A 72,089-nucleotide genomic window follows, 5' to 3' on the forward strand; every position below is an offset into this window, starting at 1 on the left:
GGAAGGAGAGTTTATTAATATATAAAAAAGAACTCCGTAATGCTAGAAGCGCTTACTACTCGTCCCTGATAGAAAAGAATAAGAACCACCCCAGGTTCCTCTTCAACACCGTGGGCAGGCTCACCAAGAACCACAGTGCTGTTGAGCCATGCATCCCCCAACTCTCAGCAGTAATGACTTCCTATCTTTCTTTACTGAAAAGATTGTGAATATTAGAACAAAGATTGCCAGTAATGGAGGACAGACTACAGTCCCATAGAAGCACCTCCCAGACTTGGTGCTCACTTGGACAGCTTCTCCCCCATCGACCTGTCAGAATTAACTTCTGCAGTCACTTCCTCCAAGTCAGCCACTTGTCTGCTGGATCCCATCCCGACAAGCCTCCTTAAGGATGCCTTCCCTCTAGTCAACACTTCTATATTAAATCAAATTAATCTTTCCTTAGTCACAGGTTATGAGCCACAGGCCTTTAAGGTGGCTGTCATCAACCCTTTACTTAAAAAACCTTCTCTTGACCCAGATGTGTGAGCCAACTATAGGCTGATATCCAACCTCCCCTACATCTCCAAGATCCTTGAGAAGGTTGTCCTGGAGCAGCTACATGAACATCTTTTGACCAGGACCTTTCCTTCTTCCACATAAATCATGTGACCAGGACCGCCTTCTTCCACCTGCAGTATCGCTAAGATTAGGAACATCCTTTCCCAGAGTGATGCTGAGAAACTGGTGCATGCATTTATCACTTCTAGGCTGGACCACTGCAACTCTCTCCTGTCAGGATGTCTTAAATACTCCCTAAAGAGTCTCCAGCTGGTCCAAAACGCTGCAGCGAGGGTTCTGACAGGAGTTAGAAGAGAGAACACATCTCTCCACTTTAGCTTCTCTCCTTCCTGTAGGATCTAGAATCGACTTCAAAATCCTTCTGCTGACTCATCAGGCTCTCAATGATAAAGCTCCATCCTATTTGAAAGAGCTCATTAGTCCCTACTGTCCCACCAGAGCACTCCGCTCCCAGAATGCAGGTCTGTTAGTGACTCCCAGTATCAATAAAAACAGACTGGGAGGTAGAGCCTTTAGTTACCTGGCTCCTCTACTATGGAACCAGCATCTCTCCATGGGTCAGAGAGGCAGACACTTTAACTACGTTTAAGTCCAGGCTTAAGACTTTCCTTTATGACAGAGCCTTCAGTTAGGACTGGTTCAGGTAGCTCTGAACCATTGATAGCTATGCTACTATAGGCTTAGACTGCTGGGGGACACATCAGGTTACATGGAGCCCTCCCCTCCCCTCCCCTCCCCTCCCCTCCTCTCCTCTCCTCTCCTCTCATTACCATTACTTGTTGCACTTTGCAGTTGGTCTTGGTGCCTCGCAGTCTTTCTGTGTTTCCACTAATCCACCGGAGCTCCATCTCTCTCCTGCAACCACCGCCTGCATCGCCCCCCAATCCCCCTTTCTTATCCCATCCAATCATCCAGTCCTCCATCAAGCTGGCTTGCTATCCCTGCCTCCCCTCCCATGAACCAGTCTACCATCCAGTCCCCCATCAAGCTGGCTCGCTCTCCCTGCCTCCCCTCCCATGAACCAGTCTACCATCCAGTCCCCCATCAAGCTGGCTCGCTCTCCCTGCCACCCCTTCCATGAACCAGTCAACCATCCAGTCCCCCATCAAGCTGGCTCGCTCTCCCTGCCTCCCCTCCCATGAACCAGTCTACAATCCAGTCCCCCAACAAGCTGGCTCGCTCTCCCTGCCTCCCCTTCCATGGACCAGTCCCCCATCAAGCTGGCTTGCTCTCCCTGCCTCCCCTCCCATGAACCAGTCTACCATCCAGTCCCCATCAAGCTGGCTTGCTCTCCCTGCCTCCCCTTCCATGAACCAGTCTACCATCCAGTCCCCCATCAAGCTGGCTCGCTCTCCCTGCCTCCCCTTCCATGAACCAGTCTACCATCCAGTCCCCCATCAAGCTGACTTGCTCTCCCTGCCTCCCCTCCCATGAACCAGTCTGCCATCCAGTCCCCCATCAAGCTGGCTTGCTCTCCCTGCCTCCCCTTCCAGAAGCTTCCTTCTTCAACTGTTATTAACATTTCCATGTTCCCTCCATTCTGTGTAATAAACTGTTTTCTTCTCTGTACCAACATCTCCTGCACGTCTGTCCCTCCAGGTGAGGGATCCTCCTCCCCTCCTCACCCTGATGTTTCTCAGATTTTTCCCTGTTAAAAGTTTTCTATGGAGTTTCTCCTCAGTTGATAGGAACAAGTTTAGAATTGGGACTGACTTTGGGATTAACAATGCGGTTAGGGTCAGGGCCAAATTTTAGATAGGTCGTTAGAATTCAAATTAGTTAGAGTTAGGTAGGTAGACCGTGATTCGGAGTTAGGTAGACTGTGATTCAGTTAGAGTCAGAGCTATCAAATTATTATAATTAAGGGCCAAATTTTAGGTGGAGACAATTAGGGTTAAATTTAGTCAGGGTTAGGGTACAAACCCCAGATCCAACTCTAGAGCTAGCCCAGAGCCACCGCCTACCACTTCCTGAAAGTCTGTCAAAAAAAACACCCCTCAACTGGCATCAACAACAGAGATCACGACACAAAGAAGACATCAATCAAACTGCAGTCACCTTCCCAATGCCACGTCTACTTCCCTGTCCTCAATTATTCACAATACCTCACCACCTTACAGAAGACCAACCTCATCACTATGAACAATGCCATGAGTACATCTCCCCATCTCCCACATCACAAATCCATAACAGAAAAAGATCACATCCACTGGACACCGTCCACAGCAACCTGGATTCTTAACCACTGGCTCTATCACCTGGATCACCAATAAACCATGGACTCTTGCCACTAAACCCTATCCATACCATAACCCTAACCCTAACCCTGAGTCCGAACATGTCAACCAAAATGATACCAACCCAAAACTCAACCACCAAAATGAACTTAACTTTAGGAAACTTAAAACCCAATAAAATAGGACATCAGTGATCATAAAATTAAAAAAAAAAATTACACTTCCCATTGGGATGTCTTGGACTTGTCCCCAAAGGGTGATAGACACATTGAGGCATGATCAACCTTGGATGGGCCTCCCTTGGGCAAGTGTGTCTTGTGACAAGTGACCGAAACACCTGTGCACACCAAAATCCACTACTGATGATGAGTCCTCCTCCTTCCAGTCGGGAAAACAAGAAGAAAAATGTTTGGTTCGTCCACAAGTTAAATAAATGTCCAACTTCTATTTCGGACAAAAAGAGCCCAAGAATGAAAACACTTTAAATACTGTAAATACTTACTTGACCAAGCAACAAAATATGATGAAATGAGTTCCTGAACCTCATCTTAACCCTTTCCTTAGCCTAATCTTTACTTTAGCCCTCACCCCAACCCAGCCCTAATCCTAACCTATCCCTAAAACTGAAAAACCATAATTGTTACTTTAGACTGGACTTTTTAAAAATTCTACCCTAACATAAACCCTAACAGCATTGAATGGGTTAATTTTGAGCCATAATGCCTCCAAGAAGTAAAAGAAAATAGAAAAATTTCCTCTGCTGTGGCAACACAGAGGAGGAAAACTTGGAATGACCTTTTTTCTCATAGCATTTTTTACGAACAATGTCTCCAGGTGTGTAAGCGCTCTGAAACAATCCTCAACAACCACACAGTTGAAACAACGGTTCAACACTGTGACATTGTCACATTAAAAACAGACCCATATGGCAGCACATACATCACATCAAACACGTATTGCTGATGGATAGTGAACATGTGCATGTGCGTAAGTTTTTTACCCTCCTACACTGTACAGTCCTGGGGGAGCGGGGTAGTCCTTTCAGAAGTCTGCTGCCCGTTAACGCCACTGCGCATCCAAGATTATATATTGGGTGACGTGGAGTGTGAGGGGGGCGGACCATATACGATGAGGGCAGCGACGCATGTCACAGCTTTGAATGGTGGCGCCAAGTCAAGGGTTGCTCCTTCAAAAAGTAATCTCCTCGTGAACCAGGTCAGAAAAAACTAAACCTAAAAACTGTAACAGACTGTGATACCTGGGGTTAGGGTTAGGGTTAGGGTTACAGGTGGACAGCCCGAGGAGATTAGTGCGCCCGGACCGCAGAGACGTCACCAAGCGAGGATTCAAGGACCAACGATTCAAGACTCGCCAAGCCAAGGACTACCGATCTGGTGAGATCGATTCATTTTTTTCCCCCTTGAGAACTGTTGCCGTGGGATTCGGAGTCCAGCGACCGCTGTTTGGTTGATCTTTTTATTTTTGCTTTGACACCCTTTGGATTTTTTTTTTCTGCTGCGATCTGTTACTGCCCTCTGCGTTCTGTTCGCTGGATGTTTCCTGGATGCGCGAGCTGGAAGCGAACTGACTGTTTGGACAATTAGATTTTTGTTGTATGAACTATGAACAAAAGGGGGGGTTCACTGGGGGTTGTGAGAGGTTTCAGTTGCGCATCATATAAATGGCGTGGATTCGATGCGCATAATTAGATCTTGTGGGGGTGCGTCTTTCTGTATGCATGTGCAGCGCCGTCTGAATGTGTGTTGCTGGTGGCATTTACATTTCTTTCATACCTATTGAACTCCTTGTGCGCTGTGACGCAACTATTTAAAAAAAGTTGGATTTGTCAGAACACATTTTTTGAAATTATCATTTCAGATTGACGATAGATCCACTCTGACCCCAGTGGAAGGATCTGTGTAAAAGGTTCTTTTGTAGTTCTACAAGTCATCTCTTCACCTTAATTGTGTGAAAACCAGATCCAACAAGATCATTTTTGAGAACCGTCCTGGGAGACAGCTCAAATTTGGGCTGGCGACCTTAAGTGGATTTTACAAAAAATATGGAGCAAATCACCTTTTTTTTTCCTTGGGAAAACCTCTAGTGTTGGTCTTCTGCTTCACACAGTTAAATCTGGCTCTGCAGGGTGTGGATGACAGGGCGCCTTGTGATAACAACGCTACCTGTGTGACTTTGACCAATGGCCCTGGATACTGCAGGTGTGCACCAGGTTTTCTGGGAGAGTACTGCCACCATAAGGACCCTTGCCATCCTGGCTACTAACCCTAACCCTAACCCTACTGCCTGAAAGGTGAGAAATGCTCTGTGTCAATTTTGGCCAGGTGTGTACCAGGCAGCGCCTCCTGCATGTGCCCTCTTGGCTTTACCAGACATCAATGTCAAGCTCCTTTGACTCCAAAAAAAGGAATAAGAAAAGGGACAAACACAAATTAAAGACCAAAAGGGGAAGAACTTAAGGGACAAAATAGAAAGAACAACACAAAAGTATAATTCTAAAGACAAAAGAGAAAAAGTGTTTGTTGGACGTAGTCCAGCTTTTGCCAAGCCAAGCAAAGCCACTCATTTTTTGATCAGCTGTGCCTGAGGAAGGCTGACAAAAAGCTGAAAGGTTGCATGCTAGGCTGATCAATATGATGGCTAAAGGCCTATTTTTGAACACCTGAGGGTGGTAGAAATTCTGTTTTTTTACTTAATGTCTTGAGCCTGAATGGTATACCCCCCCCTCCCCAACCCACACACACATCCATTCTGAACCCTAATCCTAAATTATTTTTCTTGGACCAGGGAGGACTGTGCACCACCCCCTCCATGCCTGAACCCTAAATCCTAACCCGAACATACACACATCCAAGAAACACTTCTACACATCCAAAAACTGGCCTTGAGCTGATCTTCCATATTGTCTCTGCTTCAAAGGCATCTTGATGTTGTCATCTCTGACAGACACAGCATGTCAGTGTCCCTGCGTGTAATGTAACCTTTACTGCTGCAGAGTTGTAACATGGTTTGTGAGAGGATGGTTGGACTGTGGTGCGACGGAGGCGCTGTCGCTCACGCCAAGTAGGTTGGGACTGAGAAGATGTGGGGTCCCAGGGTTGGAAAGACCGTGCATCCCCTGTCTCACCTGAGAGGGGGCCTATTCCTTTTTTCTTAATCTAACACTAAACCTAACCCTTCAGAACCCTAGGAAAGACAGAGCAGATCCCTGTCCCACTTCAGTGGCAGGGGCTTCCCCTAACACCTAAACCCTAAACCCAAACCCATCAACTACAGGAGCATGAATTATTCTGACGTGTGTCGGCCCATGCATTGCCTTTGGCTCCCCATTCAACTGCCAAGTCGTTGGACAAGGCAGGGAGTCATCGAGAGAGACTGTCTGACCCCTCCCCACCCAAACCTACACCCAATCACAGAGCAACCAGACTCCAGGAGCCGCAGCAGGTCGGAAACACTTGGAAAACCAGTCACCCTCAGAATGAAGTTTACGTGATGTTGTACCAATTTAGGTGAGACGGCCAGTCACAGCAGGGTCAAACCAAGAGGCAACCCCCCCCCCCCCCACATAAAACATTAAAATGGAGCTGGCCACCAGCACGGCTGCTAAGCTAAATACTCGTCACCATCCTAACGAGTCATTAAGAGCAAGTCAGTTGGTAGGAGGGAACTCTAACATCCACGCTGCTAACAGTGTTAGCATCAGAGAAGGTCAGCGAGGTGAAGACCGGGTCATCAGGTGTGATCCTGCACAGCCATGACGGTCGGACCTGGACGACCCAGCGAGAGGTTTTACAGATTTGTGGTTCGTGAACGTCATTGTTCTACTCCCAAAACCAGATTCATTTGATGATGCCAGACCACAGCCCTAACCCTAACCCTAACATTACATTTTAAAAGCTGTGGTTAATTTTCAGCTAACTTGCAAATGAGGATGGCAGGATTACAGAGGGACAGTAGGGAGACAGATTGGGAAAAGAATAGGAGGGAAAGATATTGGATAAGGAGGTTGGGAACGAGGGAGCCATTTGGCTTGCAGAAAACACAACCAAGGAGTGGGGTCCAAAAGGCCGAACATAACAAATTTGTAAACCAAAGCAGGGAAGGGAGGATAAAAACAGGTCGGGGAGGTTTGGGAAATTCAAACACAATTTGGACACCAAAAAGGGAAGAATGTAAAGGATAAACACAAAGTAGACACCAAAAGGGGAAGACCTTAAATGACAAACATAGATTGAAGCATACAAAAGAATAATTTTAAAGATGAAAACAGGAAAGGGTAGCAATAGGAAAAAGGGAGAAGGACATAAAAGGGAAGGGCTTGTGGGACTGAGTGCAGCTTATGCCAAGCCAGGTAAATCCTCTCACTATTTTCTGATTCAGCTGCACCAGAGGAAGGCTTAACTGAGCCTCAACGTTGTGCAAGGCTGATCAATGGAATGGCTATCGGCCTAAATTTGGAACACCCACCACTTCAGGGTGGTGGAAATTTTAATTTGTTAGTCAAATGTTTTGAGCCCTACGAGCAACTACCCCCAACACCAGCACCCATTCTAAACCCTAATCCTGAACACTAATTTCTCTTGGACTGGGGAGTCTGGCCAGTACTTCCTTGGAGGACTGTGCACCGCAGCCCATGGGGTGCCCCAACCCTAACACTCCTTGATTGGGTCCATGTTGACATGAAGCTCCTCTCTCAGGTACTGCAGTTCACCTGTTCTGTACTAGTGTGCATGCTTCCAGGTATTCTCTAACAACCTGCATGACACTGACAGACCTGCTGCTGGTCACGGCACTCCTGATGCTGACATGTTGCAGTGTTTAGAGCTTTTGTATAACTTGGGATGGAAACTATAAATTATGAAAGATGGTGAAGTGTGAACCAAAGACTCTGAACAAAGAGAGAACTATGAGGTGTCAGTTCAATGTTGGAAAATTGTTTTAAATGTGTTTTATCTAGTACAATGGTACACACTGTATTTGTACAGCTAACAAGGCAGTAAAGTTCCTATTGAAATGACATTTGTATTGTGGAACTGCGTTCACTGCATTTTTGGTATAAATTTGAGTTGGCTTTCTTGTCTTTCTTTGTGTTTTTTTTCTTTCCCCCTTTGGGACAGTGTTTGAAGTTCATTGTATTTTTCACTTTATCTTTTTGTCTATTTTTGTTTTTAAGTTAAACAAAAATTATAAAATACACAAAAAAATCACAAAACATAACATAAAAGTATACAATCTTCAACCCTGATGATGGGTGGAGGTGTGCTGTCGTCGGCATCACTGTGGGACGGTCGGTAGGTGGTTGGACGGACAGAGCACCTTTCTTCCCCTTTAGGGGAATGGCTCAGGCCCAATGTCCTAACCCTAAACCCCAACCCGTGCACGCACACACACAGACCCACACACACTCACATGTACACACATGGCCATACATACACACTAACACACAATAACTGGGGAGTAGGCAATCTTTTGGAGCTCTAGGACCCTAACCCTGGTCCTTGTAGTACCAACTGGTCCTTCTTTGCTGTGTACGATGGTCACACAGGATCAAGGGTTGCCAACTGTTTCTCCAAGCATCGTCTTGAACATCTAATCAGTGGCAGTTCAGGTGCTGGAGGGACACGAGGCTCCCTGACTGGGTCTGACTGTGGCACCAGGAAAGCGGCAAGAAGCTCAGACCTGAAAGCCCTCCAGCTGAGACCCAGGAGGAAAAGAAGAAAGAAGACCACCACACCACAAAAGGTGTGGAGAGCAGAAGAGAAGTGGTGAGACAAAACACCACAGCAGACAGACAAAGGGCTCAGGAGCCAGACTTGACCACAATCCCTCCAACCACTAACCCCGAGCCCAGTCTGGATCCTAGATTGATCCTGATACCCCACCGGAGGGACGGGTGAGTGCAAGTGTTTTCTGTGTGTGAAGATGGATTCAACTCACTTTTCTTCTTGTCCATTTTCTGTTTTTATATCAAAAACCTGCAAAGCCAAACAAACCCAGCCTCAGCAGCTCTCAATGGAACCGTAAAGCAGTGACGTTCACTCAGTCATGATGTTTCAGTTTTATTTACTAATCATTCCCAACTAATATTTTCATTCAAATGAAGATAAAAACACAAATTGACAAAGGTGGGAGATGGTTGGACAGTTGTCCAGTGTGGTAACAGGGCCAGACCACCTCTACAGATACCGATCCCTCACCCTCACCCAAAAACCTGCTGCTGACTGGTTCCCAGTGACAGCGGTAGTGGAACGGATGAACTTCCTTGCAGTATTCCTGCCTCTTGGCGCTTCCTGATTTTTCTCCTCTCAACTGGGAAAGGGGGGAAATAAAGGGTGGAAGAGCAAGGATCCAGCAGTCTGCCTCTGAGCCAGAGCCTGCCTGACTCCTTCACTGAGTTGTGGGACAATGGAGGAACCGCCTCCATCGGCACCATTCCCACTGGGACTCTGACGGAGGGGAGGCTGAGAACATGGAGATGCATGTCCTCAGTGACAAGGCGCTGGCTGAGGGCTTTGATGAGAAGCTGTTGGAGCTGCTTCCTGACGTGTCCACTCCAGACGGCGCGTCCCCCCAGGTCCACCTTTGTTAAACTTGTGGGCCAGTTTTGGTTCAAATATGGCAAACTGAACAAGTAGGGAACTGGACGTGAGCCTAAAGTGGTCCACATATCAGGTAGCACACTTGGTCCACCTTTGTTAAACTTGTGGGCCAGTTTTGGTTCAAATATGTCAAACTGAACAAGTAGGGAACTGGACGTGAGCCTAAAGTGGTCCACATATCAGGTAGCAATATCCACTAAAAAAGAAAAAACCAACACACGAATGAACAAAAAGCTCCATTTTGTGTCCTGCAGCTTCAAAGTGCTGTCTGAAACTTGGCCTGGGATGGCGTCCATAAAATAGAAAATCAAAACGTTGTCATGGAGCTGAACCAAATACTTTGTTGCTAAGGTGTTGACCCGGGGCCTCAGGGTACAAATGTGGGCGTAATGAGGGCGTAAGAACATTGCCACCCAAAGTAAGGGATAAATCAACTTGTACCTGTGCTCAGAACCGTGCGTAATTGAAGCCCAGCTCTGACCGTGCGCACACACAATCTGGTGGTAGAAACTACCAGAGCTACAAGGCTGCCACATCATCTTGGCCACCAGACAAGGCGCTCCTGTGGACCCCCCAGAGGGACTGGCTTGAGTTTCTGAGTTCATCTCATCATCCAACGTCACATTGTTGTCCCGTTTCCTTCCATTCAAATTCCCAAATCCAGCTAAATAAATGTTCATGAACGCCTCAGCTCAGCTGCTCATTTCACCTGCAGTGTGACAGCTATGGATGTCTTGGTTGGTTGGTTTAGTTTGGATGGTTGAGCTTGGATTCTACTAATGTTGGTTTTGGGTTGGTAGTCCAGCTTCAGGAAGAAAGCACATTTGTGTTTTTGTGTTGAGAACTGTTCAAGATATTCAGATCCACAGTGAGGGAACACTCAGCCGGTTGTCTCCCCCACCGGACAGATGCAGACTGATCAAACTACAATAAAGAAGTAAAAACTCATGAATACACGTTGAGTAATGGAGCAGTTGAAGTTCAAAAATGAAGGACAAACGAGAACCAAACTCTACAACTTCTGCTCCTTGATCCCGACTGACCATAAAAATGAGCCTCAGGCAGGAAAGAGAGTTCCCTTCAGTTTGAACGTTGTGCCAGTGCCACAGAAAATGGAAAATTTGTGTCTGCAGCCCAGACACACAGGAACAGATTGCATTTGGTCGCTACAGCCTGCTGCTATAACTCAGTAAGATGGACTGGGTTGGACATTCCACAACATCAAGAAAACACAGCCATGAACAGCCCTTTGACGCCTCGTCTCAGTGATTTGTTCCCAACAGAGTCAACATTCCTAAGTCTCCATGAGGATCTTCATTCCAACTATGTTTGCCCTTGTGTTTTCTCCCTATTGGTGGGGTTTTGTGGCTTCATGTTGAGCTGTGTGTTCTCATGTCATTGTATTTGCACTGTTTCGTAATTTCCATGTGACGTTACTTACCTTTATTGTGAAATAATCACCGGATATAATGTGGGCGGGCACTTCCTGTTCCGTTGGTCTTTGCCGCGCTATTTCGGTGTGTTCGTTTTTCCACGCACGAGAAAAGAATGCTGAGGGATGTAATGCCCACAGAATAAAGACACAAACAATTACCAAGGGTGTATTACTAATTTGTGGACAAGTGGAGCCTGCTGCTGGTGGTGATGGACACTCAAGGAACGGGAGGTCAACAAGCAGAAAGCGCAACAGGTTATGGGCCAGGCGCGGTGCAAGTGGAGGAAGATGGCAAAGGCTAGTCTTCGATGGAGATGAAAACAACTTCGAACGTTGGCAAGTTAAGCTTCTTGGACACTTGAGGAAGCTAGGACTGAAGGACACAATACTTAAACCACCAAATGAAGAGCCAGATGCAGACAAAAGTGAAGAATGCTACGCAGAGCTGATACAGTTTCTCAACGATAAGAGCCTATCGTTGGTAATGAGAGATGCGACTGACGACGGCAGAAAAGCACTCAAAATATTACAAGAACATTACGCGAGTGATGGTAAGCCAAGGGTCATAGCGCTTTACTCCGAACTAACCTCATTGAAGATGTCTGAAGAAACGGTAACAGAGTACATCATCCGAGCTGAGAAAGCAGTGACATCTCTGAGGAATGCGAAGGAAACTACTGGTGACGGACTAATAATAGCCATGATCCTGAAAGGGCTTCCAGAGTCGTACAAGCCATTTGCCAAACACAGAACTAAAAGCAAAGAAGGCATTACCTTCACAGAGTTTAAAAGCAGACTATAGTCGTGTATTACTAACTCAAAGTCATTGAGGTCAGGTAACTCAAAAGCAGATTTTTAGTTTAAAAAACTATAAACTATTGAGTTTTCTGAATGAGTAATGCATTTTTAATTTGAAGTACATCAGTACTATTGAGTTAATGGCTGTCATTCAATGATATCTTTTAAGTAAATGGCAGAACGCTGCGTGGTGACGTCATGGGCGTCACCGCGCGGTCTCATCCGGCGCAATTTGACTTCTCAACGGCTGAACCTGGCAGAGACTGACGGATTATTTAGCAAGTTAAGGTGACAAGACAAACAATTTTTTTTTTTTTTTTTTTACAAGGACCCAGTGTATCAATGCTGTAGTCGGTGCACAGAAAAGGAATATTTTGTGTTCTTGTGGTTTTGACAACAGCAGAATTGGATAAGTCAATTTGGGGCACTTGCCGCCTTTGCAAGCTAGCAAAGATGGTAGTTTGTGGTCGTGCTTGCGACTGAGGCCATTATCATCCACTCGGTCAGCTGCATTGTTCTGAGCCTGGGACTTCTCCTAATGCTAAGCGCTCTTCTGTGGTGAGTATGAATGTTTCTTAAACGTCTCTTGTCTGTTGAAAGACACAGCAGTGTTATTAAGACAAAGAATAGTACCGCGCAGGTTTATGTGGGCGGTGGCGGAGTAATACCTGTCACTTGGTGTGTTGCAGGTAATGTTTCTATCCGCGTGCGAAGGTCTGAGAGGACATAAAGTAATCGTCAAAGTGACAAAGTTGAAGCATTCCTAATAACATGTTTTCTTTCAAAATAGGATGTCGGTTGGTTTTTTTTTCCTCTAAGGTTTAAAAAAGCTGTTTAAAGACAAATTTAGATAGATGTTTTTCTTTCAAATAATACAACAGTGGTGCAATAGTAAACAATTCTTGTCAGCTTAAACCATCTTTGTGATTTTTTGGAAGTTAAACTTCATTCTCTCTAGGTCATGTACTGTCTTGGTTTTGAGATGCTGCAGACAAGTGCTGCAATGTTAAGCTTCCTGTCGCTTCCCCCAAATTAAAATGACTTTTATCTCCTCCTGCTTTTGATAAAGGAACAGCGTGATATGCACATGCTCTCCCTTCATACCTACGAGAAGATGACTCCCAGTTCTTCAAGACATGCAATGTATGTATTGCCTGACTTAACGCAAATGTCTGTCAATGGCCACAATATATACTGTACATGTTGTTTCTCTTCTTTGGAGCAAACAAAATCTGACTCCTTAGATATCACAGTGATCAACTATTCGGCCTGTTTGGTGCTGAGGCACCACTGCCTTTTGCAAGGCCAAGCTTTGAAGAAATCTGTGACAAATTTGTGCCTCTTGTTGAATGTAAAAAGTAGTTGAGTTAAAGAAGGGAAATATAGAGGGAGAAAGAATATCTCTATCTCATATTATTTGTCAAACAGATGCATTCACATCTCCAGTATTCCATTCCTGAGTTAACGATTCAAGCCGGAGACCAGCTTCTCAAGCAGACTCGAGCACAGTGGCCGAGCGCAGGCATGTTTGTGTTCATTCTTATAAAACAAAACAGACATTGGGCCTAAGAGTACTGAGGTGCGGGCCTGGGTTACAAATGTGAAAAAATCCCCAAATCACATTTGGCTGAGATTTTAGAGTCAAGATCAAGAGAGCAAATCATTATGACTCCCAAAAGCCTGTTAACTTGGGTAGTTGCATGCAAGTGTTGTGTCAAGACAAGAAAATGTTAACTCATCTTTATTTCTGCATGTAATTCCAGTGCATCACCCCAAATCCAGCCTCTTGAATCATCTCGATCACCTTTTACTTTATTCTGTATGTGTATGTCTGTGTGTATTTTGCAGTGGGAAGATGATCCAGACATTGAGGACACTCCTGTCGCTCTCCTCTCCGTGGCAACGGACAACCCCACTGGCACCATCCAGTTTAACTCCGACAGCATTTCTGTTGTGATCGAAGATGGCATTCTTGTGAGATGTCTCCCCAGGTTGGCTGATGCACTTCTTCTCTTGTTTGGCTTAATCTATGCATTGCATTTAGATTATCCAAAGAAACTTATCCACACGTCTACCTTGGTTCAGAAAATACTGCTGTGTCTTGATGATAACAGACCACTCAAACCACGCCTGCTAAGTTTGAAAAACGAGTTGTTCAGCAATATTGAAGGCACCAGTGCCTGAATGAGACATCCCTGGTCCTGCTAAGATTGATAACTTTGCACCGTACCTCTAAGGTGGCTGAAGAGAGGAACTTCCTTAACGTACTTGTTAGCTGTTAGCAGAGTAAGTATGTTGTGTTGATCAGTTCAAGTGTGCAGTAAGTGATCCATGAAACAGTGGTTAACCTTTAAGTAATTTCAGAGCTTTCCTCTGCTTTATCTACCTCAACATTGTTGCACTGTTTGTGACTGATTTTGTTTTAATAATTGGATGTGTTAGCTTTGATTCCACCAAAATGTCTTTTTTCATTTCATGAATAATTTGTTGGTTATTAGTATTTTTGACCTTGATTTGCACCTTGTAGCGAGTACATTGAAATTGATTATGTATGGTATGTTATGGTATTTAATCAAGTACACGCTTCAGAGAAATCTTTTTTTTTATAACAGCAGAGTATAATTTGTGTTTTTTTTTGTTTTGTTTTGTTTTGTTGTCGTGTTTGTATCACACCTTTATCACTGTTGTGGAAATTACTTACAAGAACTGCTCTGGGGTTTATTTGTTGTTTTGGTTAGTGGACATGCTGTGCATTTAGCTTCTGCTAAAATTAACATGGTCTGCCTTCCTGTAAAATACACTTCCGATACCTGTAACACTGTTAAGCCTCAACAACAACCTAAAGCTAAACTAGTTGAACAAAACTCTTGATGTTTTATCAAAGGTTGTTTTAAACCTTAATTAAAAATGTGAACTGAAAAAGACATGTGAGGTGTGTTTTTGTTTTTAGACATTGATAGCAAATGTACGTATACATGAATATATGTTTTTATATATATATACAATGGGGGAAATAAGTATTGAACGCATTAACTTTTTTGTCATTACATTTATTTCCAAAGATGCAATTCATGTGACATTTCTTCCAGACACTGGTATTAACTCAAATAATCCACACATGAAAAGAAATCACAACATTCAAATCCATAAATAATGATTATGTGGAATTATGTGCAATAACACAGGAAAAAAGTATTGAACACACTATCTGAGACTCGTTTAATACTTTGTGGAGAAGCCTTTGTTTGCAATGACAGCTTCCAGACGCTTCTTGTATGTATTAACTAATCGCCCACACTGCTCAGGTGTGATTTTTGCACATTCCTCCGCACAACAACAATTCCATAACAATAATAATTATATATAACCAGTTATAAACCAATTATAAATAACCAGTAACACACCCATGATGGTTGATCTTAATTTGTTGATACTACAGTGTGTAATAATGAAGTTATTGAACAATAATTCCATAAAAATAATAATAATATAACCCAAAAATGTTCAAAAGCAGTTTTCCCAAACCAAGTGTTGTAGTATAACCAGTAACACACCCATGATGGTTGATCTGAATTTGGTGATACTACACTGTGTAATAATGAAGTTATAGAACAACAATTCCATAAAAATAATAATTATATTACCCAAAAATGTACAAAAGCAGTTTTCCCAAACCAAGTGTTGTAGTATAACCAGTAGCACACCCTTGATGGTTGATCTGAATTTGGTGATACTACACTGTGTAATAATGAAGTTCTTGAACAATAATTCCATAAAAATAATAATTATATAACCCAAAAATGTACAAAAGCAGTTTTCCCAAACCAAGTGTTGTAGTATAGCCAGTAACACACCCATGATGGTTGATCTGAATTTGGTGATACTACAGTGTGTAATTGTGACGTTATTGAACAATAATTCCGTAAAAATAATAATTATATAACCCAAAAATGTACAAATCAGTTTTCCCAAACCAAGTGTTGTAGTATAACCAGTAACACACCCATGATGGTTGATCTGAATTTGGTGATACTACACTGTGTAATAATGAAGTTATTGAACAATAATTCCATAAAAATAATAATTATATAACCCAAAAATGTACAAAAGCAGTTTTCCCAAACCAAGTGTTGTAGTATAACCAGTAGCACACCCATGATGGTTGATCTGAATTTGGTGATACTACAGTGTGTAATAATGAAGTTATTGAACAATAATTCCATAAAAATAATAATTATATAACCCAAAAATGTACAAAAGCAGTTTTCCCAAACCAAGTGTTGTAGTATAACCAGTAGCACACCCATGATGGTTGATCTGAATTTGGTGATACTACAGTGTGTAATAATGAAGTTATTGAACAATAATTCCATAAAAATAATAATTATATAACCCAAAAATGTACAAAAGCAGTTTTCCCAAACCAAGTGTTGTAGTATAACCAGTAACACACCCATGATGGTTGATCTGAATTTGGTGATACTACACTGTATAATAATGAAGTTATTGAACAATAATTCCATAAAAATAATAATTATATTACCCAAAAATGTACTAAAGCAGTTTTCCCAAACCAAGTGTTGTAGTATAACCAGTAGCACACCCATGATGGTTGATCTGAATTTGGTGATACTACACTGTGTAATAATGAAGTTCTTGAACAATAATTCCATAAAAATAATAATTATATAACCCAAAAATGTACAAAAGCAGTTTTCCCAAACCAAGTGTTGTAGTATAGCCAGTAGCACACCCTTGATTGTTGATCTGAATTTGGTGATACTACAGTGTGTAATTGTGACGTTATTGAACAATAATTCCATAAAAATAATAATAATATAACCCAAAAATTTTCAAAAGCAGTTTTCCCAAACCAAGTGTTGTAGTATAACCAGTAGCACACCCTTGATGGTTGATCTGAATTTGGTGATACTACACTGTGTAATAATGAAGTTCTTGAACAATAATTCCATAAAAATAATAATTATATAACCCAAAAATGTACAAAAGCAGTTTTCCCAAACCAAGTGTTGTAGTATAGCCTGTAGCACACCCATGATGGTTGATCTGAATTTGGTGATACTACACTGTGTAATAATGAAGTTATTGAACAATAATTCCATCAAAATAATAATTATATAACCCAAAAATGTACAAAAACAGTTTTCCCAAACCAAGTGTTGTAGTATAGCCAGTAGCACACCCATGACGGTTGATCTGAATTTGGTGATACTACAGTGTGTAATAATGAAGTTATTGAACAATAATTCCATAAAAATAATAATTATATTACCCAAAAATGTACAAAAGCAGTTTTCCCAAACCAAGTGTTGTAGTATAGCCAGTAACACACCCATGATGGTTGATCTGAATTTGGTGATACTACACTGTGTAATAATGAAGTTCTTGAACAATATTTCCATAAAAATAATAATTATATAACCCAAAAATGTACAAAAGCAATTTTCCCAAACCAAGTGTTGTAGTATAGCCTGTAGCACACCCATGATGGTTGATCTGAATTTGGTGATACTACAGTGTGTAATAATGAAGTTATTGAACAATAATTCAATAAAAATAATAATTATATAACCCAAAAATGTACAAAAGCAGTTTTCCCAAACCTCGTGTTGTAGTATAGCCAGTAGCACACCCTTGATGGTTGATCTGAATTTGGTGATACTACACTGTGTAATAATGAAGTTATTGAACAATAATTCCATCAAAATAATAATTATATTACCCAAAAATGTACAAAAGCAGTTTTCCCAAACCAAGTGTTGTAGTATAGCCTGTAGCACACCCATGATGGTTGATCTGAATTTGGTGATACTACAGTGTGTAATAATGAAGTTATTGAACAATAATTCCATAAAAATAATAATTATATAACCCAAAAATGTACAAAAGCAGTTTTCCCAAACCAAGTGTTTTAGTATAGCCAGTAGCACACCCATGATGGTTGATCTGAATTTGGTGATACTACAGTGTGTAATTGTGACGTTATTGAACAATAATTCCGTAAAAATAATAATTATATAACCCAAAAATGTACAAATCAGTTTTCCAAAACCAAGTGTTGTAGTATAACCAGTAACACACCCATGATGGTTGATCTGAATTTGGTGATACTACACTGTGTAATAATGAAGTTATTGAACAATAATTCCATAAAAATTATAATTATACAACCCAAAAATGTACAAAAGCTGTTTTCCCAAACCAAGTGTTGTAGTATAGCCAGTAGCACACCCTTGATGGTTGATCTGAATTTGGTGATACTACAGTGTGTAATTGTGACGTTATTGAACAATAATTCCGTAAAAATAATAATTATATAACCCAAAAATGTACAAATCAGTTTTCCAAAACCAAGTGTTGTAGTATAACCAGTAACACACCCATGATGGTTGATCTGAATTTGGTGATACTACACTGTGTAATAATGAAGTTATTGAACAATAATTCCATAAAAATTATAATTATACAACCCAAAAATGTACAAAAGCTGTTTTCCCAAACCAAGTGTTGTAGTATAGCCAGTAGCACACCCTTGATGGTTTATCTGAATTTGGTGATACTACAGTGTGTAATTGTGACGTTATTGAACAATAATTCCATAAAACTAATAATAATATAACCCAAAAATGTACAAAAGCAGTTTTCCCAAACCAAGTGTTGTAGTATAACCAGTCGCAGACCATTGATGGTCGACCTGAATTTGGTGATACTACACTGTGTAATAATGAAGTTATTGAACAATAATTCCATAAAAATAATAATTATATAACCCAAAAATGTTCAAAAGCAGTTTTCCCAAACCAAGTGTTGTAGTATAACCAGTAACACACCCATGATGGTTGATCTGAATTTGGTGATACTACACTGTGTAATAATGAAGTTATTGAACAATAATTCCATCAAAATAATAATTATATTACCCAAAAATGTACAAAAGCAGTTTTCCCAAACCAAGTGTTGTAGTATAGCCTGTAGCACACCCATGATGGTTGATCTGAATTTGGTGATACTACAGTGTGTAATAATGAAGTTATTGAACAATAATTCCATAAAAATAATAATTATATAACCCAAAAATGTACAAAAGCAGTTTTCCCAAACCAAGTGTTTTAGTATAGCCAGTAGCACACCCATGATGGTTGATCTGAATTTGGTGATACTACAGTGTGTAATTGTGACGTTATTGAACAATAATTCCGTAAAAATAATAATTATATAACCCAAAAATGTACAAATCAGTTTTCCAAAACCAAGTGTTGTAGTATAACCAGTAACACACCCATGATGGTTGATCTGAATTTGGTGATACTACACTGTGTAATAATGAAGTTATTGAACAATAATTCCATAAAAATTATAATTATACAACCCAAAAATGTACAAAAGCTGTTTTCCCAAACCAAGTGTTGTAGTATAGCCAGTAGCACACCCTTGATGGTTGATCTGAATTTGGTGATACTACAGTGTGTAATTGTGACGTTATTGAACAATAATTCCGTAAAAATAATAATTATATAACCCAAAAATGTACAAATCAGTTTTCCAAAACCAAGTGTTGTAGTATAACCAGTAACACACCCATGATGGTTGATCTGAATTTGGTGATACTACACTGTGTAATAATGAAGTTATTGAACAATAATTCCATAAAAATTATAATTATACAACCCAAAAATGTACAAAAGCTGTTTTCCCAAACCAAGTGTTGTAGTATAGCCAGTAGCACACCCTTGATGGTTTATCTGAATTTGGTGATACTACAGTGTGTAATTGTGACGTTATTGAACAATAATTCCATAAAACTAATAATAATATAACCCAAAAATGTACAAAAGCAGTTTTCCCAAACCAAGTGTTGTAGTATAACCAGTCGCAGACCATTGATGGTCGACCTGAATTTGGTGATACTACACTGTGTAATAATGAAGTTATTGAACAATAATTCCATAAAAATAATAATTATATAACCCAAAAATGTTCAAAAGCAGTTTTCCCAAACCAAGTGTTGTAGTATAACCAGTAACACACCCATGATGGTTGATCTGAATTTGGTGATACTACACTGTGTAATAATGAAGTTATTGAACAATAATTCCATCAAAATAATAATTATATGACCCAAAAATGTACAAAAGCAGTTTTCCCAAACCAAGTGTTGTAGTATAGCCAGTAGCACACCCATGATGGTTGATCTGAATTTGGTGATACTACAGTGTGTAATAATGAAGTTATTGAACAATAATTCCATAAAAATAATAATTATATAACCCAAAAATGTACAAAAACAGTTTTCCCAAACCAAGTGTTGTAGTATAGCCAGTAGCACACCCATGACGGTTGATCTGAATTTGGTGATACTACAGTGTGTAATAATGAAGTTATTGAACAATAATTCCATAAAAATAATAATTATATAACCCAAAAATGTACAAAAGCAGTTTTCCCAAACCAAGTGTTGTAGTATAACCAGTAACACACCCATGATGGTTGATCTGAATTTGGTGATACTACACTGTGTAATAATGAAGTTATTGAACAATAATTCCATAAAAATAATAATTATATTACCCAAAAATGTACTAAAGCAGTTTTCCCAAACCAAGTGTTGTAGTATAACCAGTAGCACACCCATGATGGTTGATCTGAATTTGGTGATACTACACTGTGTAATAATGAAGTTATTGAACAATAATTCCATAAAAATAATAATTATATAACCCAAAAATGTACAAAAGCAGTTTTCCCAAACCAAGTGTTGTAGTATAGCCAGTAGCACACCCTTGATTGTTGATCTGAATTTGGTGATACTACAGTGTGTAATTGTGACGTTATTGAACAATAATTCCATAAAAATAATAATAATATAACCCAAAAATGTACAAAAGCAGTTTTCCCAAACCTCGTGTTGTAGTATAGCCAGTAGCACACCCTTGATGGTTGATCTGAATTTGGTGATACTACACTGTGTAATAATGAAGTTATTGAACAATAATTCCATCAAAATAATAATTATATTACCCAAAAATGTACAAAAGCAGTTTTCCCAAACCAAGTGTTGTAGTATAGCCTGTAGCACACCCATGATGGTTGATCTGAATTTGGTGATACTACAGTGTGTAATAATGAAGTTATTGAACAATAATTCCATAAAAATAATAATTATATAACCCAAAAATGTACAAAAGCAGTTTTCCCAAACCAAGTGTTTTAGTATAGCCAGTAGCACACCCATGATGGTTGATCTGAATTTGGTGATACTACACTGTGTAATAATGAAGTTATTGAACAATAATTCCATAAAAACAATAATTATATTACCCAAAAATGTTCAAAAGCAGTTTTCCCAAATCAAGTGTTGTAGTATAGCCTGTAGCACACCCATGATGGTTGATCTTAATTTGGTGATACTACACTGTGTAATAATGAAGTTATTGAACAATAATTCCATAAAAATAATAATAATATAACCCAAAAATGTACAAAAGCAGTTTTCCCAAACCAAGTGTTGTAGTATAACCAGTAGCACACCATTGATGGTTGATCTGAATTTGGTGATACTACAGTGTGTAATTGTGACGTTATTGAACAATAATTCCATAAAAATAATAATAATATAACCCAAAAATGTACAAAAGCAGTTTTCCCAAACCAAGTGTTGTAGTATAGCCTGTAGCACACCCATGATGGTTGATCTGAATTTGGTGATACTACACTGTGTAATAATGAAGTTATTGAACAATAATTCCATAAAAATAATAATAATATAACCCAAAAATGTACAAAAGCAGTTTTCCCAAACCAAGTGTTGTAGTATAACCAGTAGCAGACCCATGATGGTTGATCTGAATTTGGTGATACTACACTGTGTAATAATGAAGTTATTGAACAATAATTCCATAAAAATAATAATAATATAACCCAAAAATGTACAAAAGCAGTTTTCCAAAACCAAGTGTTGTAGTATAACCAGTAGCAGACCCATGATGGTTGATCTGAATTTGGTGATACTACACTGTGTAATAATGAAGTTATTGAACAACAATTCCATAAAAATAATAATAATATAACCCAAAAATGTTCAAAAGCAGTTTTCCCAAACCAAGTGTTGTAGTATAACCAGTAGCAGACCCATGATGGTTAATCTGAATTTGGTGATACTACAGTGTGTAATTGTGACATTATTGAATACTTTTCCTTTCGGTGCTGCACTTTGTAGACGGTCCCTGCGCTCTTGCCTGTCCGTCCGCTGCACTTAGAAAACAATGTTATTTGTCGAATGCAAAAGACGCCTCATTTCGGTTAAATTGCGTTTGTAGCCCATTGTCTGCATAACTACAATAGCATAGATGCATCGTTTGTATTTTAATAACGTTTCGATTGCGCGCTATTGATCTCGGAAGTTCGAATCTGCCAATATCTTTCCAACTGTACCGAAGTAGTGTTGTTGTGATAGCTCGTTAGCACACACTTCTTGAATGCTAAAATGGTGCTGCTGTGAGCACTTGGGGTTTTTGTGCGGGAGTGGCAGTGTTTCACGTCCATTCATTTATCTTTGGAACACTGGAACCTCCACCCAGGGAAACGTGGCCGCTGTTGTTCACTGCTGGGACACCCTCAGCCGCACCTCCACCTTTTCTCCTCTCCATGAATCCTGGCTAAGCACTGTGGATACAGTCCTAAATATGTTGGACGATGTAAAGCTACGTGTCTTTGCATTTATTTAGCCACCCCTAAATCATTAGTCCTTGTGTTTTTAGTCCTATTTTTAGTCAGCAATGAGAATGCGCTGGTGTCTTCACCTTCACCACTAGTCGGCGCCACTACGTTGTCACTTGGCAGTAATTTGGTGTGCCGCCCCCCACTATAAGCCTCATGCACCCCCTGGATAGATGTTGTGGCGCCGCCACTGCCACCCTATGACATAATAATGTACAGTTATGTCAGGTGTATTAATTTGAAAAAATAGAATTTGGATTTTACCAATCGGTCATAAGATACCTGGGCAGACTGCACAAGTCCAGTATGTGTGGGAACCATTGACAAGTCTAGACCCTGGATATAGGACAGCCTTACTTTAGATTGACTAATGGAAAAAATCCTCACCTTATATTAGGGTCAATACGGTAGCATGCAGCTGGCCATTTCTCAGCACCGTGTGTAATTTATCCACAGCTGAACTGTTGTCTCCATCTTTAGAAACAGTCAGAAACAAGGCCTTAACAGCAACTGCAACGGCCCAGGAGGTGGAGGCAGACACAAAGAGATGGCTCCATCTTGCTGGAGACAGAGGTGGTGGCAGGAGAGGGAGAGAGGAGAAGAAGAAGCGGCCCAGCAGCACCCATGTTAGTCAGCTACAGCACCTATTTTTCAATATACAGGGCCAAGAAAAAGCAGATGGAGCACTGGGAATGTCCTGGTTGACTGCATTAAATGTCGGCTGAACCATCTTGAAGAAGTATCTCACTGTGATTGATGTGACAGAGACTGACACTGGGATAGGATCTGCAGTGTGAGAGGGAATGGTACTTTTTACATCATTATTCTCAGTAAAAACATCAAAGGGATTCTGGTGGGACTTTTGCAGGGTCTGGACTAAATAAAGAGGTTTCCTCAAGTCTGTTCAACCCAGTGAGGAGGCAGGACACGTCTGCAGCACCACAACATTTGGTTTACCCTGGGATTTGATAGACATTTCACCTTTAACAAATGTTGCACCTCCTGCCATTTGAAAGTTGCAGCAGGCTGTGTTGTGATTGTGATCAAATTATAATTCATTGTTGGGCCCTAATTAAATGGTCATTAAATCTGATCTGACACGGCACGGTCATGGCAACCGAAGCCCAAGCTAACGCAAGGTGATGCTAGTGCTCTGGCATGAGAACACATAACAACGCTCATTATAGGTGACTCGGACATGAGGCCTACCACGCGGAAAAACACCACAACGTGCTGTTTTCACGGTGAACTCGTCCGGACATTGAACGACAGGTTCCACAGGTCTTGGCTAACCACAAAAATGGAACACCTCATTCCAGCCGCAGTGAACGGGCTCCAGTATGGCAGAGGTTGACCGCTCTCAGTTTGTGGCAGCAGCAGCAGCTGATTATTGCTGGAAAGGTGAGCTTGGAAGCTTTCCGCCGATGGTGACAGGCTTGGTTTGAAGGAAGGCCAGGGACAATCACACAGGGAGCACCATGAAGGTTGGCTGCTGCTCCACCCCTGACTTCAGCTGAAATGCTCTGTCTCTAAATGAACATTCCACTGTGCAGAGTGAGGGATCGTACTGTCGTTGACACCATTTTCAGAATTCCTGTCTGTCTTTCCAGTTCAGCAGTGAGGAGGGAGACAGGATCCTCATTTGTAAGTTCAGCAGGTGTCCGTCTCAGCACCAGCACAGTTGGCCTCCTCGGTAGCAGTGGTGTTGAGCAGGATCCTCTCTTGATCCCGCACTGACATCTTCGTCCTCCAGACTTGGGCAGTTCAGATGATTCTGACTGTTATCCTGTGCATTCTCCACTGTTACAGTTACCTGTTTGATGTTGAGGAGGAGATGAGTGATTGCTGCTGCAGGCTGCAGGCTGCCCCCCCCCCCCCACATCCTGTCTTTTCTAGCTGCAGAGGTTTACCGGCCCTCATCTCTCACGTCCATACCTTTCTTCACGGGCCATCTCCCATCTCTAGTCATGTCCAAACAGACGCGCCGTATGTCCTCTTTGTTCAAAACAAAGCTGTCTCTTCTTCCTCTCTTTTTTCACCTGACCTTGATCAGTGCGGTAGCATCAGCAGGACTGGTGGAGGAATGGGGGGGGGGGGGTGACCAACTGTGTCAGGTAAGAGATGAACCCCCCAGAGCCATCAGGTTTGTGTCATGTTAGATTAATTTGAACCAGGATTGCTCCTCTGTGCTACGACACAGCGCTCAAACTGGTTGCTAAAGAAAGTTGCTAGCCTTCTCTGACCGGTACCTGTCCTTCACTTGTGTGCTAATGGACTCAATTTTATAGAGCGCTTTTCTACCTTAGCGGCACTCAAAGTGCTTTAGTGTCGTCTCATTCACCCTTTCACACACACACACACACACATACACACACACACACACACACACACACACACACACACACACTGATGGGGGAGGCTGCCATGCAAGGTGCCAACCTACTCATCAGGAGCAGTATTTTGCTCAAGGACACTTGGACATGGTCACCGGGGTCGAGAATCGAACCAGCAACCCTTTGGTTGCTAGACAGCCACTTTACCCCTGAGCCATGCCGCCCGTGTGTGTGTGTGTGTGTGTGTGTGTGTGTGTGTGTGTGTTTGTGTGTGTGTGTGTGTGTGTGTGTGTGTGTGTGTGTAAAACACAAACTGACACACATAAAAACACATTCATGGGTTTTTATGAAGACAGTGGCAGGTTTCTGTTGTGACTAAATGCGGATCGTGCATCCGTTTCCGGTCTCATGCGTGCAGGAAATCAGACACAAGACAGCACCAGGCTCCCCAAGATTCCATGTGACTCACCCCTTCATAAAGGTTCTGAGGTAAGCAACTCAACATCAGAAAAAAGGTGAAACACTGAGGACAAATCTCAAGAAGAACCTTTGTCCCTTCCCTCCCCAGACGGCAATGTCACATCCATGCCCTAGCGGTGTTCTTGGTTGACCTTCTTTCTGTCTTGTCTCCTGGCTCCCGGTTTTATATTGAAATTGAACTCTGCTCTCATTTCTGGTAACTTCCCTTCCCCCTGGTGTGTTTCCCACCAGTCTGATTGTCTTCCCTGCCCTGATTGTGTCCACTCGTTTCAGGGCAGACCAGGCAACCAGGAGACGTAGAAATAGGGAAGAGTGTGATCCACCATCTTTGGGTGGTGGGCCTGTCCCCTACGGAAGGACCTGCACCCTGACCCTATGGACTGAGCTCTGTGCGGGGATGGTAGGTTGACATGGAAGATGCTAACACAGTTGTGCTGGGACTACCTGGTCCTGGTATGACTGACTGGTCCTACTTCAGTGTTTTGTCTGATTGTCTTCCCTGCTCTGATTGTGTCCACTCTTTTCCAGGTCCAGACCAGGCAACCAGGAGACGTCTGGAAATAGGGGAGAGTGTGGTCGATGACCCGAAGGCGTTGGACCGGTCCCCTATGGAAGGACCTTCACCCTGACCCTATGGACTGAGCTCTGTGCATGGATGGTAGGTAGACATGGAAGATGCTCACACAGCTGTGCTGGGACTACCTGGTCCTGGTATGACTCACTGGTCCTTCTTCAGTGTTTGTCTGATTGTCTTCCCTGCCCTGATTGTGTCCACTTGTTTCCAGGTCAGACCAGGCAACCAGGAGACATGTGTGGAAATAGGGGAGAGTGTGGTCGATGACCCGAAGGTGTTGGACCAGGCCTCTTGGAAGGACCTGAACCCTGACCCTATGGACTGAGCTCTGTGCGGGGATGGTAGGTAGACATGGAAGATGCTCACACAGCTGTGCTGGGACTACCTGGTCCTGGTATGACTGACTGGTCCTTCTTCAGTGTTTGTCTGATTGTCTTCCATTCTTTCTTCTGATTTGTTTCCAGGCCAGACCAGGCAACCAGGGGGCGTGTGTGGAAATAGGGGAGAGTGTGGTCCATCATCTTTGGGTGGTGGACCGGTCCCCTAGGGAAGGACCCGCACCCTGACCCTATGGACTGAGCTCTGTGCGGGGATGGTAGGTAGACATGGAAGATGCTCCCAGGTCCGTCTTAGCTTCCATATGAAGTTTGTCCATTTTCAGCGCTCCTCAAATGACCAGACATAAAGAGGAAGCCTCATAATTTGTCGACGGTCCCGGAGCCACAGCTCGACAGGCCCTTGCAGCCAGGCAGCCTTGAACAACCACTCAGGCCTGAGGGCTGCTCAACTGACAGGTTCGGTTCTCCTACAGGGAGGCTGTGAAAGCATCACATCTTCCTTTTCTCTCCAAGGTTCTGGAGAAAGCAGTTGCTAAACAGCTCTGGGACTTCTCCACAGCAACAGCTGATTGGAGGATTCAGTCAGGTTCCAGGTTCATCCTAGCACAGAAACAGAACTAGTCAAAGGTACCAGTGACCTCCTACTGGTACCAGATGAGGGACTGGTCTCTGTGCTGGTCTGATTAGATCTCAGTGCAGCTTTGATACCATTGACCACCATATCCTTCTACAGGGACTGGAACCTGTCACTGGTATTAAAGGAACCACACTAAACTGGTTCAGGTCATATTTACTGGGTAATCTCAGTTGGTACCAGTTAATGATGGTTCCTCTGAGACCACTACAGTCAGTTCTGGTGTTCCTCAAGGGTCTGTGCTTGGACCAGTCCTCTTCACCCTGTACCTGCTTCCTCTAGGTCACATGATCAGGAAACACTCCATTAATGTTCACTGCTATGCAGACGACACTCAGCTGAACTCATCAATGATCCACATGGAACAAACCAGCTGACTGAACTGGAGGCCTGTCTGAAGGACAGGAAACATGGAGGACCATCATTTCCTTTATTAAACTCTGATAAACTGAAGTTCTGGTGCTGGGCCCAAACACCTGAGGACCACCCTATCTACTGAGACAGGTACCCTGGATGGCACCACCCTGGCCCCCAGCACCACTGTAAGGAACCAAGGAGTTCTCTTTGACCAGGACCCTTTAACTCCCACATTAAATCTCCAGGACGCCTTCTTCCATCTACGTAACATCGCTAAGATCAGACACATCCTGGCTCAAGAAGATGCAGAAAAACTAGTCCCTGCTTTTGTCACTTCCAGGCTGGATTACTGCTCCTCCCTCCTACCAGGCTGGACTAGTAAGTCCCTAAAGACTCTCCAGCTGGTCCAGAACGCTGCTGCCACGTGTTGACTAGAACTGGTAGCAGAGACCAGGTCTCTCCTGGACCAGAGGAAAAACTGGGGAGTAATTTTCCCAGAGTAATTATTTTAGAGTTATTATTTTCCTCTTCAGTAGTCGTATCTACTCATTTGGAGTCATAAATATCTCCTGTGACCAATAGAGTGAGAGCAATTTTCCAGAAGAATTTCTATTGGAGTAATACAGCAAGGCCCCGCCTACTATGTCCAGGTTTTTGAATTCTAAAGGCGCCATTGTCTCAGCCCGCACTTCTCCGCATCGGCATTACTCGGCACTCGCAGAGTCTGCAGACGGGACCACAAGAATACCGTACATTGGACTTCATATTTTTCCTCACTTTGATGGATCAGAAACCAGGTCAGACTATTATTGTTTAACTTAGTAAACAGCAATGTTTGTTACTGATTTGCAACTTTTCAGCTGGCCACAGCTACTTACCCACAGACGTTAGCATGTTTGCTAGCACCAGGAGTACTACTAATTATTAGGAAAAGTATTGGCACGTATTATATAGTTCAGCACTGCAGATGTCAGACCCTTTGACTCCTAGTTCAACATTATTAAAATGGTCTTTTTTCCTCTTTCTGATTTTTTATTAGGAAATATCAGGTTGAGAGCAGAAACAGAAATGCACTACAAACAAATATCATTGCTTTCAAAGAAAACTCTTTCAAATCATTTCATGATAATAGTCATTTTAATGTTGACTTTAATTTAATGTTTTATCTTAAATGTTTTCAAAGAGCAGCAGCAGTTACTGTTGGATATTTAAGCTTATATTAATGTGAAGGAGTGAAACCAAAGTGTACACCAATGTGTAAACACGTTCAGCAACAAACTAGAGTCAAAAAAGGAAATCAAAGAAGGCCCCTTGACTACTGCTCGACACGATCAAGCCTGATGGAGGCTGTTGATCAGCCTGGATATTTCCTCTCCTCAGCAGGGAGGCTGTGTGCTGCTCCACCCAGCCTTCATGTGTCATTTTGTCTTTGACTGACTGTGACTTTAGACTTGATTTAAAGTCTACTCGCACAAAGTCGGCAAGGTACATGGTCGTCACGATAAATAGCCCTAACAGTGAGCTAAATGTGGCCATCAGGGTTAAGTCCATGGTTTGGTTCCACATTCAAGAGGAGTCATGTGGTATATCTATGTACACATACAGGAAACAAGAACATATTCATAAAAGTTAGACCAGGCACTCCTAATCACTGCCACTACCAACGTAGTTCATTGATCACTGAACTTGGATAGATGCTGAAAGCCTTTTTTGTACTCTTTTCACCAGAAAATCAAGAAATGACAATACCTGAAGAGCCCTCCAGCTCCTTTGGTAACGTATGGGAAATTCATAATTTGTCCTTGCTATATAGCAGGCAGTACTACTGTGCTAAATGGTGTCTGACAGAGGGGAGAACGCAGACAAATTGCAAAGCCGTGAAAACTTCAGAACTTCTTCAATCTTCTTGTTATTTATTGATTTATTGTAGGGAAAAGAAAAAGTATGCAATTGACCCAGGGTGAGGCCAAGAGTTGCAAAGGTAAGGTTTTTGTTTTTGTCTAAAATGGCAGTAATGGTTCAGAGGGGTTTCCAGAAATCACATTGCCAGATTTTGTCCAAAAAAACGTATAGTTCCTTGGAGATTTACATTTTGATACGGTGTCATTATGAAAGTTAATATTTACACAACGTTTGTCATGGCACCCTGACTGAGGAGTGGCACTTCACATTAAAAAGGCTGCAGACCCCTGGTAAGGGAAAGTGAAAAATAACTTAAGCCAGTAAGATCTCTGACCAACTTACCCCACCGAGAAAAAAAATGAAGGTTCAACCCAGAAGTTCAGGCTGCTATTCAGTAAGTAGTATTGTTTGGTGTAGAAAGTGAACTTCTCCAGAGATGGATAGGATATTGTACTAGCTATTCAACAAAATAATTTCTTGCTTCTCCAGGGCAAACAAAACTGTGTGTGACCCAGAGTGTGGTATCAGTACATCAGCACATGGAAGTGAATAGATAAATATTGACAGAATACTACAAGCACAGTTCAATGTAGTACATGGTGTCATCATCTCATGTGTACATCACTAAGAGAAATACTACTGTGTGTGACCCAGAGTGTGGTATCAGTACATCAGCACATGGAAGTGAATAGATAAATATTGACAGAATACTACAAGCACAGTTCAATGTAGTACATGGTGTCATCATCTCATGTGTACATCACTAAGAGAAATACTACTGTGTGTGACCCAGAGTGTGGCATCAGTACATCAGCACATGGAAGTGAATAGATAAATATTGACAGAATACTACAAGCACAGTTCAATGTAGTACATGGTGTCATCATCTCATGTGCACATCACTAAGAGAAATACTACTGTGTGTGACCCAGAGTGTGGTATCAGTACATCAGCACATGGAAGTGAATAGATAAATATTGACAGAATACTACAAGCACAGTTCAATGTAGTACATGGTGTCATCATGTCATGTGTACATCACTAAGAGAAATACTACTGTGTGTGACCCAGAGTGTGGTATCAGTACATCAGCACATGGAAGTGAATAGATAAATATTGACAGAATACTACAAGCACAGTTCAATGTAGTACATGGTGTCATCATCTCATGTGTACATCACTAAGAGAAATACTACTGTGTGTGACCCAGAGTGTGGTATCAGTACATCAGCACATGGAAGTGAATAGATAAATATTGACAGAATACTACAAGCACGTTTCAATGTAGTACATGGTGTCATCATCTCGTGTACATCACTAAGAGAAATACTACTGTGTGTGACCCAGAGTGTGGTATCAGTACATCAGCACATGGAAGTGAATAGATAAATATTGACAGAATACTACAAGCACAGTTCAATGTAGTACATGGTGTCATCATCTCATGTGTACATCACTAAGAGAAATACTACTGTGTGTGACCCAGAGTGTGGTATCAGTACATCAGCACATGGAAGTGAATAGATAAATATTGACAGAATACTACAAGCACAGTTCAATGTAGTACATGGTGTCATCATCTCATGTGTACATCACTAAGAGAAATACTACTGTGTGTGACCCAGAGTGTGGTATCAGTACATCAGCACATGGAAGTGAATAGATAAATATTGACAGAATACTACAAGCACAGTTCAATGTAGTACATGGTGTCATCATCTCATGTGTACATCACTAAGAGAAATACTACTGTGTGTGACCCAGAGTGTGGTATCAGTACATCAGCACATGGAAGTGAATAGATAAATATTGACAGAATACTACAAGCACAGTTCAATGTAGTACATGGTGTCATCATGTCATGTGTACATCACTAAGAGAAATACTACTGTGTGTGACCCAGAGTGTGGTATCAGTACATCAGCACATGGAAGTGAATAGATAAATATTGACAGAATACTACTACAAGCACAGTTCAATGTAGTACATGGTGTCATCATCTCATGTGTACATCACTAAGAGAAATACTACTGTGTGTGACCCAGAGTGTGGTATCAGTACATCAGCACATGGAAGTGAATAGATAAATATTGACAGAATACTACAAGCACAGTTCAATGTAGTACATGGTGTCATCATCTCATGTGCACATCACTAAGAGAAATACTACTGTGTGTGACCCAGAGTGTGGTATCAGTACATCAGCACATGGAAGTGAATAGATAAATATTGACAGAATACTACAAGCACAGTTCAATGTAGTACATGGTGTCATCATCTCATGTGTACATCACTAAGAGAAATACTACTGTATGTGACCTTTGTATATCATAAGGGTGTCCAAGCTTTTTTCAAAGAGGGCCACATTTTAAAATGTGCAAATGTCCAAGAGCTGATGTACTTGTACTTTAACCATGAAAGGCAAAATATTTGCTGTGTTAAGCAATTGACGTGAACAGATATTGTAATTTCCACCTTCCCTGGAAGCATCAGCCCTCAAAATCAGTCGTCCTCTTTTCATCAAGAGTTGCCATGGAACAAAGTGGCCTGTATGGGGCACACAGTCAGGGGAAGTTCCAGAGTGCTGCTGTCACCATGAAGTGGAAAGAGAAACTGTGTTCTGGGTCTGCATGCGTTCTTAGTTCTGTTTGACAGTGGTGGTGGGCCAAAACTATATAGCCGTATAGAAGCTGACCTCATGCCATGATTGGCCCCTGGCCGGGACTTTGGACAAGCCTGGTGTAGAACATAATGAACCTTAATTTCAGCAGCTCAAAGGTCATTGAAAAAATATTAAACTGAATTTATAACAGCTACTGTCCTCACTATCTTAATTGAGATTTTTTTTTGATTGACAGAGTTCAAATCAAGAAGATGTGTGGAAAGGCCCTGGACCAAGGATGAAATGAGTGCTGTCATGAAACACTTCAAAACTCCCATTTCAAAGGGACACCTTGACACAAAGTTGGAGTGTGGCAGTGCAGGCTTCCTGAGCACCCTGTTCTGATGAGCAGGACCATTCAAAACATCAGAGATTTTGTGAGGACCAGGGGCCTGATGTTTGAAGAAATATGGTCTGATAAAGACCTCTTTGCTGTTACAGTGAATGTGTTGGGTCTGTGGTTGAGGGTTGTTTTTACCCCTTGATTCTTGTGCAGTGGACTTCCTGTTCCGCTCAATTTCTGTTGTTTAAATTTGAAATCAATATTTTGCAGTTCTCTCAGGACAGTACTTGTGATGAAGTCATTCCCTTACTCAAGTGTTGCTGTGCACTTTATGGTGGGATACATTACTCTGCACTTCAGATTTTTGATGTCGATTTAAATCGTAAATCAACAGTTGATTTGAATTGAAAGATGTGAAAACACATTAATACATTATTCATTACTTATTAACTGATTCAAACACCATTTATTGTCATTTCAGGACATGAGGGTACATAAAAGGAACAAAATTTAGTTAAAAATAGCATTCAGTGCAAATTTGATGTATAAAATAAATTTTCAGTGTTTATTGCATTTAGATAGCAGAGTATTGTGGAGAGAGTACTAGTCTTACAGTTTAGTAATATTACTCTCTGATAATACCAGGTAATGGGCCAGTGGGGTACTTTTTCACTGATGCATTGCCAAACAACACTAATGTATGTGTGTAGTGTACAGTTTGAGCAGTGTGCTGTCCTCATAGGTAAGAGTTTTGGCCTGATTGTGTGTGTGTGTGTGTGTGTGTGTGTGTGTGTGTGTGTGTGTGTGTGTGTTAGTATTGACCACTTAAACCAGTGTGGTCCTCATAATTAAGGGTTTTGGCCTGATTGTGTGTGTGTATGGAAAATGTCCCAATAAATAATGGGGGTCCTCAGAATCCACTGTGGTGCTAGGAAACACCTCCTCCCGCCCCGTCCTCATAATCTTAAAATGTCAGGTTTTCATATTTTCAGATTCTTTGACAATAATCTCATTTTAAATGGACAGAAATGTTTCTACACTTTTTGGGGCCAATTTGATCTTTCTTGCATCTGTCTAACCCTAAGCCTGAACCAATGGTCTACATTGTGCCTTTGTATGGTTTAAGGAACGGTCGTCTCCATTGCTCAAAAGTCAGTCCAAATTACTGAGATGGATGGCCTTTGAGTCTGATTTCAAGCCTGCACGGCCCGACGGGAGGTCCAATCATTGCTAAGGAAGGGGAATCACCTCATACTGGTCAGTTACATCAAACGGAGAATTTGATCATTTTCAAAAATGTCTGTCATATATGTGTTCGGAACAAGAGGATTTTTGTTTTAGAAATCTTCAAACCGGGTCTTATTTTCAGATCAAACTACTCATGGAAAGTGAGGCCAGCCTGACTGACATATTTCTTGACATGGGCAAAAATAAGGACAGTAAGAAACTAAACTGCACTCCAGGATTGGATCGAATGACAAACGGTCAACAGATAAGGTTCCATTCAAATGGGAGAAAGAATCTGGAATGGTCGTCACAGAAGAAGGGTGGTGGAATATTTGCTCTGTGCGGTCAACTTCCAGGAGTTCTGGTCTCTGGAGAGGTTTTTGTTGGTGGACTCTGGTGAGATATTTCATAACTCCTAAGTTGAAATGTTTACTTTACTTATATTTATATTTATACAACACTTTTCATACAGAAATTGCAACACAAAGTGCTTCACAGAAATGAAAGAAAAACAGGCAACATTAAATACGATATAAAGCAATGAAGCAATACAATAAATGTTAAGAACCCAGCCTTCCCAACCCACATGACCACACACACACACACACACACACACACACACGCACGCACACAACCACACACTGACTGTCAGTACAAACACGGCAGGGCCCTGATCCTAGTGAGGAAAGACCACCTATGGGAGCATTTGCAGACAGGGGAGAAGGCCAAGGGGCTGTGTTGGAGGAGCTGTGGTGAGCAGCCAGCAGACCATTTTCATTTATTCTGGAGCTGCTCAGTTATTCAGCCCTACTGGCTTAGATGATGCATGGAATACAACAAAATTTGACCATGAAATTCACAGTTCTGTTTCCACAATTTACCTGGGAAACATTGCACCTCAAATGCTGGGGCGAGACAAATATGATCTTCTCTAAATATTATTAGCAAGCAGCAAGAAGACTGGAACTCCAAGATGGTTGCAAGCCACACCTCCAACAGAGTGGGACTGGATTGATATCGTGACCAGTATCCAAACTATGGAAAGGATGACCTTCTGGTTAAATCTAAGGACTGATAAATATCAGCAGCACTGGGACAAATAGATGGATAGATTAATAGATGGCTAGAAGAGATGCTCACTGAGCCATCATGGGAAGTGTAAATCCATCAGTATAACATCTGAATGGGTGGAGAAGTGACTGAGTGTTTTTCCTTCTTTAAAATGGGTGTCTCCCTTCTGTTGCATATTGTTGATGTGTCTTCTATAAGAATACAAATCAAAACAAAAAGCTTTAAAAAAAGAAAAGGCCAGAAAAGTCCCAGGTTGCTTCCTACACTGTGGGAACATGCTGAGGGTCACGCCCTCACAGTCTTTAAAGCTTCAACTTCTCACCTGTGACTTAGACCTGGAGAAGCCTGCTGGATGAGAGGCCCAACCTCTTCAAGCAAGCTGAAACAATCCAGTTGCCTTCAACCCACATCTTCAGAGTTTCCGTGTCCTGAACAGCTGAGCTCAGTCACAGACGTCTCTCTGAACAAACTGAATTTTCCCCTATTTTTATTTGGCAGCTTGTGGAACATGTCTCTACAGCCAGTGGGATGGATCCAAGTCCGACCGGGTCTCCCGCCATGTTTCTGCATGACTGGCGCATTGACGAATCCAAACCCAGCTGCAGCTGAAAGAATGACACTGACGCTGAAATGAAAATGCCATCCACCTGATTAATTAAATGAGAGAAATTAAGAGTTACAGGTTCATCATTCTCACAGTTGGTCATTTTAATCAGCTCCTTCCTGTTTTGGCTGCAGAAAATGTGTACATGGAGAAATGTTGCCTGAAGGATTATAATATGTTCCTCTGGAGTGAAACACACCGCTCTCCACCTTTCCATGTTGAAGGACGGTCACCTAGTGCTGGCTCCGCCCCTTTCATGTGAACACACACACACACACACACACACACACACACACACACACACACACACACACACAAACAGGAGACGAGATGCTGGCTTGATGTACTGAGTTTTACCGCTGATCCCTGACTGATGTTATTTGCCAAACCACAGTGAGAAAATGACCTGGATATGCTGACTCTGTTTCATGGTACAGTCCCCAGAAAAAAGGAGGGAAAACAGACACCTGTGATTTCAAAATAAAACAGGAATTAACCAGGACAGAGAACAACATAAGAAAGCTGACAATTTGAAACAAACCACATGACTACAGATGAATTTCTTAAAATGAACTCATTGACAATCAGCAGTCAGAACAGGACTGTCACACTTCCCCCAATTTGAAGAACCCAAATTAGATGTTGCCTAGTTGGCTCCTCTGATTAACTACTAATGTCAACAGCACAACCCTTGAGATCAAGTTACACCATTTGTTTAACTTTCACCAAAACAGAACAGAGAAATTTGTCCCAGTGAAAACAGGAAAGGATGAAGGAGTTCCATTACAAGTGAGCCTAACAGAGCCAGCTTGAGGATACCCCACAAAGTACCTTGACAGTCATGACACCAAAAACCAACCACATTTGATATTGGAAACACTAGACTGGATCAGGAGGGTCGCTGCAGGGAGTTTATCAGGCCGGTCCAACACCAAGTCACTAAGGCCCTAAAAATAGAAGAATGAAAAGAAAGCATGGTTATAAATGCTGTTCCTGGTCCTGAAATACCACCTAGCATTTCTGTAGATGTGAAAATACACAGTGCTGATGAATCCGTTCCAAACCTGTGAGGGGACTGAATTACCATCATAAAGGTGCTCCTACTCTGCATCACCAGTGACGCTCCTCACAGTGACATTCAACCCCACAGACACCTTGTTGTTCCACTGACCAGATTTAATCACTGCTCCTGAGTCACCATTCTGAGGACTTGCAGGTGTCAGGCACTTCCACGTCAACAAGGGCGTTTTAAACACACCCTCTTATATTACCCATATGCTACCAACAGTCACGTGCAGCTGAATGAGAACAAAACTAGGATTCCTTTGGTTGGTCTCAAGGCTTTGATGCTCCACTTCAGCTCTTTCTGTCCCTGTTGGTTAAATTATGTTAGGAGACCTAAAAGCTTGGGTGCAGCTTTGAGATGGTTGACGTTCACTTCCAGAGGCACAAAGCAGATATTTCCTGATCTGCAAAGTCAATTTCAGGAGTAAAAGTCAGCAGTACATGAGCGACTTTGGAACGCTACTGAAGCTGTTACCTCAGGACAACTGTTGGTTGGGGGAGTTCTTTTTCTACTTTTAAAATCGAAATTTCTTCTAGCCCTCACAAATTACACCATTTGTGTTGCTGAGTGGTAGTGACTGGAATACTGGGACCAAGAACCATCTGTTGGTTCATTTGAATTTAGTTGTCAAACAGGATCTCCAATATCATCGGATCAAGCTTGTCAAGGGGGCTGCAGGTGAGGTGGACCGACTGTGGAAGGTGTCCCATCCTTGGTCAATCAAACCTGTATATCTTCCCCTCCTATGCAGACCCAAGTATCACATTTTACTGACTGGTGCTGCAGGCTGGGTTTATTTACAACTGTCAATGTTATGGTGAGAAAATGTACTTCTACTCTCATTGTACGGTTGGTGAAATCTGAAATGTGTATTTAAACCAGTACCTTCACAGATGACGCTGGCATCTTCACTGTGACCACAGTTGGTCCTCCCAAGCCCTTTTTGTGGACAGTCAGATAGTGATGACTCGTCTCCTTGACACTTCACATTATCCATCCAGATTGGTCCACTGCCCTGCCCAAAGTATGCGTCACCTAGTGCGGACACAGCTATGCCACAACCCAGCTGTCGACAAACCACTTTGGCATTCCTCTTTGACCAGCGATCGTCACACACCGTTCCCCACCGGTCGCCTACAAAGACGTCCACTCGTCCAGAACATCTGCTGTTGTCAGAGCTGACCAGCCTCACTGGAGGATTTGGTGCCGAAGTGCTGTCAGCGCCTGATAAAATGGAAAAAAAAGTCAGTAAATACCAGTTTTACTGCCACATTTTTGGAAATTATGGAAAAAGGCACCGTATGAATCTTCAAGGTTCCAGTGAGCCAGACAGTAAATCTAGGATTAAAAGAAGTCAGTGTTTTTCATGACTTGAGAACTTACAGGTGAGTAGAATAACTAAAATGATCTCGTCACAGCTCCTTGTGTCACCTGTGAGGTCAAGTCTGATTTTTCTCCCGTCTCCATGTTTTGTCTTGTCGTTTTCTGTTTTATTTTGAAAAGAAACTGTCCTCTTGTTTCAGCTGACTTGCCCTTCCTCTTGTGGCTTGGTCTTATGGCATCTGATCCCTGTTACCCTGTGTTTCTATGTTGTCAGTGTCTCCCTCTGTCTTGTGCCAGTGTTCCGTCTCCGTGGGTTCACCCCAGTCCTTTGACCACAGCCTCAATCAGTGTTCTGTGTTTTCCTACCACCAAGGAAGAGATTTTGTTAATTTGTCAACCTTAGTCTAGTTTTTAATTAACATTTTTATAGCCTTTGTTTGCTGACTTTTTCGTAGCCTATTGCGTTTATTCCTCCATTTCAGAGGAGTGTTCTTTCATATATTTGTCATAGCCACGCCTCTTCCCCTACAGGAGAGGGGTGATCTTGTAAGACAGGTTCGGAGCCTGTTTTCTGTTCCTAAAACTTGGAGTCACCTGGAAACCTTCAATAAAGACTTCATTGACACACCTGAACCCTGCGCCTGTGTCCAAGCCTGGTGGTGACACATTGTCTGACCTTTAACATTTGAGTGTTGGACTCTCTTGTAATTTGGTTTCTATCTCTCTGTTTTTCCTGATCCTCTGATATCTCTAAAGGGGTTTGTCATTACTGAACCCACTGCTACATTCTCACCATTAGCAGCCGTCTTCGTTGACCTGTCAGCAGCAGTCTCTGTTTTGGTCCACCAACAAGCACCCGATTCGCGAAACATTCACTTGTAAAACCTACGAATTGACATCACTCACAAACGCCTGCAAACAGGTGGGCTAAGGGTGCACACTGAGGATTGTCTCTCAAATGAGCACGATAGCAAACACTGACTCAGCACATTTGCCTTGATGAATATTGTTGGGCCAACTCAACCAGACCAAGAGATTAATTCAGAGATGTGACAATCAGTCCAGCTGAAGAGGCTTTCGGCCTGTGAGGCCTAACACCTCTTTTCAAAGCCTGAATTCAAGTGACCACATGCTCTTGAACAAAGGGTCACAAAAGAGGTGTGATGACTCTGGCCACTGGCCCCCCTCTGAGAACCTGGCCACTGACCACATCCAAGAACCTGTCAAAATGCTATTGGCTGAGAGCCAGTATCATCCCACAGGAAGTGACATCATCGGCCTCCACATAGAAACTTCAGCGCGAAGAAGATTCTCTCTCTCGGTGATTTTCTTCTCTCAGTGGTTTTCCCCTCTTGAGTGGTTTGCAACGTCTTCAGAAGATTCAGCCTCTCCGGTTCTCCACTTCGGACCTCGAGTGCAGTGCAGCGATGACAGAGACTCCACAAGGACACTTCTCTCCCTCCTGTCCACTCGTCCAGAGAAGCCACCGTCGAGCCAAGCAACCCGCGTGAACTGGTCCCAGGAGAAAGAAAGCCCATCCCAGCTTCTTCATCCATTCCACCAGTAACTCCAGCAGACCCTGCAGGCTGCCCTGCCGCCGCTCTGCTGCCTTCCGAGTCGAGCCGAACCGCGCTCCGGAACACGGAAACTGAATCCCTTACCGCTCCACTGGGTCAAGTAAGGATTCCTTTATCTAGGCATTTTCTGGGCAGAGAAATAGCTTAGTGTGTTGTACAATGTCTATGAATGCACTGTTGATGTGACGAAGTCCTGTAATTAGCAGAAATTACATAGCATTATACGTTATTTATTGATGTTAGTTATTAATAACCGTGACCTCTCAAGAAGGTGTTAGCGGTTATTGATACTGCACAAGTGTGTTAACACACATTTTTGGGTTTACCTTTGTCCTCTCTCTCTCTCTCTCTCTCTCTCTCTCTCTCTCTCTCTGTCTGTCCGTCTGTCTGTCTCTCTCTCTCTCTCTCTCTCTGTCTGTCTGTCTGTCTCTCTCTCTCTCTCTCAGTCTCTTTGAATCGCTAAGTGCTCTGCTTAGTTATTAACATTCCATAAGTTCTACCTCCACGGTGCTAACTAGCGGCTAGCTAGCCTCAGCTAACTAGCCTAGCTGTTAACCCTGCTGCGACGCTAACTGGTTGCTAGGCAACCAGACTCCCCCTCCCCTTCTTCACTCCCTCACTCACTCACACGTTTACGCACTGTGTTAATAAATATATTTTTATTACATGAGAGAAGTCGTAGTATCTTTTGTGTACCAACTTGTGGTCACGTGTCTCAGCAACAGCAGTGCTCGGACCTCCTCCTCCAACATCAGAGCTGTCCCCAGGTAGTTGGATGTTACAGGATATTGACTGTTGGTGGATCAACTCTGTTAGAGACTGGTAACTGTTACAAGTTTGGTTGTCTTATAGTTTCCAGGGTGGTGCCCCGAATTATTAATATATATTATTAATTATATTTATAATTATCAATTATCATTATTTTTGACCAATTGGCTCTTCAGCACACAACAATATGCAGCATGGGGGTTTTTACCTCAGGATGCAAAATACTGGAGGCAAAAAATGCAAGGCACAAGCTATGTGATGTACCAAAGGCCTGCACTGAACGCCTTTGGAGGAGGGTGTTACACCACACAACACAGCACACAGACGGCTGCTGTCATTGGGTGGTGAGGGGGAGACACAAGTGAAATGGACTATGAATACAACAAGGTAAGTTTGAATGAATATTGAGTTTCCTATGAATGGTGGTCAGGAAAAGGACCAGACACTTTTCTTGTCTGTATTGAAGTAATGATGGCAGACCGCAGTAAGTCAGTTTGCAAACTAGAGGTCTTACCCAGTGACATTTTTCATTTGTTTTTAGACCGAGGAGAACAATGAAATTAGACCAGATCTGCAGAGACAGGGAACAGTCGCTGGTGGCATGAGATCAGTTCTGGGAAGAGGGGGAGCAAGAAGGAGTAGGAGAGCAGCTGCTGCTGCAGCATCACAAGTAGACCAGGAACAATGAGTGCAGCCTGATTAAGGCCAGTTCCATGAGATTCATCCGTTGTTTTTACATCAGCTACATCCACTGGCTATCAACTGAGTACTGAGTGGCTTACAACAGCAGCTCCCTCCAACCCGCCGGACTCCTTCATCCTGCCAGCTGTGGCATACCAGAGGCTAAATATTGGCATCCAGTGGCAGAAGCTGTTTTACAAAAAAGAAAGAACGGTACCTGAGGGTTCTTCAGTCTATGGGCCCTATTTAAGTGATCTAAAAGCTGGCGCCCGGTGAAGTGTCAGCGTCATCATAGTTTCGAGCCAGCTAAAATGATGTCTTAGTGTCAAGAGCCCTCGCCCTTGAACTAACAAACGAACTTGCACTCCGACTGTGCCAACAAGTGCTTAAGTATGTTAATGAGGTGTAGTGTGGTGCAACCATGCTGCACTGACATTTTAGAATACCAGAATAAATTCACACCGTAGAACAAGAAGAGGTTGGTCTTTGGTCAATCCTGTTATGGTTCAAGCGCTATTTAAAGGGCGCATCAATCAGATGAGCAGATGTGCAACATAGCAATGCAGTTCTATTGATGCCGGACAAAGTTGGAATAGCGGCCGCCACTTCCTCCCAGGCCTGCTGCACCTCAGATGGCTTCAGTGGATTCCTGCTGCTCCTGTTTCTAAACATGACCTGAATGCCCGCCTTCATCCGGCACACAAGGAGGTCACTTTCTCCAGATAAGAAGCGCTTACTCCTCCTGGGCTGAAATGGGTGCGTCTCTCATATGGCAACATGTAAAATCCTGGCATACCCTAAAGGCAACGATACGAGGCACTCTGGTTGGTTTCAGTGATGTCATGCCTGATCCACACCTAAGAATAATTAGGTCCCGCCCTGCCTCTTTGCACCATGGTTTGTGCACTGATTACATGCCCTCTGAATATAAAAAAATGAAGCTGAACACAGCACAAACACAAAGCGAACCACTTGGAGCCCACTGGGACCGAGAACCATCTGTTGGTTCATTTGAATTTAGTTGTCAAACAGGATCTCCAATATCATCAGATCAAGCTCACGTGTATGTAGACAAGTACCTTCACAGATGACGCTGGCATCTTCATCGTGATGGCAGTCGCTTTTCCCAATCCTTTTTCTTTGACAGTCAAATAGTGATGACTCGTCTCCAGCACACTTCACATTATCTAACCAGATTGGTCCACTGCCGTCCCCAAAGACTGCTTCACGTGGTGCGGCCACAGCTTGGCCACAACCCAGCTGCTGACAAACCACTTCGGCATTCTCCAGTCCCCAGTGGTCTTCACACACCGTCCCCCACTGGTTGTTGTGCAAGACCTCCACTCGTCCAAAACATTTGCTGTTGTCAGAGTTGACCAGCCTCACTGGAGAAAATGAAAAAAGGATCATAATAATTGTCATTTGATAAATAAAGGGGTGGCCCCCATGCCGCTTTTCCGTGAAGCGGCATAGAAAATGTACGGATGGTGGATATAATAACCATAATTTCCGGACTATAAGCCGCTACTTTTTCCCCCTGCTTTGAACCCTGCGGCTTATACAACGGTGCAGCTGGCAGTTTCTGGTAGGCTGGTTATATTTCAAACAGATGTTACTACACCTTTAGGTCTACTGCTCTGTTACAGGCACTTTTAATTTAGCACTTTTAAAAAACACTTAATTTAAGCATTGCCTCGACGAGCACTGTAAGCTTTGTTTATGGTACGTGCGCTGAGAGCGCACCGTTTATTTCTCCTCAGTAAATACGTTTCGAATGCTGTGAAAGTTTGTGTGTCTTAAACGTGGTGTGATGTGATACAATACAGTTTACACAGCAGGTACATGTTCCATACTGTTGTTATAAGTTATGCATATATGCAACTTGTTGTTTGTAGGAAATGTTAACAAATCGGAAGCTTCCCCAAACAGCCGTCTCTTTCCTGACAATCCCCTTTGTGCACGAACCCTTACATATGGTGATGAAACATTAAAACACCTGCGGCTTATAGTCCAGTGCGGCTTGTGTTTTTTACCTAAATGTTGCTGGTGCGGCTTCCAGTCAGGTGCGCCTTATAGTCCGGAAATTACGGAAATCAATAACATGAAAAACATTCAGTACACCAGCTCAGGCCATTCCCTTCATTGTTGAGTCCCCCTGGGTCCCAGCACCAACCAACCTGACTTCATGAAGTTGTTCATTGGGAACCAGGACATAACTCTTCTAATTATATTCAATGTTTTGCCCACAACTTTCCTGTGGCTTGTAATTCTGACCGTCTTCCTAGCCGGAGAAATCAATTTGATTTTGTCTGTGTAGAAAACCTTTTTTAGCCTCCTGTGTCTGTGTTTGATCTGCCCTGTGCTCCTGCTGAAGACCATGAAGCCTCTTATATCTAAACACTCCAAGCCTGTTCCCAAAAATGAACCCTAACCAGGGGTCTGAGAAATGGCTTCGTCCTCACACCCTGAATAAAGACAGTTGTCTGTGTGGTCAGGTCTTGTTTCGGGGGACAGAAGGGGCGGAGTTTTCATTTCTGTTAATATTGCCTCTCTGTACAAGAAATCCTTTCTTACTTTATGCCAAAATCATGAATATATTGTGTTGGATGTCAGTCTTGGTGGAGGCATGCCTGCGACCATTACTGGTACTTCCTGCCTCCCTTCAGTGTATTTACATGCTGTGGAGGAGATTGCCCATCTTTGTCACTGCATGCCTCCTCTGAACTATGAATTATGGGAGAACTAAAGCTCTTGCAAATTAAAAGAATAGTGACTAGAACTGAACCTTTTTCAACTTGTAGACAAACCTAGGCCTCACCTCAAAAATCCTTCAAACTCCACTTGAACTGACTCATACTCACAAACCACCCTCGTAAATACCCTGCCTCAGAAGTTTGCCCCTTGATATCAGGGATCACTGCCCCATTGTCAGTGTCATGCAACAAAATCCCCTGTGCCTGCATGGGTTCTCTCTGGTACTCCAGCTTCCTCCACAGTCCAAAGACATCAAGAGGGGACCAGGTTAATCCAAACTCTAAATTGACCGTAGTCATGGCTGGGAGAGCCAATGGTTGTCTGTCTCTATGTGTTGGCCCTGCCATGGACTGGTGACCTGTCCAGGGGGAAGGCTGCTGGGATAGGCTCCACCCCCACCACCCTGAACAGGAGAAGAGGGGGAAGACGGAGGGAGGGATGGATGGAAAATGTTATTGTTGTGTCAATAAAGTGATCAAACCATTTAAAGAAAGATAATTGCAGGCTGTCAGTTTTGGTCAGATGACAGTTTGAAGGATGAATGAACCACACAATTAAACCATTTCAACCGACCACATGTGTCCACCCCAGGCGTGGCGTGCCTACACGGCTGGGACTCTTTTGGCTGCAAAGAGAGAAAATATGATCGACACTTTACCTGTGCTTCCTGTGACAGACTGCATCAGCAGGAGCACCAGCGTCCCCTGAAGCACCTTCATCATGGGATGCAAAGTTGCTGGAAACGACACAGGAGATTTTACATCAAACTTCATCCATTCAGACTTTCTTTGGGGTTGATTAAGGTTGAAATACAAATTCAATAAATGTCAAGTACTACTACTTACAGGTAGATGAGACCATTATTTTCCTGTCTGTCTACTTGCCTTGCAGTGCTTTCTGAGGGACAGAATCGATGAGACCGGCAGCGCAGAAGCCTGTTGGTGACCAAACATATGATGTGAATTTACAAGTTACTTATGGAAGTAATACCAAAACAACCAGGGTTAAATGATCAAACACCTTAATGTTAATGGCAAACCCTGTCACATCATCCTTGACATCATTGGTCACTTACCTTTACCAGGTGAGAGATGGTGAGTTTCTTGGAGGCTTTTTGGAGCTGTCAGCATCAGATCACTAGCATAGCCAAGCTTAGCTTCTGCAAATGTCTCAGCAACACAAATATATACTGCCACATTTTTAATTAAATGTTGATGAGCTTGTAAGATGACTCATCACAAACTCATGTGGGAGTGTCAGAATAAAATGTGTATCAAATCAAAACACTTTGAAAGAAGCTGTCACGCCCAGACTTACTTTGAGTACCACTGGAAACCCTGAGGCTTCTGTTGTCTTCAACTCTCTCTGATCATCAATCATGGTGTTGGGGGCCAGCGTTTGTAGTCACCTCTCTGTTCATGGATATCAGCAGCTTTGTCAGGTAGTCAACATCCTTTCTGCCTCTCAGAGCAGAAAAACAAGATGGGTACATTCCCCACAATTTGGCATGTACGCTGTTAACGTGAAGGTAACTGTGGGGAGAGCATTCTGCTCCCTGCTTACGCTCGGCTGCATAGACAAAGGCAACATGCAGAGACTTACTGTGGTCGACAATGACAGCATGAGAACGCCTCTAAAACTGCCCAGGTGCTGCAGTGCTACTGAGATGTTTGGATGTTGGAGTGTCTTCCTTGGTGTTGCTTCAGGTGCAGGGAAACAGTTTCAGGGAACTGTGCAGCTCAAGCTTCAGTTCACCCAGAGAGCTTGGTCAGGTTCTCCCCAGGACAATGTAGACATTGGCACTCCTGTTTATATGCAGGTGACGGCTGCTGACTTTTTCACTGTGGTTGTATCCATAAAAAATGTGCTCACTGGGGTGACATGGAAGGGGAACAGAATCCCAAATATCTGATTTGGTCCTGCAGTTGCTATATTGCATCTATGGAGCAGTGGTCCTCACCGTGGCCCCCCAGCAAGAAGGTTGTGGGTGGAGCCCACGGTGACCAAAGGCGTGGCTGGGAGAGCCGATGGATGGATGGATGATGTACAAATCAAAAAAGTGGGACAGAAGATAAATTCAAGTAAAAGTGTGTTGTGGCTGGTTCTGCTGAGGCAGGTGGAAATGTTACCAGAACATTCCAAAAGAATTTCTCCTGTTCTCTTTTATTGTCTTTGTTGGAAGTCTCAAAATTCCTGGCACATTTCAAGAAATGAGTCAAGCACACCATTTTCATTCAAGCTGGATGCTTCAGGGAGCAGCACGGTGGTGCAGTGGTCAGCACTGTGGCCTCACAGCAAGAAGATTCAGGTTCGAGTCACGGTTAGGGCATGGGGTCTTTCTGTGTGAGTCTGCACGTTCTCTCTGTGCCTGCGTGGGTTCTCTCCGGAACTCTGGCTTCTTCCCACAGTCCAAAGACATGCAATTGGGGACGAGGCTGATTGATTCTCTAAATTGACCGTAGGTATGAATGTGTGTGTGAATGGTTGTTCGTCTCTCTATGTTGGCCCTGCGATGGACTGGCGACCTGTCCGGGGTGAACCCCGCCTCTCGGCCATAGCCACTGGGATAGGCTCCACACCCCTGACCCTTAATAGGAATAAGCAGAAAACAGTGGATGGATGGATGGATGCTTCAGGTTAACAGCGTCTTGCGGAGGCGTTTGTCAGCGCATTAATCCTCTTTACAAAAATCAGACTGTGCAGGATGACCTCCGCCCAATCATGTCTTTGCAAGGTGCTGGAAAACTCTGAAGTGAAAAAGACTTCTGCATTTCTTAGCAGGTTTCACTTCATTTTTTTCCGTCAGACTTTTGTCAGAGCACACATCATCTTCATCATCAAACATACAGGAAATGAAATGCAGTTATTTATACACATATGATTACATTTGGAAACAAGAATTTCCAGTGTGATATACAGTAAATACAGTCAAACAGACACTGCTTAAGATCCATAACATTCAATGGAATAAGGACACAGAAGAAGCCGAAGCTCAGACACAAAGTTCAACTTGAAGAACAACATTGGACAGAAGCAAATAGAACACGTAACATCAAGGGAAGGCAGCTTCTGGCAGGGCTATGAACAGTTTCTCTGCCTCTGGCAACTGAGGTAGACGGATATGAAAATGTTCCAGAAGAGCTGCATTTTTGTGTCTTCTTTAATTTTGCTGCTGTGGAGAATGAATGTTACTTTGTCTTGTCTCCATGATGACAGTGTAAGAGATCATTAACCTGCCAAGTCAGATGGGTTTGGCCTCTGTCTACATGCTTCACGAATGATGGGACATTGTCAGGAAGACACTTTTCTGGTTCCCACTGTCTGCTGATGTCACGTATTTTTCCATCAGGGGAGAACTGTTAGCAGAGACTCCGCCCACATACTTATATAATTATGACATTATCAGTGTGTGTGTGTGTGTATTCACATGTACAGTATATATATATATATATGTATATTCATTTATTTATTTATACAATGTAGAAACCATTTGGAGTCAAATGCTTCAAGGAGCAACTTCCAACCAGTAAAGCCTGTCAGTGGTGACTGGTGTCTTTACTGGTGTCTCTTTAGATGGTCAGGCTCAGACTGGTCCAGCAGGTGGGAGTCCAAAGCTCAAGGGGCCTCGCCAGAGGTTTTAGTCGGCACTTTAGAGCAGTGACTAAACTCCTGCCAGAGGAGCTGAGGGGCTGCACTGGTTCATCCACTGAAGACCAGTAGACATGCTGGTGGAGACCAGGAAGTGCTTGAACAACAAGCCCACAACAGGACCATCAATGTGCACACTGGAAGACAACCAGTGGAGAGACTTAGAACCATGAAATGTGGCTCTGCTTCTGGTTCTGCTCAGGACTGGGACTGCCCAGTTCTGACTGATGACACGGATCCTAAAGGTCAAAGGTCAATTTGACTGTGACATCATCATCCATCACTGAAGGCCTCTTAGTGACATCTTCAGGATCAATGATGACTTCATTTTCCCACCATGACATTTCAATGTTCTATCAAAGTTCTTGAAGTTTTCCTATCAACCTGTTTAAATATGCAAATGAGGCATCAACTCCAAACGTCCACATATCAAAGCTGATCCTAAACCAGAGATGAGAACAGATTTCATCATTGATGAGTTGGTGTTGATGCCATGTTTGCTCATGTTTCCATTTCTTCTTCAGGCTGGAGGAGTGTGAGCTCTCAGAGAGAAGTTGTTCAGTTCTGTCTTCAGTTCTCAGCTCTCAGTCCTCCAGTCTGAGAGAACTGGACCTGAGCCTGAACCTGCTGCAGGATTCAGGAGTGGAGCTGCTGTGTGCTGGACTGGAGGATACACACTGTCACCTGGAAACTCTCAGGTCAGAGTCCAGCTCTCATCTTAGCAGGCCTCCACTCCACCCACAATTTCTTTACTTTGACTCAAACGTTCATGATGAACTGGTTAGATTTTGGGGTTCAAAGGTCATGTGACAACAAAACATGTTCTTAAGTGAAGAGATTTGAGCCGATGTTCAAGCCACATGAAGGTCAGTTTTATTCTGGAGGGTCGATCGTAGCCTGATCAGTGAGCAACCGGCCGTCTGACATTTGGAGGAATTTCAAACGCTCAGAAGTGTCGGTCAGCGTCGTCGTGATCTCCTACAGTGGAAGCAGAGCTACCAGCCGTTTCTCCAACCTCAGGTCACCTGACACTTATACAGTGATGAGCCACATCACGGAGGCAGGTTGGTTGCTATGGCAACAGCAGGAATGCCTGTCAACTACTGCTGTGAATCTGTTCTTTATAAATGGTCACCTTCCAAACCTCCCTCAGTGGTCACCATGTAGCAGTGGGACGTCACTCAAGAAGTGATGGTCAACTTCAACTGAGTCCAATGTCTTGTTTTCCTGACCTCCAGCCTGGATTTCCAGTTGTTTCCAGGGATCAGCAGCGTTTGCTGCCGCCTCCATAAAAAGGCTCCAGCCACCCAGAGGTGTCTGCCTGTTTAGTGCAGCGGCTCCAAGTGCTTCTGGTTGAACACCGTCTCTCTTTGATGTGGGTGGGGACTCGTCACCATGGTAACACAGTGGAGGAGGAGCTTGTTCCTGTGGTTCATCCTGAAGTATGAATGTGTGATAGATTCTCTAGTAGTGGAGAAAGAAGCGTTTTATCAGAGGGTAGTGAGAAGTTGAACTCCTGTCGTGAGTGACGGGACTCAACAACCTGCACGCTGTCATGACAGTGAAACAGCAGAAACCTCACTGATCAAAGCAGGTCACCAGAGAGAAGTCAGAACAAAGACTGGAGGAGGAAATGTTCCATTTGTTGGTGAAGACCAGAGGAACTTGACAAAGCAGCTGCTGGTGTGGGAAGCAGTGAGAGCAGATGGACAGAATCCAGCTGTTTGTCAACAGTTCCTCTGGAATATCCTGCTGGTAGTAGATTACTGAGGCCTGGTAGCTTTGTTCCTGAGGAAACTGTCACTGTGACGGTGCAGTTGGACCACAGCCTTTAGCCTGGCACTGCTAAACCAACGATAAACACCTCACTAACTTGGAGTGAAGACCATCAACATCTGAGAGGTTCAAGTTCCAGGATTTGGTAGAACAGTGAATTAACTCTGTTCTCTTAACTGCAGCCTTTTAGGTTGTGAGATCAGAGAGGAAGGTTTTACTTCTCTGGCCTCGGCTCTGAGCTCCAACCCCTTCCACCTGAGAGAGCTGCACCTGAGCCTCAATCATCCAGGAGGCCCAGGAGTGGAGCTGCTGTCTGCTGGACTGAAGGATCCTCACTGGAGGCTGGAGACTCTCAGGTAGGAACATAGAAGCAGAGCTTCAGAGCAACAATAAAGGTTCTCCCCAGAACTTCCTCAGAACTGATTCAGTCATATTTGCTTTGTTCTCTGGTGTTTGATCAGACTTCAGACCAACTGGAGGAGGCCCTCGGGGAGATGTTGGGCCTCAAAGTGACATCAAAATATTTCAGACATGATGGACAGTTTCACAAAATACTGATAATTTCTAGTTTGTTTCATTCATAACTGTTACAGTGAAATACTATAAACTAGCACTTCTAAAGTTCACTGCAGTTTGTAAAGACAACTTCCCTGAAACGTGGGTGCAGAGGGACTTCCTGCAAGGTGGTGCCTGAGACCTCCATCAGACCTCCTGTGTCGTTAAACTGTCCCACTATGCTGAGCGTTTGCTTCCTGCTGAGGCTCATAACCACCACTTCTTTTTGATTTCTTTCCTCCAGGCTCTACACACCAGCCTGGTGGACTTGAGGGTGCCTCACATGTGGAGTTTGTCTCCTGAAGGACGAGCTACTTGAGTGCGTCCTTGCTGGTCTCTCCCTGCTAAGAAAAGGAGTGTTGAGTTTCCCTGTGCAGCTCCTGAGCCCAACCAGTGGAGGTTGATTCCCTGAGGCTCAGTTCCCTAGACAGCTTCAAGATTCAGGCTTTCTCAACTTTTCCAGATGAAGGTTGTTCCTGATTGTCTCTTGTTTGTGTTCCTGCTGACCCCTGACCCTGGTAACCCTCCAGATGAAGGTTGTTCCTGATTGTCTCATGTTTGTATTCCTGCTGACCCCTGACCCTGGTAACCCTCCTGATGAAGGTTGTTCCTGATTGTCTCATGTTTGTATTCCTGCTGACCCGTGATCCTGGTAACCCTCCTGATGAAGGTTGTTCCTGATTGTCTCATGTTTGTATTCCTGCTGACCCCTGACCCTGATGAACCCTCCTGATGAAGGTTGTTCCTGATTGTCTCATGTTTGTATTCCTGCTGACCCCTGACCCTGGTAACCCTCCTGATGAAGGTTGTTCCTGATTGTCTCTTGTTTGTATTCCTGCTGACCCCTGACCCTGGTAACCCTCCTGATGAAGGTTGTTCCTGATTGTCTCTTGTTTTTGTTCCTGCTGACCCCTGACCCTGGTAATCCTCCAGATGAAGGTTGTTACTGACTGTCTCATGTTTGTATTCCTGCTGACCCCTGACCCTGGTAACCCTCCTGATGAAGGTTGTTCCTGATTGTTTCTAGTTTGTGTTCCTGCTGACCCCTGACCCTGGTAACCCTCCTGATGAAGGTTGTTCCTGATTGTCTCTTGTTTGTGTTCCTGCTGACCCCTGACCCTGGTAACCCTCCAGATGAAGGTTGTTCCTGACTGTCTCATGTTTGTATTCCTGCTGACCCCTGACCCTGGTAACCCTCCTGATGAAGGTTGTTCCTGATTGTCTCATGTTTGTATTCCTGCTGACCCCTGACCCTGGTAACCCTCCTGATGAAGGTTGTTCCAGATTGTCTCATGTTTGTATTCCTGCTGACCCCTGACCCTGGTAACCCTCCAGATGAAGGTTGTTCCTGACTGTCTCATGTTTGTATTCCTACTGACCCCTGACCCTGGTAACCCTCCTGATGAAGGTTTTTCCTGATTGTCTCATGTTTGTATTCCTGCTGACCCCTGACCCTGGTAACCCTCCTGATGAAGGTTGTTCCTGATTGTCTCATGTTTGTATTCCTACTGACCCCTGACCCTGGTAACCCTCCTGATGAAGGTTGTTCCTGATTGTCCCTTGTTTGTGTTCCAACTGACCCCTGACCCTGGTAACCCTCCTGATGAAGGTTGTTCCTGATTGTCTCTTGTTTGTGTTCCTGCTGACCCCTGACCCTGGTAACCCTCCAGATGAAGGTGATTCCTAATTATCTCATGTTTGTATTCCTGCTGACCCCTGACCCTGGTAACCCTCCTGATGAAGGTTGTTCCTGAGTGTCTCTTGTTTGTGTTCCTGCTGACCCCTGACCCTGGTAACCCTCCTGATGAAGGTTGTTCCTGATTGTTTCATGTTTGTATTCCTGCTGACCCCTGACCCTTGTAACCCTCCTGATGAAGGTTGTTCCTGATTGTCTCATGTTTGTATTCCTGCTGACCCCTGACCCTTGTAACCCTCCTGAGAAAGGTTGTTCCTGATTGTCCCTTGTTTGTGTTTCTGCTGACCCCTGACCCTGGTAACCCTCCTTATGAAGGTTGTTCCTGATTGTCTCTTGTTCGTGTTCCTACTGACCCCTGACCCTGGTAACCCTCCAGATGAAGGTTGTTCCTGACTGTCTCATGTTTGTATTCCTGCTGACCACTGACCCTGGTAACCCTCCTGATGAAGGTTGTTCCTTATTGTCTCATGTTTGTATTCCTGCTGACCCCTGACCCTGGTAACCCTCCTGATGAAGGTTGTTCCTGATTTTCTCATGTTTGTATTCCTGCTGACCCCTGACCCTGGTAACCCTCCAGATGAAGGTTGTTCCTGATTGTCTCAAGTTTGTATTCCTGCTGACCCCTGACCCTGGTAACCCTCCTGATGAAGGTTGTTCCTGATTGTCTCATGTTTGTGTTCCTGCTGACCCCTGACCGTGGTAACCCTCCAGATGAAGGTGATTCCTAATTATCTCATGTTTGTATTCCTGCTGACCCCTGACCCTGGTAACCCTCCTGATGAAGGTTGTTCCTGAGTGTCTCTTGTTTGTGTTCCTGCTGACCCCTGACCCTGGTAACCCTCCTGATGAAGGTTTTTCCTGATTGTTTCATGTTTGTATTCCTGCTGACCCCTGACCCTTTTAACCCTCCTGATGAAGGTTGTTCCTGATTGTCTCTTGTTTGTATTCCTGCTGACCCCTGACCCTGGTAACCCTCCTGATGAAGGTTGTTACTGACTGTCTCATGTTTGTATTCCTGCTGACCCCTGACCCTGGTAACCCTCCTGATGAAGGTTGTTCCTGATTGTTTCTTGTTTGTGTTCCTGCTGACCCCTGACCCTGGTAACCCTCCTGATGAAGGTTGTTCCTGATTGTCTCATGTTTGTATTCCTGCTGACCCCTGACCCTGGTAACCCTCCTGATGAAGGTTGTTCCTGACTGTCTCATGTTTGTATTCCTGCTGACCCCTGACCCTGGTAACCCTCCTGATGAAGGTTGTTCCTGATTGTCTCTTGTTTGTGTTCCTGCTGACCCCTGACCCTGGTAACCCTCCAGATGAAGGTGATTCCTAATTATCTCATGTTTGTATTCCTGCTGAACCCTGACCCTGGTAACCCTCCTGATGAAGGTTGTTCCTGATTGTCTCATGTTTGTATTCCTGCTGACCCCTGACCCTGATGAACCCTCCTGATGAGGGTTGTTCCTGATTGTCTCATGTTTGTATTCCTGCTGACCCCTGACCCTGGTAACCCTCCTGATGAAGGTTGTTCTTGATTGTCTCTTGTTTGTATTCCTGCTGACCCCTGACCCTGGTAACCCTCCTGATGAAGGTTGTTCCTGATTGTCCCTTGTTTGTGTTCCTGCTGACCCCTGACCCTGGTAACCCTCCTGATGAAGGTTGTTCCTGATTGTCTCTTGTTTGTGTTCCTGCTGACCCCTGACCCTGGTAACCCTCCAGATGAAGGTTGTTGCTGATTGTCTCATGTTTGTATTTCTGCTGACCCCTGACCCTGGTAACCCTCCTGATGAAGGTTGTTCCTGATTGTCTCATGTTTGTATTCCTGCTGACCCCTGACCCTGATGAACCCTCCTGATGAAGGTTGTTCCTGATTGTCTCATGTTTGTATTCCTGCTGACCCCTGACCCTGGTAACCCTCAAGATGAAGGCTGTTCCTGACTGTCTCATGTTTGTATTCCTGCTGACCCCTGACCCTGGTAACCCTCCTGATGAAGGTTGTTCCTGATTGTCTCATGTTTGTATTCCTGCTGACCCCTGACCCTGGTAACCCTCCTGATGAAGGTTGTTCCTGATTGTCCCTTGTTTGTGTTCCAACTGACCCCTGACCCTGGTAACCCTCCTGATGAAGGTTGTTCCTGATTGTCTCTTGTTTGTGTTCCTGCTGACCCCTGACCCTGGTAACCCTCCAGATGAAGGTGATTCCTAATTATCTCATGTTTGTATTCCTGCTGACCCCTGACCCTGGTAACCCTCCTGATGAAGGTTGTTCCTGAGTGTCTCTTGTTTGTGTTCCTGCTGACCCCTGACCCTGGTAACCCTCCTGATGAAGGTTGTTCCTGATTGTTTCATGTTTGTATTCCTGCTGACCCCTGACCCTTGTAACCCTCCTGATGAAGGTTGTTCCTGATTGTCTCATGTTTGTATTCCTGCTGACCCCTGACCCTTGTAACCCTCCTGAGAAAGGTTGTTCCTGATTGTCCCTTGTTTGTGTTTCTACTGACCCCTGACCCTGGTAACCCTCCTTATGAAGGTTGTTCCTGATTGTCTCTTGTTCGTGTTCCTACTGACCCCTGACCCTGGTAACCCTCCAGATGAAGGTTGTTCCTGACTGTCTCATGTTTGTATTCCTGCTGACCACTGACCCTGGTAACCCTCCTGATGAAGGTTGTTCCTTATTGTCTCATGTTTGTATTCCTGCTGACCCCTGACCCTGGTAACCCTCCTGATGAAGGTTGTTCCTGATTTTCTCATGTTTGTATTCCTGCTGACCCCTGACCCTGGTAACCCTCCTGATGAAAGTTGTTCCTGATTTTCTCTTTTTTGTATTCCTGCTGACCCCTGACCCTGATGAACCCTCCTGATGAAGGTTTTTCCTGATTGTCCCTTGTTTTTGTTCCTGCTGACCCCTGACCCTGGTAACCCTCCTGAGGAAGGTTGTTCCTGATTGTCTCATGTTTGTATTCCTGCTGACTCCTGACCCTGGTAACCCTCCAGATGAAGGTTGTTACTGACTGTCTCATGTTTGTATTCCTGCTGACCCCTGACCCTGGTAACCCTCCTGATGAAGGTTTCTGCTGCATTCAAAGAGAACTTCTTGACATGAACTTTTTTATAGACTTTACAACGACGTTAAAATGAAACAGATTTTTGATTCCCAAGAGCTCAGGTTGTCAAAGGTTGTTGAAGCTGAGCTGAAATGAATCCCTGGGGCCAGCAGACGTTCTCTTTTCTATCCATTTTAGAATTAAATAGATGAGGACTCCCAACTCCTTGAACCGTTGAGCAAAGGAAGTCAGAAGTGAGGTTCATCTTGAAAGAGCACCAAACTCCATGTGACGTTAAAGGGAGACAGGATTCAGGTCTGTCCTCCTCAGCATGGATGAGGACTGCAAGGTAGTGATGGGATGATGATCCCTCAAGGAGTGAACTGACACACTACACTAACTGTGTCAGCACTGGATTGACACTGTGTTGGCCACTCAATAGCGACCCCTGCAGGAGTTGTAAATCATTGCAGGTAAACAAACTGAAAAAAAGATGGAAAAGCTTCCATACTGCTAACCCAACATCAGCCTGTGAAATAACATTTAATCGCTCATCCTTTCCTTCAAATATCATCTCATCATTGCAGAATTTCATTTGTTCAATTTGTTTGTGTAAATGCTGAAATGAGCCGCTGTGTAAAATGGAGCAAATTCGTCTATAAAAAAATTCAGAACTGAAATGTTCAACTTCTCTATGGAATTTTGTGAACTTCAGTGTTGAATCATATAAAATAAAAGACTAAAAATGGATTCATTTCTGCATTTTTATTGAGGAACACAAGTTCTCTCAGGTCCATTCACGTCAAGAAATACAGAGATGATAATGAGCTTGATTCGTTTATTCTAGCACAAACTGGCGGTATGGCTCTGTTCAGAGGAGTCCCCTGAGAATTTTCCATGAGCACCATGAAACAGGGGACCAGCAGCGTGAGGGAAGGTTCTCCCAGTGTAAGACTGGAAGAGCAAACATACCCCTGTGAACAGAGCAGCAACATGACATGGAACGAACTATGACATGTATACACGACAAGGTGGAGCTGGGGAGGTGGAGGGTAGCAAGTTGCAAGCAGGAGCAACTGTACAGCAAATAGCAGCAGATAGCAGCAGCAGCAGATAGTAATAGGCAGAGCAGCATAGCCAGAAGCTAGCAGAGCGGTAGTTGAGGCCGGGTGACATTTAAGTTGAGAGGGGCCAATCAGAAGCGAGGGATTTGATCAGCTGATGCGGAGCAGCTGTAGATAAGCTGATTGATCAGTTTGATTGATGGACGGGAAAGCCAATTGCGCTCGACTACCACGGCCTGACAGAACAAACGCTAACGCTTGATTTTTGGAAGTGTCTTTGCTGCAAGGCGATTTCTTCTGACACCGGTTCCCCTGCCTTAGAAAAACTCTTTCACAGGGTACAGATGAAGATGTGAGCATGACAATGGAAGATATCAGAGTGAGCTGATAAAGGTGGGGATGTGTTCTCTGGTTATTTTTCCAGTATTGTAATGGGTCCTGTGTTCTGGTGTGTTGCTTTCAGCCAGGTGGCGACCCTTTCATAGAAAGATAATATAGATAATAATAAGCAGAAGACAATGAATAATATAATATAATATAATATAATATATCATGACAGGACTCATGAATTCATCCAAACCTCACATTTCTTCAACACCCTTCCTGCTTGCTAGAACATTCAAGGGTGCAATGAGCTTCAGGAACTCCTCAATGCCTCATTTTCAACAGTGGCCGGTGGCTGCATGTCGACCACAGCCTCATCCACTGCTTACTTGTTAGGAACTGCAAGCAAAGAGGAAATCTTTTGTTAAAAGCAGAGTAAAGGACTGTCATTTTTACAAACAATATTACCAAGTCACACAAAGCCTTTAGTGTGTCGTAAACTTTGTTTGGAAACTCCAATTTTTGGTGAGAATTTCAACACAGCTTGGGACTCACAGGAGGATCTGCCAATTCTTCATTGCCACGCTGAGCTCCAGAACGCCCCCCTGTTTGATCAGTCAGACTCCCTCTGGATTATTAAAGTTTGAACTACTTGGCCTGGAAGGCAACTCCACGAGTGACCTGAACCCCCCCCCCCCCCCATGATGCTATGGGTTAGCTGAGATGATCGTCTTCAAAGAAGTTAGAGGAGGGTCCTAGGATCTCAAACAAAGATGTGCCAGTGTTGAGTGTTGTTGTCTGAGGGAGTTCAAAACACCAGTGCTTCAGCTCCCAAGTAAGGAAAGCCCACACTCCACTCTATTCAGTGGCTTCAGATGCTTCCAGTCATGGCACAGCAAAGCTCTTCCCATTGTCTCTGAGATATTGGCTTCCTGCTTCTTTGTCTTTGATCTCTGAATTCTGTCTTTGATCTCTGGGTTCTAAGCATTGATCTCTTGCTCATCCCCTGTACTCTGGTGCCAGGATGAGGTCATGGAGCTGATCTGGGAGCAGTCCTGATGTTAAATGCTGTGATAGGAGGACAGTGTGGTGGCAAAATGGGTCAAATTTAAATTGTCAACAGTTTAACGTTGTTGGCAGGACTCCAACCTGAGCAGGGAGACCCCAATGGATTTCTAGTCCATCGCTTTCACCACTCGGCCACAACAACCACATTCACACACATTTGTAGGAGACTGAAATTCAACAATTCATCTTCATGTCAGCACAGTCAAATATTTTTTGTCCTCTCTCAAAGACAAACTATTTGTGTGTGTGTGTGTGTGTGTGTGTGTGTGTGTGTGTGTGTGTGTGTGTGTGTGTGTGTGTGTGTGTGTGTGCATGCATATGTACTGTAAATGACCAATTAGTAGCCCGGGCGTTTGTTTTGCAACATCGATGTGGACCCCGGGCGTTTAAAAGAGACCAGGCGTCTATTGGAAACAGGCTTTCTTTTTGGCACTGGCCAGCACTGGGCCATTATTATTATTTTTTTAGCAATAGGTATACAAGGTATAACAATATACTGAAGTACTTTAAAGAACAGGAGTGCAAATATCAAGATTGTCCAGAGAACACTTTACACAAGAACACTTTATTAGTAAGGAAAGGGGCGTGACAACTGTAGAATTTTTCAACAAGTCATCATTAATCAATCAGAAGGACCCACAGAGTCTATGTATTGCGCTGTTCCAAATCTGGAGAGGACACCTTCCAGTTGGTTCAAAAGAATTTATTCAGATTAACAGGAAAGAACACAAAGCTCTGGAGATGGTCTTCCCCTATGCTGGAGTCAGCATACGCAGATGCGTCGTCCCTGGCGTTGGGGCAAGAAGTCCCATGATCTCACTATCTTCTCCAGTTTTTATGTGTTACAGGGAGGTGCTGATGTGATCGCTTCTGCGTGCAAGTGTGTATTTTTGATCTTCATGTCTGTTGCAGGATCTTCTGTCTGACCCCATGCCAGTCCCTTCTGGTCCATCGTGGCCTTGTTGTTGCAGCTGTGAAGATTAAAACCTCTTTCCGATTTACGGCCATGCTCTTATCTTTCACGGCCTCATCCCACCATAGAAATTCTTGTGGACTCTGTTCTGACTTAATTAGCTTGAGGGAGTGATGCTAGCATGAGCTACACTCCCTGTTCCCTGTTCCCTGTTGTGACCTTTTCACCTGTCCACTCTTAAACAGTCTGGTCTGTGCTTCACTGCTGATAGTAAGTGTTCTTCTGTTGTCTTATATCTTGGAACGTCTATCTGTGTTGGCTCCAGTATTTATAAGTTCCTTCCTGGAGTCGCAATGGCACCAACTAGTCCTGGTGCTTTGGAGATTTGTGGGACCCCTCTGTAAAACACCTTTTACTACTTCCAGATGTTCATGAGGTCAAATAAGGTGACTTGCAGCTAAGTCATCGATTCTGCCTGGGATGCATGAGCAGGAGATCCCGGTACCGCTACTAACACTAAAGAAGTGCATTGATGAACTAAATACAGTGTTGGAACATTTTCTACCTCTTTGGGAACTGCCACAGAAACATCTTTATTCCATCTGCCTTGTGTTTCCTACACTCTATTTTAAGTGACTGTGTGGGTTCTCTCTGGGTACTCCAGGCTTCCTCCCACCATCCAAAAACATGCAACTAGGGACTAGGCTGATTGAATTCTCTAAATTGACCGTAGGTGTGAATGTGAGTGTGAATGGTTATTCGTCTCTCTATGTTGGCCCTGCGATGGACTGGCGACCTGTCCAGGGTGAACCCCGCCTCTTGCCCGTAGATGCTGGGATAGGCTCCAGCCCCCCCACGACCCTTAATGTGTAGGAATAAGTGGAAGATGATGATGGATGGATGGATGTTTCAACCTGCTATTATTTGGATGCTGTATGATTTCTAAACCCCAGACTAACTAAGGGGTACATACTGCAACCTAAAGTATGGTAATGAGGACAATGATGAAAAATCCACGAGGTGATCAGAAAATAATAAATGGATCCAGGAAAAACAAATCCATCTCTGAACATTTGTGACTGAAATATGTGAGTGGGACTGGCAGAACCTGGCTTTACCACAAAGTGTCCCATCAAGAGATCTGTCACATGCGTCTGCTGTGGAGGGTCAATCTGTCCGTCCACATTCAGATCATTGATGCAGCAACTTTGCTGGGATCAAACTACTCAGGATGAAACAGACCAATGTGGAGATCAGGTAGCAACTCAGCCGCTGATCAACAGAGTCCTCAGCACCAGCAGAGCCTGGTCCTGGTCCCTGGGGGGCTCCAACCACCAGCCTCTCTGTTAACGGCCAGCGCGCTGACCGATGGACCACAGAGACTCTGAGTCTCCTGCTGTTCATGAAGAGTTTTCAGGCTGAACTCAGTGTGTGAGGTCCACACTGAGGGAACATGAAGGACAGATGAGAGTCTGGTTGTCATGGAGAAAGCCTTCAGCACTAGAACTGAAACAGCCCCCACCATCTTAACCCCCCAGACCAAACATCATCGTCCAGCCTCCAACCAGAGGTCCATCAGTGATCATGGAGCCACAGGTGGAGTCTGGGTTCTTTTCTGGAATGAGACGGCAAAGACAGGCCTGCCAAGTGACATGACTGACATGACTTCAGTCACCTGACCGGATGACTTCAGTCACCTGACCGGATGACTTCAGTCACATGACTTCAGTGCATCCAATTACCAAGTGCACCTCAGTCCTTGTTGCTGTCTGCTGTTGGGTCACAGCAAAGTCAGGAAACAGCCTGACGGTCCTCAGGAGGAAATTCAACAGCCTCCAAAGATGGAGGTGAATCCAGACCTGCTCATGTTGGCCATCCTTGATGAACTTGGGCGGTACTCTGGTGCAGGGATGAGGTCATGGAGCTGATCTGGGAGCAGTCCTGATGTTAAATGGACTAAATGTGTCAACATGAAATAAATTTGGAAACCTATTTGAAGCCTTATTTTGTGTTTGATGGCCATTTTTTCAATCTCTAATGACTGTTTTAACTGAACCTGCTGGATCCTGTGGTGCCTGATGAGGAGACAACTTGAGTACAAAGTTGGAGAGGAGGCTTTTTGGAGGGGAGGGGATTTTTTTTGCAGTGTTGGAAATCAAAATAACTCCAACTACATGATCGAATTTTCTCCAAATGTCCTGACTAAGATGGATTCCAAACCAAATCAGCTGTCACAAGGGAAAGTCTGCATGTAAACACACACACACACACACACACACACACACACACACACACACACACACACACACACACACACACACACACACACACACACACACACCAACTGACACTCCCAGGGTCTAAACCAAACCAATTCCTACTTAACCCTAAGCTCCACCTCAGTTCTAGATGAAACTGGTAGAACATGGAACCGTCCCACTTGGAACCTTTCCATCAGCTTCACCACCACTGGAGTATCTGGTCAACACCAGAATGGTGGAGACAGACAACATGCTACCAATCCTCTCTCTCTCCCTCATCATCAGCTGCTGCAGCCCTTGAAAGAAAACCTTTGACACATGAACCTACAGTAGGAGCAGGTGTTGTCTCCTCCGGAGCAGCAGTTTAACATTGTTGGCAGGACTCCAACCTGAGCGGGGAGACCCCTATGGATTTCTAGTCCATCGCCTTCACCTCTCGGCCTTAACAAGTACACTCCCACACATTAGTAGAGGATTGATACTCAACAATTTACCTTCATCAAAGCACAGTAGATTTTTTTAATCTTCTCACAAACACAAACTATTTGTGTGTGTGTGTGTGTGTGTGTGTGTGTGTGTGTGTGTGTGTGTGTGTGTGTGTGTGTGTGTGAGGTGTTTTGACGGAGTCGTGAAGAGGAGGATTTCTCCATTTTTGTCGTCACTCTGCAACTAATTGTCAGTTTAACTCATAAGAATGAACAAACTTTGACATGTTTCTTTCTTTTGTGTGTCAACAACTTTGGTCTTGAAAGCTCCTGACAAACACACCACATGTCACACACTCTACAGTTCTAATCTGTTGAGAACATGAAACGTGCGGCCCCAGTGACCCTGCAGGACATTTTTGTCCAATTTAAATTTGGATTCATGATCCACAACCTCTCAAAACCCCAGAAAAAATAAAGGTTTTGTGCTAGCGCTAGCTTAGCATGTGAGAGGTAGAGGGATGGATGCCCTCCTTCTCAGAATACTTCAGCTTGTTCTGTTGATCAGAGGAGCTGCTGGGTGATGAATGCTGATGTTTGTCCACTGCTGTGATAAAGTGTCCCCTGTTACTGAGATGAGGATGAACACCTGCTCAGGTCAAAGCTGCAATCAAACCAGGGACTCTGAACCTCCCACACAGTGAAGGGAACAGATTTTTCTGTGCTGAGATGGAACCAAAGCTACTAGATAGATGATAGATAGATGGAACTTTATTGATCCCACAACAGGGAAATTTGGATGTTACCACAGCTCAATTACAAGACAGAAAGAAAATTAAATATTTCAAAAGACAGGAGAAGACCATTGTATACAGAGTTGCATGTGTACAAACCACCAAATATACACAGTTTGCAATGAAGGGTGGAGGCTTGGAGGTTCACCAAGGAGGATTACAGACTTTGTCCTTGCAGGAGTCAGTGACTCAGTCGTGTCTAGCAAAGCTGGAGCCGGGGCTCAAACCCAGAACCTTCTTGCTGTGAGGCAACACTGCAGACCACTGCACCACCATTGTAGATCCGAACCGTTCCATCAACGTGTTGCTGATTGATGCAGTGTGTTTCATGAACTCTTTTTATTATAAGAGAAGTCACAGCGTCCTTTTGTGTACAAAACTGTGGTCACGTGTCCAAGTGATAGCCAGCGCTCTGACCTCACCCTTCCAAGATCAGTTATTCCTAGAAGTTTAAGACTGAATATTGACTGTTTAGTGGATAAACTCTGTTTGAGACTGACAATTTCCCAAATTTGTTCAACACTTTAGTTTCCCTGCACTAATCAGGGTGGTGCCCCGATTGATATTTAATGTTCATTCGTAATTTTATTGATTATTATTTTTGACCAAATCACTCCTCAAGGCATATCACGCTCAGTCACTGAATGGGGAGGGAGAGATCTGGGAAGGTCCTCACTGTGCTGTAAGTTTCCTTCTCCATTACTGGCAAAAACGGCACAAACGCGCGACTTTCATTTCCCGCGATGGGAAAGGCTTTGATAGCATTTTGAATGCTTATGTGACCCAACGAGTGTCACCTTTCGTCATCGCCCAGGGGAGCAAAATACTTCTGATCACTGATCATGACGATCAGCTTCAATTTATCCACTCAATCTCCTTCATCCCCATCCCACTCCAGGAATTCCTGAAAGCGTCAGGGTGTAAAACGGAGCTTAAAGGTTCCTCTCCACACAAGTTCACAGCCGTCTCAACAAATGGGTATAAAGGTCCCCATCCCTTGCCTGGAATGTATGGAGCAGATGAGGTGGCACCGAGACAGAGACAGGATTTTTTGATCTGGTATCACTCAGTAAAAGATCAGGAGTTCAACTATGACCAGGAATTAGTAGCTTATTGTGAAAATGATGTCCAAATCTTAGCTGAGGGCACAATCAACTTCTGCGATAAATTTATAAAGACAACCGGCTGTGACCTGTTTGATAGCGCGACACTTGCATCAGCAATGCTCGCAGTTTTCCAAAGCAGTTTCCTAAAACCCCAAACCATTGCAAAACTCTGTCCAAACAATTGCCAAACCGAGCACAAGGCTTTCTCACACGTCTCTATACAGTGGCTGGAGTTTGAAGCCTTCAAATATGGATTTGCATGGTCAACAAACAACAACCAGTCGAGCAAATCAAACCAACAGAAACCAGCTACTGGTTCAAAACCAGTAAAAAACAAAAACAGAGGAGAAGTCTCTGTGTGTAGGAACATGCATGTGTGTGTGTGTGTGTTTGTGTGTGTGTGTGTGTGTGTTTAGATGTGTGTGTCAAAAACTGACCCACTTCTTTTGCCAACATGAGCCCACAGTGGTGGTGTCTCTAAGGAGGTGGAGCTCTGTCCTTCACCTGCTAGGTTCCAGCAGGAAGCTCAGGTCTAGTTTTCTTCACTGAGCCACCATGATGAGTTTCCTCTGAGAAGTTCTTGTCCAAGGTCCCAGCTGGTAAAACCATTGTCACCAGTGATACTGGGACCCTGCAGTCCAGTGGTCTTATCAGGACCACACTGGACCTGCCGTCTTTGTTTGTTGTGTTGTTGTGCAGGTCGATGGGAGAACGAGGCTGATGAGAGTCCCTGAAGCTCCCATGACTGGGAGAGGAGCTGCTGGCAGTGTTGCTGACAGTGCACTTCTGACTTCAGGTTTGGCTCTGATTGTTGCTTTATCATCTTATTTTGATCACTGGTCCAGACAGACCCTCACTGTTTGATCATTCAGTGAACAACATTTGTTGGTTTGATTTGGTTGAACTAGAGGTTCCTGCCAGAGTCAGAAAGCCTTGATGCAGTCAACAAGTTGATGTGCTTCTTTGCTGCATTTAAAACCTCCAACAGGTCACACAGGAGGAAGGTAAATCATGTGACCATCACCTTTGTAAGGACAAGATTTTGTCTTGATGATGTCATTGTAACTGTCTTTCTGATTCTAAAATATAAATGCATCCAAGAATAAAATGTCAAACTGCCCCTCCATGGAAACATCATATTTAATATACTGCAATATTCTTTTCCAGTGTACTACACTATATTTTTGTTTTATCAGAGAGGCTTTAATGTCTGTCTTTGATCTCTGAACTCTGACTCTGATGTCATTGGTGGTGACTGAATTCTACCACCTGACAGACTGGGAAGGTTCATATTGGTGATGTCATCATAAATATATGGAGGTCTTGTTTCAATGAATTGAAGTGAAATAACTTGTTATTTTGTTCATGGTTGTCATGGTGACTCGTCGTATCGGGGCTCCATTGATGATGGCATTTTGTCCTGGTTGTGCATGTGTGACACTCAAGGTGAACGTACTCACAGCTGATTGGACCAACTCAGATCAGCTGTTCTGAACCTGATACTCAGAGTTTCCATCTCAGTGTCAACTCAGGAGTGACTGAGGAGAAAAGTTTCAGAACAGCCACAGTTGGGGGACTTCCATCCAGCAGCCATTTTCTATCCCTGTAAGGGAGTGAAGGGATCTGGAGCTGCTGGGTTCAGGTGGATCCAGAACACAAGATGGAGGTCAGTGAAGGAGACCAGCATCTGGAAGGTGGAGATGCTTTAATCTGACACCGTTGTGTCAACAGTTCTGAAATCAGAACAAAAATTAAAGCTGCAAGCAGCGTTGTTAGGGCCTGAGCCCCCACGCGGCCTACGGCCGCGTCCTTGACACCGGCCCGAATCCAACGGTGTAATCGGCAAATCCCTAGGCCTTGTAGTTTAGGAGATACGAGCCTCAGTGCGCTGCACAGTGTGAGTGCAGAGCTGAGAGCCGGCCCTTTAAGAGCCCCTCCCTTCTCTGCTCGCTCTCTGCCATCTCTGTCAGAGTGGAGAGCAGAGGAGGATTTGGCAGTTTTACTGACAAACACAGTCATAACTCTGCATATGTTGGTCAAAAGTGTAATGTAAAGACATCAGTTCGTAGAGTTTTTTCTCAGGAATTCAATGGTGTGTTTTCTGAAGGTGTGAGTGTTTTAATTTAGAAGCGACAAGTGTTTGTATGAGAGTATGTACATGAGGGCAGAGAAGTGCCAATTGTGGTTTCCATGACTACAGTAAACAAATCTCTGCCATCTCTGTCAGAGCTGAGAGCAGAGCTGAGAGCAGAGCTGCCAGCTGGCCCATTAAGAACCCCTCCCCCGCTGCACTTTCTTTGATCTGTGCTAGAGTGGAGAGAGTGGAGGATTAAGAGAAATGTAGTGTGTAAAAGCTGAATAACTCGGCCTACGTTGGTGGAAAGTAACACAAAATACCATATTTTTGTAGGGATTTTTGTCAGGAATACAGTGATATGTTTTTAAAAGCTGTGCGATGTATGGTATAGACGTGAGAAGCATTTGTTCGAGAGTATGTATCATGAGAGGACACGGCCTCCCCATTGACTTCCATTGTAAGCGTGAAACGTGTCTCCCCCACTTTGAGGGCTTATAAAATCCAAACCGAGCGCGTAGTATATTAGCCTTTAAAGATTTTTGAAGAGCACAGTTGGGAGAGTAATGTGTGAAAGTTTGGAAGCCCTGGCATTTACGGTTTAGGAGGAGATAGATTTTGTTCGGGGAGTAAAAAAAGTCCTGATTTTGACAGTTTTGTCCAATTTGTGGACATTCTGTTGGAGATAGGTGAGGGGTCAGAGTGTAAGAATTGTTCGGCTTGATGAGACGAGTCCAACGGTGTTGGTCCCATGTCTGTGGGAGTTTTGTGTGAGGAGTTATAGCGCGCGAAATGAAAAAAAATTATCTTTTTTTTGTGTGGCTCCCTAGGTGGCGCTATAGACTTTTGTGGCGTTTTTGTTTTTGATTAGTGAATGTTGAGACATACCGAACGATTGTGCCGAAATTCAGCGAATTTCATGCATGTTCAGGGGGTCAAATTAGATTATGCGCGTTATGCGCGTTATGCGCATTATGCGCATTATGCGCATATAGCGCGCACTCATTGAGAGCAAGAACAGTATAATACCAGGTTTTGAATGGGTGTGTATGTGAAAACTGGCTCCGGGCCGTCTGGCCCAGTTGCCTCATGGGTGTTGGGGGGGCCTGGGACACTGTTTAGTGTGTGTTTTTAGTGTTTTTAGTGCTGCTAATGTGTTGCTCTGCCGAGCAAACATAATAGGGTCTTCGCCAGAAGTACCTTCTGGCTCAGGCCCTAATAAACAATAGTATTTCCACCTGCTACTCCTGCATGTATTCAAGTGAACAGGAACACAGATTCATGCTCAACTTCTCCTGTGTGTTCATCCACAGTCACGAAACAACAACAACCAAACAAAGGGGGTTTGCTAGCGTGGCTGCTGAGCTAGAAGGGCTCTGTACAAATTGAGTCCTTTTACCATTTCTTTCCTGGCTGCTTCTAGCGGTGCTGTCGTCACTTCCTGTGACCACGGGAGGGAAGGAGTCCCCCTTCAGAATAAGTTTGATATCATTGTTACTTCCTCTTCAACATGCCTTTAGCAGACCAACTCACTGACTAGCTCAGTGAGGTAGTGTGGCTGAGTGGTCTAAGGTGCTGGATTAAGGCTCCAGTCTCTGAGGAGGTGTAGGTTCAAATCGCACTACTGCCATCATGTCCCAGGTCTATGGAGAGGTGTGGCAGGTCTCTCCCAGCCTCTCTGTGCTGGAGGTGTTGGCTGCTTTTATCACTCTGGGAAGACAATGTCCTGAACTTGAGGTGTTCTCCTCATCTTGAGCACTCCAAAACAACAATGTGCAGTAACGCTGAGCTGCCTTCAAGCCAACAACAAGGGCACAGTGTACCCAGAGCCACAGGCTCCTCCCAGAATATTCAGCACTACCAGTGACCTCTGCTTCAGTGTAACGGTGACTCTCCAAACTGAAGCTGATCCAGGACCAGCTCAGGAGGAGCCATGGAGCAGACAGGCTCTCTGATGTAGTGCTGCTGTCTATTGAGAGGAACATCCCAGTTGACTCCAACAAGGCTGCTGATGTCTTCAAACCCAGGACCAGAAGAAGAACCCTCCTCTGAGTCCACAGACCTGAGCACCACTGCTCTGACTACCAGGTTACCTCCTGGTTATCAGGGTGAAGTCATGGTGAGGTGGTCAGTTGTTCCTGGTGTTTTATTCCAGAGACCCGGTAGTTAAACACTGAATTAAATCATTTTAATTCTTTACTTGAAGTTTCTTGCTGTTTAGCTGGAAATGTTTGACAACTTCCTCCATGCTGGTGCCCCATCACACACAACAGGAGCACTCCTCTTTTCACCTCTAACCCACAAACATTCCACCAGTGAACGTCCAGAAATTGAAGCATCAACAGTTCAGCAACAATGAATTCTTCAAATCTTCCTCTGAAATCAGTGATGAATCTTTACCTTCTGAGGCTTCAGAGCCAAATTATGAAACCTTCAACACTCACATTCCTGTTCTTGTCTCAGTCCTGCTCTCCTAAATCAAGACCTGGTCAATAAATGGTAGAGCAGAGTGGAGCAGAGGAAGTGTGCTGGGCCCAGAACCAGAGGTTGATGGATCAAAACCATCCTCTGCTGAAAGAAAGGAACAAAATAAACCTGGTTGTTTTGAAATGTGGTGTTGGGATCTCAGACTGGAAGCTCTGGCTGCTGAGTTGTCCAACCAGCCGTCACATCACCTCCTGAGCTCTCAGCCTCCTCTTGACCAGGTTCTGGATGCTGACTCAGCAGGAGACAGGAAAGTAATCAATGTTGAAGGAATTCCAAAGCGTCCATCGACCTGCAGGACAAACTCCTTCACTGTGTGGGAGGTTCAGAGTCCCTGGTTTGATTGCAGCTTTGACCTGAGCAGGTGTTCATCCTCATCTCAGTAACAGGGGACACTTTATCACAGCAGTGGACAAACATCAGCATTCATCACCCAGCAGCTCCTCTGATCAACAGAACAAGCTGAAGTATTCTGAGAAGGAGGGCATCCATCCCTCTACCTCTCACATGCTAAGCTAGCACTCTACCATTGGAGCTAAGTCCCTGCTAATGAGCAGCAGATGATGGAGGTTGACCTTCATCATGGTTGGATGACCTTCACCAGTTGGAGCTCCTCTGGTTGACCAACACGTGGAATCTCTTCAATACTCCAGTGGAGGTTTAAGCGATGAGAATATGGGTTAGTGACTGGGAGTGTGTGCGTGTGTGTGTGTGTATGTGTGTGTGTGTGTGTGTGTGTGTGTGTGTGTGTGTTCTCTTTTACTTGCTCCATATTGAGGACTAGAATACGCATGTAACCAACAGAGTGAGGACATTTTAGCTGGTCCTCACTTCTTCAAAGGGCCGTTTGAGGCAAAGGACTTGATTTAAGGGTCGTGGTTAGAATTTGTTTCATTCAGAAAACTATTTCTTCCTGTGGGGTGCAATTAAGGGAGCCAACAGTGGTACACTTTGTGACCCAACAACACAACAAAACACACATCAGGTAAGGAAGTGCAAGGACATCTTTACCTCCCAGGTTGAGCAGCAGTTGATTTGTAAAATATTAGACAACATCTGACAGGAGGAGTTTCTTTCCCAGTGATTCCACTGGTGAAGTGAAAAGCTTCGTTCATCAGGCTGGTCTGATAGGATCAACTACGGTTTCTCTGGAGTGGAAACAGCAACCTGTCAGAAAACATGAGTCAGATCAAAGTCAAGATGAAAGCAAGAGCCTCCAGATCAAAGTCAGAATTGAGGATGATGTCATCAGGGCTTTGATAGTGTCTTTATTTGTACCTAGAATTCTGTCTTTGATCTCAGGAGGACATGAAAGGAACCCAACTGAGGAAAGTAGAGAACATTCAGCTTCATCAGAAACACTTGAACTGTTGAACAGGAGAGTTTGTTAGAAACCGTTTACAACACTGAGGGACAGGATTGAAGAGGGAAGGTTTTTCTACTTTTCTACTTTCTATTGAATTCTAACTTCAAACTGGGATGAACATTTTGAGTAGTTCATACACTAACACACAGAGGAAGTCATGTCATTCCCTTTTGAAAAAAACAAACAAACATGTGAAGCTCCTCCCCCCAGGTCCAGATGGGACAGACAGATATGAGAGTGGCCAGGAAGCAAAGAAGTGCTCTGGTGCTTCTCTCCAGTGCTCTGGTGCTGTTGTGTTCTTGTCAGCTCCATCATGAAGACCTGCTGGCACTGGGCGCTGGTGGAAGTTTGCAGCTCTCACTGGAAAGTCCTGAGGCTCCTCCCACTCTGAAGCAGGCAGTTGCTCCCAGCCAGCCGACACTTTCACTCTCTGGTGTAGGAGTGAAGAACAGAATCAGAATAAAGAACCATCACTCTTTCATTGGGGCACCCAAATGTACCTGATTTTACAGAAATTCCAGCACTGTGGTGCAGTGGTCAGCACTGTTGTCTCAAAGCAAGAAGGTTCTGGGTTCCAGTCTCGGCTCAAGCACAGGATCTTTCTGTGTGAGTCTCCATGTTCTCCCTGTGTCTGTGTGGGTTCTGTCTGGTACTCCAGCTTCCTCCACAGTCCAAAGACATCAAGAGGGGACGAGGCTGATTGATACTCTAAATTGACTGTAGGTGTGGCTGTGAGTGTGGATGGTAGTCCGTCTCTATGTGTTGGCCCTGTGATGGACTGGTGACACGTCCTGGATGAACCCCGCCCCTCAACCAACGTCAGCTGTGATAGGCTCCACCCCCCACAAACCTTAACAGATAATCAGTGGAGAAATGGAAATTTAGCTGCTATGTTGAATCAGAAAAACCTTTTGAAGTCTACTTTTGCTTCAGTCAGAAAGGAGACTGTTGTTAACTCTCACAGTGGTTGGTGATTGTGGAGGAAGACAAATTTCCTTTTGAACCCCATTTGACAGACACACATTCCTAAAGATAAGGGTTTATTTTGTCCCTTCCATTTAGCAGAGGCTGCTTTTGATCCATCAACCTCTGGGTTCTGGGCCCAGCACGCTTCCTCTGCTCCTCTCTGCTCTACCATTGACTGAACAGGCCTTGATTTAGGAGAGCAGGACTGAGACAAGAACAGGATTTTGAGTTTCAAATGTTTCCCAGTTTGGCTCTGAAGCAGGAGGTCTTGTAGGAACAGGGACTGACACCAGTTCCCTCATGGAACAACGGTTCATTCCTTCATCGGTGCCAGGAGGCCAAAAAACACACAAACACCAATGAAACCCAGCATCTTGGATTCTAAAATGAAGCTCCAGACCACACGGTGGCTCTGCTGGGGCTCCCACAGGTGAGGGAGGCTGAGCTCCAGTCTGCTCTGAGGAGGCAGCAGACGTCTGCACCACTCAGAGGTTTGGTTGGTGGCTTTGACAAAATCCCAACAAACTAAAATCCTGTTGAATCAGGAAGTTCTAGTTGAACTCTCATCCACGTCACATGACCAAGAAAACCTCCTCTTTCATTCAGACCAGAACAGACAAACATAGAAACATTGTTTCAGCTTCTGATCAAACAATAACATGTTCTTCTTTGTTCGCCATGTTCTATTAATCAGACTGAATGAGGATGTTCTAGGAGGTGTGTCTGTTTCTGATGAAGCCTGTTTGGTCTGGGGGGGTTAAGATGGTGGGGGCTGCTTCAGTTCTAGTGGTGAAGGCTTTCACCATGACAGTCAGACTCTCAGCTGTCCTTCATGGTCCCTCAAATGTGCAGTGTGGACCTCACACACTGAATTTAGCCTGAAAACTCTTCATGAAAACAGGTGACTCAAAGTCTCTGTGGCGCTCGGCTGTTAACAGAGAGGCTGGTGGTTGGAGCCCCCCAGGGACCAGGACCAGGCTCTACTGGTGCTTAGGAGTCGCTGCATCAGTGATCTGAATGTGTAGAGAAAAATAGACCCTCCACAGCAGACGCATGTAAGTGCTCTGCCAGCTGGAGCCTCTTGGGTCCCGGGAGGCTTCCCTCCTGGAGGTGGCAATGATGAGGAGTTTTAAAATCTGCTCCTCTTTCACGCTGACTTGTTTTCTTGGGTTCCCTCTTTCATTCATGTGGGATTTTAGTCTCAGCTCTCTAAACCTGAACGGAGCCAGAACCCATTTTAAAAGAGCTGCTCTTCTTAAACTCCTGGAGATCAAGAGGATCCTGCTATGTTTTTCCAGGAGACCCATAGCACAACAGTCAGTGAATGGGGATGCAGGCAGGCCTTTAATGGGGGTCATTTGAAGTCCCGAGTCCTGTTGGAGCAGAGGCTGGATTCTGATTCTCCAGGAGGTTTTTTTTTTCAACCAGTTTCTTTTGATTTGGAGGAAATCATTCCAGGTGTTTGAAGAAAGTGAGAGCAACTTTGGAAAATGTTCAACTGGTGTTTTTAAATGTGTTTGCACCAACAAATGGTGGACAGGACGGCTTTGGAAACATTTGAGACGACACCGTTCAACACTGGATGTGCTGGTCTCATGTTTGGAGGAGCTCTTTGAGACAGGAAGCATTCAGAGCTCCACCCTGCTTCTTCCAGCAGGGTCCACAGATCCACCAACACAGCAGCTGTCTGAGTGGAGGCTTTTTACCAGGATTCCTAGACAGCACACCTGGACTCCCTCAACAGCCAAGTGGTTAGCACCGACTAGACAGGACCGCCTCTATGGTTCCACTCAGAGTTTCTATGTTTTTAAAAGATGTCCCATTCAGCCTGTGGGTTTTAGCGATCACTCTTCAGTCTCCTCTTCTGTTTTATTAAAATATTCATTTCAAAGCTCCTGTTGTCATGTGAACACAGCTCTTCTCAACAGCCAGGCTTTTAGAAGTTCCTCTTTACCTGCTCATGACCTCATCAAAACCTTTATCCTGTCTCTGAGATTGTTTCCTACTAGGCTGCTTCAGGAAGTCTCCCCTCAGTGAGCACCTCTTTATTCAATCTGATTCCTCTGTCTGTAGTGACAGGATATGAACCACAGTCCTTGAAGGTAGCTGTCATGAAACCACCGCTTCAGAAGCCTCCTCTAGACCCTGAGGTTCTAGCCAACTATGGACTGATAGCTAACCTCCCTCCTCTCTAAAATCCTGGAGAAAGCAGCTGCTAATCAGCTGAGTGACTTCCTCCATAACAAGAGTTGATTTGAGGGTTCCAGTCTGGTTTTAGAGCCCAGCCCAGCACAGAGACAGCACTGGTAGAAATCACTGGATATATAAATATATTTGATGGATAGATATAGGCCGACTCATCAATGGCTGAGAAATACATTCAGTCAGTAATGTCAGCAGCACATCAGTCCTCTGAAGCTGTAACGTGAGCCCACGACCACTGACGAGAGGAGAGGTCAAATTACGCCTGTGATCTGAGGTTTGACCCACAAAAAGAAACGCGATATCTGAGAAGTTTTTGATCCGTAATGATTCTATCAACAACTGGCGCTACCACTAGCATTGCAGATAGCGTCAGCAGAAGGACCAAATGGGTCCAAACTGTCTCCAGTGTCTGGTAGCACCCTGGGTGAGCTGGGAAGGCCAAAGGTCCAGAAAGGTGAACCTCCCCTTCAAGACTGCAGCTGCAGGTGCATGGACAGGAACTAGGAGGAGAGACCCCATCACCAATCCAGAACAGAGTTTCCAATCCTTCTCCTCACTCTTGAAGCTCTTAAAGGAAAATCCTGGCTAAAAAGGATCCTCAGGTGTGTTCTTGTGTTTTTGTTCTTTCCAACGACTGCAAATGGAACCCAGTTGTGGTGAATGCTGCTCATTAGCTCCAACACAGGCAAGTAAACAGACGGATCACAACAACAACATCCCCTCACAAAAGCAGAAAACCTCTGTGGTGATCAAGTGGAGCCTCTACATGGAAACAAAAGCACTGGGAACTGTGAAAGAGTACAGGAACTTTATTGCATGACAGTTAAAAGGTGTGTGGACGGCTGTTTACTCTTCAATTCACCTGGAGAAGAAGAAGACCTTCACTGTGAAAATGAATCCTGTGTGTTACTCCTGGTTGGTCAGGGACCAACGTCAGTCCTGGTCCTGATACATCAGAAATCCAAACAATCTGTCACATAGCAACTGCATATTTGTTTCACTAGTGCCCAGGAGCACAGCATCCTGCCTGAGCCGGACCACTGTGACTGTGTGGCTGCCGGCACTGAGCATATACTGCATGTGTACTACTACTAAAAGGTACTTCACCAGAGGCTCGTGCAGTGTCATTTCAGCAGGCTGCCTCCCACAGCCCAAAGACATGCGAGAGACATTATCTTGATTTTCTTGATCAGCTTCAGAGACAGGGCGGGACAAACGGTTTCTCCCCAGTGTGTGTTCTCGTGTGTCTTTTGAGATTTCCCTTTTTTGAATATTTTTTGCTGCAAAATGAGCAGGAGAATGG

At 44.1% G+C, this 72,089-nt stretch overlaps 3 long non-coding RNA genes across 3 annotated transcripts; all 3 read left to right on the forward strand.

Moving 5' to 3' along the window:
- The first annotated feature begins 11,922 nt into the window (after positions 1 to 11,922).
- Positions 11,923 to 23,057, forward strand: LOC147260838 (uncharacterized). Its single transcript, XR_015116172.1, has 3 exons — positions 11,923 to 12,206; positions 12,718 to 12,791; positions 22,866 to 23,057. It is a non-coding gene; the product is annotated as an uncharacterized LOC147260838 (long non-coding RNA).
- Positions 23,058 to 25,790: 2,733 nt separating this feature from the next.
- Positions 25,791 to 26,365, forward strand: LOC147260839 (uncharacterized). The gene is made up of 3 exons (XR_015116181.1): positions 25,791 to 25,856; positions 25,984 to 26,113; positions 26,237 to 26,365. It is a non-coding gene; the product is annotated as an uncharacterized LOC147260839 (long non-coding RNA).
- Positions 26,366 to 27,741: 1,376 nt separating this feature from the next.
- On the forward strand, positions 27,742 to 33,099 carry LOC147260840 (uncharacterized). Its single transcript, XR_015116173.1, has 4 exons — positions 27,742 to 27,898; positions 28,830 to 28,874; positions 29,032 to 29,082; positions 31,862 to 33,099. It is a non-coding gene; the product is annotated as an uncharacterized LOC147260840 (long non-coding RNA).
- Positions 33,100 to 72,089: the final 38,990 nt, after the last annotated feature.

The sequence above is a fragment of the Aulostomus chinensis genome, chromosome 5 (assembly GCF_037954235.1).
Source record: "Aulostomus chinensis isolate RoL2024-O1b breed Wild chromosome 5, RoL_Achi_v1.0, whole genome shotgun sequence".
Taxonomy (NCBI): Eukaryota; Metazoa; Chordata; class Actinopteri; order Syngnathiformes; family Aulostomidae; genus Aulostomus; species Aulostomus chinensis.